Genomic DNA, 72,089 nt, shown 5'->3' on the forward strand with positions numbered 1-72,089 from the left:
CTAAACCAGACTTGGTTTGTTCCACAATCAAGCCTTTGATCCAAACCGGTTCAAGTTTGAACTGGCTCTATTTTGAGCCAATTCACACACTCCTAAATGCCCTCCTATCCTCGTAATAGCCTGGGTAAAATTCCTGGGGTACCGGGCGGGGGGTGGGGGCAGCACCTGGTGCCTCACCTAAGGAATCCTACCCCTTTAGTGCTGTCCAAGCCTGGATAGGGCTGCTTGTGTGAATAGCCTCTTTGTGTTTTTAACTGAGAAAAGCCATGTAAACATGAATTAAATGTTACTTATTATTACTATTTACATAATTAAGTAACTAATCTAGGTGCTTAGATGAACTGACACTCTATGCAACACAACTGGAATGTTTCTGTGCTTTTGAATATGACCTATTTATCTAAATGCGACTGAAGCATTAACTATTTGGATAAATTAGCATCTCATGGGCATGTTTCTATCACATTCCTATACATTGCTGGGGAATCTTTTATTTCATAGATTTCTTTTTCTTTTCTTTTTCTGGTGAAGTTTAATTGTAGCGGCCCCATGTTTTCTTTCAACAAAATGAATAAAGTGCATACAGAAGAAAACAAATGTATCTATAAATATTCTGGTTCGGAAACAGAAAGCAACATGATAGCTTTTTAACACCTTCTGCGTTTAATATTTACCTGTAGGCATGTCTGAAATACTTCTATTAAAATGGCAGCTACTTATAATTTACAGGACGCTGCTAATGCGGGCAGTCCATCCTAAACTGACAAAACCCAGATATTCTCTTAATTTTACTCCAAGGAATTTTAAACTGACTCTGTTAAAGCCAAGGTTATTTGCCTTGGGGATGCCTAATGGAAGGATTATTATAGCAGTGTCCACAAATAGGTATCTTGAGAGATCCAGGGCCATAGTACTTCATTGACAGTTAATAGATTGCGCTATTGCTGTATCTCAGTGATCTTTGAGGCCAAGGGTCATACCTCTCCCTTAATATTTAAATAAAGATACTTGACTAGAGCAGAAAACAGCTTATTGCCAGTTATGGCTGCCGCTCAATTTACAAGAACCTTTACAAAGTCATGCTAATTCCCGGCCTCCTTAGAATGCATAGTAACCTTTCATAAATCCATCTTTTCCAGATGTCCTTGGAAATGACAGTTATAAAACTACAAATGATTTGTAATGCAAAATGGGACTGGCAGACTTGAAGATTACTTCTCAGTGTACTAAAATGACGGAAGACTATAGCTAGCAAAAGGTTTAAAATGCACCAATAAGTATCTGCCAAAATAGTTCACGAGTAGCTTAAATATGTTTAATAACTACTATCATGGGTGGAGGGAGATTTTGAAGAATTTGTGTTTATGATATGACAAACTGCATTTTCTTCTAAATGTTTCAGAGCCGAATTGCTAGCAATGTTGCTGGACATTTATACACGCGTGGTGTTCCAGGTGCTCTCTTGTGTTAAAAGAAATAAAATAAAATGGATTACAGTTTTAGATCTTCAGGTTTTCTGCTTTTCATAATAGATTTGGCCTATTTTTGTAGTTTAGGGGCCACTCTGTTCTCTAGACAGAGGAGTCCCATTCAGACATTATGCTGTAAGAATATACAGATGTCTGTAAACTTGTACTTGTGCTTGTGAGAATGACTGTAACTGTTATCATTTTATTATTATTTATTTATGTATTTATTCATTTTTACATTTTATATCCCGCTCTTCCTCCAAGGAGCCCAGAGCGGTGTACTACATACTTTAAAAGTAAACTTGGATACAGGCCCTTCAAATACATGGTACAGATAGGAAGTGTGCTTCTCTACCTGCATTCAACATAATATGTGAATGTCTGTACCTGTGTACACTGTACACTCATTGAACATAATGTGTGAATGGGGCTATAATGTTGTATGCACATGCAGGTGTCTGAACATATCAATATGTTGTGTGAATGCCTGTACATGCACTCATTTCAAAAGCAAATCTGAGTAGAGGTTCCCTCAATTTCAGGAAGTTTAGTACTATTTGTGCACTGAACATAATGTGTGAATAATTGTACGTGCAATGTTCAGCAACTTCTGAAGGAACCCTGGCTGGAAACGATTGGAATAGAGCTTGGGTGGGGGGCTTATTCCACACACACCATAGAGTTCCCTCCTACCCAGCAACTTTATCCAGCTGCCGCATCAGGAAGGCGGAAAACCCTCCAACCCAGCTGCTGCTTACCACAAAGGAGGAGTCTCCAACCTTGATTTCCCCTCGCAGATTATCAAATATTGGGAGTGCACATAGCTCTGGAGGCATCTCCTGCCCTAGTAATCATCGTGGGAACCACCCTTATGAGTGATATGGCTTCATAACTCGGGAGCGATTATTGCTCAGTGGTCATGGAGATGGCAAAGTAAGGATCTCCAGGATCTGTGCTGGAGGCATGTGAAGCAGCCACCTTTCTGAAGCTAAGCAGTTCTGTCTGGCCTGTGACTGAATGGGGAGACCAGCTGGGAACATGTCTGCTGCCTTGAGTTCCAGCATGGAGGAAAGGCTGGATTCAGTTCCCTGAATCTCTGCTTGGAAAGATGTTGTGTTACAGGCTCCGAAAGACCCCTGCTTGAATATTAGGAGAGCTGGCAATCAATACTGGGCTAAATGGACTGACTCACTTGAAGCGAAGTTCAAATTTGATTTGAACCGAATTTGCTACAGCTGTAGGGACCTATAGGGACACCTCAATGGCATAGTTTGTGATAATGTCATCGACCCCAATTCAAGATGGCAGATCCATGAATGTCTGAGGTGCAAGTGGGCTAACGTTTTGACTATCTAACCAATTTGAACCAAATTTGGTACAGTTGTAGTGAGTGACACATAGGGACACCTCAGTAGCATAGTTTGTGATGATGCCATGCACCCCATTCAACATAGCAGATGCATGAACATTTGAGGCACAAGTATGCTAACTTGTGAACTGCCTAAATGATTTGGACCAAATTTAGTCCAATTGTAGGGATAATGAATGGAAAGTAGGCAGATTAGTTCTTACCAGAACGAATCCTTTCTCTAACACATGTCCTTTCTCTAACAATTGAAACATTGTGCTGTTGAGTCGGTGTCAGCTCCTGGCAACCACAGAGCCATGTGGTTTTCTTAGTAGAATACAGGAGGGGTTTACCATTGCCTTCTCCCACGCAGTATGAGAGGATGATGATGCCACTGCCACTGAAGTGAGCATCCGCCTCCAGTTCCTTCTTATATTGCTGCTGCCTAATATAGGTGACTACAAATATATATTTACTAGGCACAGTCTGGGAAGCACACCACAAACATTTCCCCCCAGTTTGATTAAAATTGGGTAGAGCCAGCATGGCACAGGCATAATTCCTTGAGGTTGGCTTTGCTACAAACTATTCTGGCCATCTCTGTTCTATAGCAAGAACACGAAAGCCATTTGACATATTGCTGGGGTTCCCAAGCTGTGGTACTCTAGATGTTGCTGAACTACAACTCCCATCATCCCCAGCTGCAAGTTATTGTGGCCTGGAATTATGGGAGTTGTCGTTTAGCAAGATCTGGATTACTATGGATTGGGAACCCCTGGCAAATTTTACTATAGCTACCACATGAAGCAGCTCTTTATGGGTTTTAGGGTCTAAGTATTTACATATTCTAGACACTATGTGGAAGCTGCTGTAAATCATTCCATGGAGCTGCTGCGACCATTTAGGCAGCTGCTTGTGTGACGCAACTCACCACTATGAATTGGATTCATTTCAGCATTCCTTTACCAGTTTTTCTTCTTTGGGATGGTGCCTTGAGCCCTCTTCAGATGTTAGCTGTTCACTGTTGATTGATTGATTGATTAAGTGCAGTCAAGTCGGTGTCGACTCTTAGCGACCACATAGATAGATTCTCTCCAGGATTGGGTAGGAAGGAAGTCCCACCCCAAGCTGTCACTCACCCTCTTGACTTTGCTGCTCACAATTTGTGTTTGTGTGAAAAGGGAAACACTGTAACCATGATCCAGGCTGACAATCACAGAAGTGCCTGCCATCATGGTTAAGGTGCTTCCCTTTTCACACAAATGCTGCTGTAACTGTGAGGGATGAGATCGGGAGGATGAATGACAGCGTCGGGGCAGGAATTCCTACCCACTTTTGGTGCTATAATCATGAACAGTGCTTTGTTTACTAACATCTGAATTAGACACTGGTTAAAATATAACCTATTTGGTGAGCCATTTGGTCACTGCCTACAAACAGACAGGACATCATGTGATAACCATGGTGATAGGGAGGAATTGGAAGGGGCTTTCACACCAGTGGTGAAATGTATCAGAACCTGAACACACAGTTACCATAGCATTTATTAATAATACTTCTAACAAATCAAAGAACCAAATTTGGCTCTTTCCTGTATCTAGTGAGAAGAAGATTGGCTCAGTAAATTGTAAGATCTATAAGGTAATGGAGAAAAATGTTGCTCTGTGGATAAAGTAGTTGAAATGGATACAATTATTTTTGCAAAATGAAAATGCACAATGAAATAGTCAAGGGTTAAATATGTTGGGCAGAATAACGCAGGTTAATGTGTGTTTACAAAATATTCCAGTGCTCCACTTTTACAGAGCTTTGCTCTGAGTTTAACAAACAAAAAAGCAATTAAAAATAACCTGGCTATGTAATAAATAGATTCCCTACTTACTGTCCAAACATATGAGAAGGTCAGTTCAAGTAAAAGGCACTAACAACGAATTGTGGATCTTCAATTTTCTGTCACTTAAAAATAATGATTATTAATAACCCCCAAAAGTCAGAAAATAGCATCATCTGAAACTCATTCTGGATTAGCTTGCCTCATAAACCTTTAAGATGACAGCATTAGCTGATAGAATTCACAGGACCTACTGTGGTGAAAGATATTTCTTTTGCAGCGAACACTGATCACACCTCTGTTTTTCCTATGCTCCATCCCATAGTCTTATGTTCATGTTTCTCTTCTCCAAAGCATACACCAAATTTTTTGAATCCTTATGTAACTATTGTCCTCCTGAGCTATAATATTGCTATTAGCAATGGGCTGAGGCAAAGGAACGCACCGGCTGACATCCTGACAAAATTACTCAATAGTATTACTCAGGAGTTACTCTAAAGGACTACTAAATTTCAATAGGACTTCCTCTAGTCAATTTAGTCAGATGTCTGACAGATGTCAGCCAATGTTTCATGAACATTTTTGACAGTTTCAAAACTCTACCTTCCACACATGCACATGTGTGTGTGTCTGCATGCACATACACACGCACACATATTTTTTGATAATCTATTCACTGGTGTTGTCATCATGGTGGTGGTGTTTGCTTACTCAACAAGCATTGCCTTCAGTCTGAATTGGCTTTATTCAACCTCAGTAATGTCAGCTCATGGCCAAATTGGGATATGTAGCATTATTCTATCATCACATTCAATATCTGATTTATAATTGGATGGGATCACTTATGACATGCCATAGAAGCATAAGCATGGAGAGAAATGGCATGAACACAATCAGAATGAAAGTGATAGGCTCACAAGCCCTGTTCAGTAGGCCTGTGCGGTTATTCCTCTCTGAAGGATGGAAGCTGAATAAATTGGACAGGTCCCATCTGAAGACAGCCGTTTTCACTTGCTTACCTCCATGAAGAATGATTTCTGCGCCATATGGAGATGGGCTGTTAAAGCAATAAAGAGCTGAGCGCCAATCATGGAAATATCCACCATCACAGTTACGTTTCCCACTTCAGACGAACACCACCATAAATGTGACAGCATGAGGGGGGCGGGGTTTGAGTGGCATGCCAGGGCACTTTGGAATGCTTGTACCCACACACAGCATCTTTTAAAAAAAACTACAAATGGGGCTAACCCTTCTGAATAAGGCTAGTTGTTGGGACACATGTACGGGCACATGTACCCCAACCTTAGACTTAAAGTTACCAACTCAGAAGTATGTGGAATTGAGGCCTGTGTCTGATTTCATTTTATATTAAGAAATGAATTAATGCCTGGGCTCAGGATGAATTGACACCCCAGATCTCAACTGGTCTGTGAGGGAAGAGGCAGTCCAGCATTGTATTGTGAAATGGGTACTCAAGGGAGTACAAAAGCCAGGCCCGAACAATCCAAATGCTAAAATGTGACTCACTATCAGATAATGTCTGTGGAAGAGGCCAGAGGCTGATCTCCCCTCTCCTGCTGCAAGAAGTCCATGTTAATCCTTGTCAATGATTGACTCAATTGCTCTCTATAGAAATTCAACATAGGTAGATGCATACAAAGAAAACACCTATAGACTTTAATTCTTACTTTACTAACACTTTAACACCCTTTTGGGGTCAGGCTAGCAAAATCTGGGACAAGAGGAGATGCCCATTTGCAGCTCAGAGATGCAGATTTGCTTTGGGCAATGTTTCCCCCCTCCCTTTCTAAGCTCACAGCTTACAGAAGATGGGATTCAGATTTCTCTGCATTGGCCAATATCCTGAATAATTAAAAGACATTATCCAGAAGGTAACAGCATTGTCACCCCTTTTGGGGGACCAGGGAAAAGATGGAGATTTGAATAGACTCTATGAGAGATCAAAGGAAAATACAACTATAAAGAATGAGGCTACTGGACAGAGAGCTAGCAATCTTGTGCCTACATGCAAGATCTGCTCACGAGCAATCCCAGAGTTTGCTGCTAAGCCGTGGGGCAACAAGCAGGAACTCTGTCCATGGACAGGAGCTGTCTGTGACTGCGCAGTGAGAAGTCAAGACTTCCCCAGCCATGGTGCTCTGACTCTCAGCTGTGCTCTGAGCAAACTGCATGCTTGATCCAAAAGCTCCTGTCTCCAGCCAAAAGCCTCGCTCCTTCAGCTGAAAGATCCACCGCTCTCAAAGCCTCTGATCCTGGTAATATGCTGCCCCTACAAGCCTTGGATCCCTTCATCCCTTCCCCTTCTTCTCCTCCCCCCCCCCCCTTTTCCTCTACTAATTCCTGATCTCCCCAAACCATGCCAGCCCTCAGCTTCCCTTACCCCCCCCCTTTTCCATCTATATCTGAATTCTTTTAGGCTCTAGGAAGATTTAATACACACACATATGTTAGTTAGGAACACTGGGTGAATATTGTTGCTGGCTAGGGTTGAAATACTGTTAGTAATACTGATAGGATGTTCCGCTTTCTGCTCAGCTTGATTGATGTTGTTATTCTTTTATAATAAAGCCCATTGAATCATTTAGGATTTAATCTCCTTTCTTCCTTGCGCCCAGATCCTACATGGTCACTATATAAAAGAACTTGGTCACTTGGTGAGATAGGCCTAATTTTGTATGCTAGCTAGCTAATGAGCATATTTAGTATATAAATCAGGCCTGCACTGTAACATAGTGTGGCCCAAATCTAGCAAATGTAATGACATTAGTGACTCTGGGCCAGTCACTTCTCTCTCAGCCTAACCTACTTCACAGGGTTGTTGTGACGAGAAACTTAAGTATGTAGTACACCGCTCTGGGCTCCTTGGAGGAAGAGCGGGATATAAAATGTAAAATAATAATAATAATAAATAATTACTAAGTCCAACTGGAAGCAATGGAACAAGTTAGTAGTAACTAATGCAAGTCCTATTGTTTTTCAAGAACATAATTACATAACTTTAGCTGGATTGGGCTGGCATTTGTAAAACTGTGTTACAAATGCGGCAGAGAAGGAGGGGACTGTCTGATAGTTGTAACTGAACAAAACAGTGGCTGACATCCAGACTAACAAAGCACTTCCACAATGGACAAAGTTGAGCTAATATAAGATTGTGTGCCTAACTATGCAAAATTACAGATATTTGAAATGATGCTCTTGCACTATTGCACAGAACATAGGAAGCATGCCATAGGTTGCACACCTTGTTGGCAAGCGCAAATATGTGTGTGCTAGTGCAATGCTAGTTTGGAGCAATCTCCAGACTTAGCGCAATAAGGCACAATGGGCTTGAACTAGCACATCACTTTAGTGCATTTCATTAGTTTGAATGTCAGCCAGGATGCTTCAATATAGCTGCAAGAGTCCTTTACCTGGATTAATTAGTTGCCCCTTAAGACTTTTCAAACATCTATTGTATGAACAATTAGGCTAAATGTTTAAAAGGTTGATTTTCCCTCCCCACTTTATCTTCCCTAGTTTTCAATGATTACTTCAAGGTTGCGAGTTTTAAAAGTGAGAGCAATGCTGTAATGAGTGAATCTGGAATGGTAACATAATCTTGTATAGATAACATTCGGGTTAAAAGATGATATTAAAGTGCTATGACAGTCTTTCCATCTTTTCTTCTGTAGAATAACAGCCATGGGCTGTTCATATGAGGATCATTGTGTGGGCAGTGGGTGGAATTAACACCATGCTTTTGAAGAAATCCCTGAAGAAGAGTTTCTGAAGAAGCTGCTTTTTGTCCAGGGAGGGAAACTGCTATTGCTTTCCCAATAGCAATAGTAATATTCTGCTCAGGGCAGTTTTAGCTTTAGGAAGTCATTTTTGTTGAAACCACAGTATGGGGGGAAGGGGTTAACCCAACCCAACCCAACCCACCACCCTCCACCTGACTTAGACCAGGGCCGCTGAGGCCGCAATGTTTAAAATAAAGGAGTATGATGAAAAGATAAAAGAGTCGGTTTCACTGGTATTGCCCCTCAACACATAATAAGGAGCATGGCCACATACATCTTTTCCTCATTTGGTGCACTGTTCCTGCTGCTGAATAGTCATGTGGTGGAGTGGAACATCTGTCTCTCCCCTCATTGCTAAAGTTCTTCAGAGTAGGATATCAGTGTGCAATTAGGGGCAGGTTAGACATTCCACCCCCACCACATGACTTGTAGCAGTAGGGACAGCAATCTGAGTGGGAGGGAGCTGTAAGCACCTTCAGTCTGGTGGGTCATATTGCCCACCAGACCATATTGTCCAACCAAGGGCCATATTGCCCAAACCTGACCAATGACATGTTTAAAATGTCACATCTAAGTTAGGCTTTAGATGCAGCGTTAAAATAACCATGCCACTTGATCTGACTTTCCATGACACTTTTTGTCATGTGTCCATTACGTGACTGTAATTGTAGATTTGGTATGTACTGGTGACAATTCAAAAGCTATAGAAGTTTTTTTTAAAAATCATAACAGGAAAGATCTATTTTTGGGATTCAGTTTCTCAGTCCCCTAATGTTGTTTGCAATAACTTGTTTCATATAGAACAGGCAAACATATTTATCGTATTTATTCTTCATTATCATATTGTTTATTCCAGCTGCAGCCATTTCTTATTTCCAAAAAACAAAGTACTGGATGCATATTCTGAATAGCCAATCAGTCAATCATTTCACAAATTTCACTAATAATAAAAGTGTAAGATGGTTCCTCTTTGGAATCCTGAGGTCCTACTTGATGAGATGAATCAGGAAGTTCCTTTTCACCAGTATCTGCAGTGATAATGACTGTGAAAATCTTGTCGACTGAATTACACAAACCCATTGAGCCAGAGCAGCATTTAATTAATTCAAAGAAAGAAAACTACCAGGATGGTAGGTAAAGATGAAAATGAATATATTGGCTCTCGCTTGACCTTTGGTATGATCACTAAAATCTTCACAAGCGCAGGGCAGGGGTACAATTTAAAATAATTCCTTGGACTTCAGAGTAGAACTACACATTACAAAAAAAACCACAACCCAGGAAATGGAAGTTTTATGTCAAGTTCTCCTGCCACATTCATGCAATTAGCATTTAGTTATTTACTATGCCATTTTATTTTTGTACTGCTTTTTAAAATAAAAATGTGCACAAACCAGTGAACAAAGACAGTAAAAGAATGAAATCCTAAAACAAGAATTGCAGCATTTAAAAAGAAAGGAGAACACCATAAAACAATTAGCAGTAGGATAAAATCAGTTAAAACCGGCATTTAAATTATCAGTCATTAAGAGCAAGACAGAATAAGAATGTTTTCAATGCTCATTGAAAAATTGCTAGCATGGAGGCCTGACATATATCCTTGGGGAGTGAAGTCCACAACCGCGGAACCACTGCTAAAAAGACCTGTTCTTGGTACCTGAAAAGTACATCTGAGTAAAAGATGGACCAGAGAGCAGCACCTTTTGAGGCATTTAAACTTTCCAAACCATCTTCAACAGAATTCTCACAGTTTTACTGTAGTCTAATCTGGAAGTAAACAATGTATGGATAACTGAGGTTAGATGCATCTTCTTCAGACAGGGCCACAGCTGACATATCAGCTGAAGTTGATAAAAGGCACTCCTGGCAACTGATGTCACCTGAGAATCCAAGGATAATGGTAGATCCATGAGCACCCCCAACTGTGCAGCTGTGTCCTCAATGGGAATGTGCAACCCTGGCAGAATTTCCAACCAACAGTGTCTCTGTTTTCTGTTGTATATGGTGTTAAGGTTTAGTCTGTTCACCTTTATCTGGACCTCTGTTCACCCTCATCTGGACCAGAACTGTCTCTAAGCACTGGTTTGGAGGAGGGTGGGGGGTCAGTTGGTGACACCACAGCCAAAAATTCCAGATGACCTCACTTAGCAGTTTGATGTAGATGTTGAAGAGCATGGGAGCAACATAGAGTTTTGAGACGACCCTTAATCAAAAGCAATGAGGTGAAACAAAAGTTCAGAATATCGCCTTCTGTGGACAACCCTCGAGGAAGAACCATGCTTCCTTAAAATAATAATCCTCTCCATGATGGAAAGGCAAGGTTAGCCCAGTTTTGGTGAAGGATAATTTTTCTCTTCTGACATCCATGCGGTCAAGATGGCAGGGCCAGAGACGAAGTGGCCAGGAGAGCAGCAGCAACAGAAAGACAGATTCGAACTGGAGCTGTGAAGCAGGTTGGGGAGGAAGAAGTGAGGGGGACTACAAGTGACGTGTTTAGAAAACCAAAGAAACTCCATGTTTGCCCAGAATACCTCATTCTAACTTAAAGCAACCTGGCCCAGCTCAGGGACATCACTGCCTCTCATGATTGGCGTCATTATCTCTCTCCAGCTAAAATGTATCTATGGACCTTGCTAAGACAGCTGTCTGCAGCCCAAGTGCACACACACTCACAGGGAATTCCCCCAATGCACCGTGCTCATATGGATAATCTCGAGGGAGGGGAGGTTCATCCCTGCCTCCCCCACCCCCACCGGCCTCCCCGCCCCAGTGATGGTTGTCTGAATAGGCTTAATATGTCGTATTTTAAAATGTGAGTGAGGGGTAATTTGAATGTAACTCGCATGTGACCATGAGGCTGTGAGATGACACTCAGAGGGGCAGAATATGCTGGCTCATGTTCCTTATGGCATAATAAGTGATATCTGTCTATTTGACATGCAGGACCTCTGGTGTCTGGTTTGACTTTCTTGCTTGGGAGATCTGGAGCAATTTGTTGTATATGCACTGTAACCGTTCCTGCTTTTTAATTGGGGCATGACTGTGATCTGAATGGCTTTTAGCCATTCAAAGTTTTGCATATAGTTTGCTTTATTGTATGTAGATTATAGTGCCTCATGGCAGGGATTTTGTAGCATTACTGCTTTTGCATGTTTGTGGGTGAATACATGATATTTCATATTGGGCCTACCTCCTTCTGTGCCCTTTCAGTCTGCCCAGGAGCCAGAATGCTTGAAACTAAAAGCTGGCAATCCAAGTACTGAGTTGAGTAAAAGATCCAGCCCTGGGGTGGCATCTGAGACTTGCTGAATTTCACGAATATCTGGTGTAGGGATGACTCTAGAACAACTAGTTTGGGGGAGCAATGAGGTGGCAAAGAATAGGGAGGGAGGATTTGTTATACATTAAATAAATACTTATAGAGGGAAGGTAATTTATGTTAGTTTATTTACCTTATTAATGAAGCTTGATTGACATTTTCAAACTTATTCAGAAAATGGGCCAGATTTCTCTTAGAAAATACTAGCTTTTTGGATTAGGCTAAACCTTCCAGTCTACTTTCCACCATACTTTTCTCTTCCTGTCCAACACCATGTGGCTGGATGGATTGTAGTAGGGAGAGAGGTCAGTACCAGGCCAGCTGGAAGGTGAAAGTGAGATGACCCTGTACACCCAGTCTCACCCAGTCCAGTTCCTGGCCAGGAAGGAAGCTAAGAGGGTGGCCTGGCCCTGGAAGGCTTGAGGTGTCGTGTCTCCTGCTTACCTGGCTGCACTGGCTTCGCCTGCTTGTTCTGGGATAGAGACGAGAGTGAATGAGGCTTCTTTAAACAAAGGATGCCTTTTAACGTAATTAATTTAAGCTATAGGACCACAATGTGTTATGGTTGTATTGTCTGACACTTTGCTGTAAAGTTCCAGTCTGATGGATTGGGGAGTAGGAAATTTGGGTGGAGGAGCAACTGCTACCCCTTGGAGTCATCCTTGATTTGGAGACTTACATTCATTTCACTGTCATTTTTATTCATATCAGTGGAGAAAGAATGGTTGTTTACATGCAAAGTGATTTTCAGATATTTTATGAAATAGAGCAATGTACATTCTACCATGTAAAAGCTACTGACGTACGGAGTATGTGTTCAGAGATAGCCAGTTGGTAGCCCAGGAGCTAAATTTGGTCTCCAAAGCAATTTTTCAGCACTTATATTGTCTTAAAATCTTAAATCTGTGTATGACAAAAGCACTGCACAGTTTCACTTGCAACAAAAAGAAAATTGTGTTTTCCAGTTGTAACAGTGTGCTGGATTGGTCAATACGTCAGCCTGTCGCAAGGAGTGAAGACTCAGGTATGTGTAGCAACTTCCCTGCCATCCAAACTGCTATCCCTGCATACGTCATTCCCATGTGCACATATAGGGATGGAATATCTGTCTAATCACTTGATTGATTTACTTTTTTAATGTAGTAAACGAACCAGAATATTAAATGTCATTCAGAAAGCTTGTTCCTATGTATATTGTTATTAAAGTGTGCCGTCAAGTCGATTTTGACTCCTGGTGCCCACAGAGCCCTGTGGTTTTCTTTTGGTAGAATACAGGAGGGGTTTACCATTGCTGTCTTCCGTGCAGTATGAGATGATGCCTTTCAGTATCTTCCTGTATCACTGCTTCCCAATATAGGTCTTTCTCATAGTCTGGGAAACATACCAGCAGGGATTCGAACCGGCAACCTTCTGCTTGTTAGTCAAGCATTTCCCCGCTGTACCACTTAAGGTGGTATATTGTTATTACTATTAATAATTAAATTTGTATGCCTCTTTTCAACAAAAATGTTCTCAAAGTGGTTTACCTAGCAAAGGTATGAGGGAAATGTTCCCTGTTCCAAAAGGGCTCACAATCTAAACAAGGTGTGTGTACGTGTGAGGAGGGTGAATGGATGAGGAGGAACTGTGTGCACAATTTCCATGTGGTTAGGGCTGCCTTATAGAAAAGAGGGACAGGTCTCTTGGACCAAACCTCCTTCTCTGGGTGGTTTACAGCAACATAAAACAAATTAAAACCTTAAAACAGTTTAAAACCACAATTCTAAGTAGCCACTTAATGGCACAGCAGGGAAATGACTTGACTAACAAGCAGAAGGTTGCCGGTTCGAATCCCTGCTGGTATGTTTCCCAGACTATGGGAAACACCTATATCGGGCAGCAGCAATATAGGAAGGTGCTGAAAGACATCAACTTATACTGCGCGGGAGGAGGCAATGGTATATTCTTCCTATATTCTGCCAAAGACAGGCACAGGGGTCTGTGGTCAACACCGGCCAATGACACACTTTACCTTTAGTTAAAAAGCTGGCGTGAATAAATGTGTCTTTAGAGGCTTTTAAAAAGTTGTCTGAGATGGGGAGGCTCTTACTGCAGCAGGGAGCACATTGCAGTCTTGGGGCAGCCACAGAAAAGGCCCAGAGCCTCGGGGCATCCAAAGAGAAGGCCCGTCCCTGTTCAATCATCAGACATAGTAACTGCAGATAAACCTCTCCAGATGATCTCAAAGGGTGATGGGACTCTTTTCAATTCCATACAGAGGCACAGAAGAAAGAATTCTAGCAGGTGGAGCTTTTCTTTCCCCTGCATATTAAGCTGGGCCTGCTGAAATTCCCACTTCTGTTTATTTCTTAAAAGTACAGGAAACCGGTCGTCTTTTTCCATACAGGAGCCTTACACGTAAGTGGACCAATGTATTGTCCAATCTGGCCTTATGTAGATATGCCACACTTTCCATTCTTTGTGAAATGCTCCATCTATGCCCAGGCATATGTGCTCTGAGACTGTGAAACCCTTACTTCAGGGGGCCACCGTCTTTATTATTGTGCCTGACCACCTGTTAAATGGTCTGTTTATGCAGCAAAATACACTTCTAGCTCCTGGACCACTGTTTGGAGAAGAGAGTGGACCAAGAGTACAGAATTTGGGCACCCTTGGTTCAGAAGATCAATTATAGTGTCCTACAAAATTGGGTGAGTTAGCCCATATATGACTTGGCCTCCAGATCAAAATCCACTCAGAGAATTTGGATTCAGGAGTGGGGCCGAGGGAATGAAGGCAAGTCTCAATGAACCCATAATGCTTTGATAGTCTGAAACAGTGAATAAGAAGTCATATAAAAATTGCTACAACTATGAGAGTTTGACAAATTTCTCTGGCTTGCAGCTAGTACATTTACTTCTTTTTGAGATGACTGAGATTTAAGTCAGTTGTGATTACCTTGTCACATTTATTTCAGTGGTTGCTTAGTCAAGACTGACTTTCTTTGGATACAACACCCAAGTCTGCTTGCAATATATCCTTCTCTTGTGTTGGATCATAGCACTGAACACAGAACCCTTAATACATCCAGTATTAGGCTAATTCATTAAAATGTTTTCCCCCCTGCTGCTGAACACTTCTATGTAACTCTATAGAAAGTTTCGAGAATATGGAATGTGAAGAACAGAATCCTTCTCCACCCACTTTAAACAGGGCTCAAAACGATGCGATCATGCTTTGGTACCAAAAGTTACAGCTGCGTAATAAACAATGAAAAAACCATTTTAGTCACACTCAGTTTTGGCCACTAGAGGTCTCTCTCGTAACAGCTTTCTTTTGACCACGCTCCTTTAATTATTTTACTCAAAGGAACAATTTTAGCTTTTAGATTGGAATTCCTCACCTCAACTGTTATGCTAGAGAAAGATATAATACCTTCTTAGCTTGTTCTCCTGCTGGTGGTAGATGTTGGGTTGACTGAATGAATCATCTTGGATATTTTAATACACATTAGGTCGGCTTTGGCACAGAAGTTTGAGCTTTCACCTTGGCTTTCCAAAGACTGGACGTTTTGACCAGATAAAAACAATACAGTAGAAGTGTTTTACTTTTGAGAGTTATCAGAGGCAGTGTGATACTCCTCAGAAAACACCTAGGATCCAATATATACTTAGATCCCATAATTGCAAGTATAAGTCTTTTCTGACTGCTTTTGGAAGAAAAGGTTTAGTGTATTATTACAGTTTTCAGTCCTGTGTCTTTACCTTTTTTTGAATAGGAAATGGAAATACTTCTGCATTGAAGGGATTTGTTTATCTCTCATCGAGCTAGTTTTATGCCACCTTCCTGAGCTTTCAGTTTGGCACAATAGCATGCAACCAGAAGTACACAATGAGGCTATTCCCACAATCCATGGAAAGCAGGCTAAGGGAGCTCAGCCTGCTTCCCGTCAATCATGGGAACCACTGGGCTCTCAGGCTCCCAAGGTGGCTAGCTCGTGGAACCACCGAGCTCCCAGGGTGGCTAGCCCGCCTAATTCACCCTCCCCTTAAATGAAGTTAATGGAGCGGGCACTCCGTTAACCTAATGTCTTTGACCGTGTGTAGCCATGGCATGTGGTGACACATGAGTAGACCCCCGACTGGGAGGCTGCAGCTAAACCCACTTTCACCACAAGCCCGAAAGAAGCTCTTCTCAGGGATTGTGAGAAGAGCTTCATTGTGTGTTAACTTGCTGTGGTGTCTTGTATGAAATGTCTTTTTGTTAAACTTTGGTCAACTGTGTACAGCGAGAAAACATTTCTTCTGAGTACCTGAACAGACTTTGTGTCACACTTACCTGCCAGATTAGAGTCTGAAAATAAACTCCTTTCATCTGGAAAAGCTCCTGAAAGGGTGAAGCTAGTCATTTTGGATTCTAGGTATTGATGTTGCCTAGGCCTAGCACTACCTGCTTATGTGCTTGCTTCTGTGCCTCAATAACACCTGCTCAACCTATACATTTTAAAATAAACAGTTGTTACAAATAAACAGTTTTCTTACAAAAACACTTTTCTGCATTAGGTACTAGATCTCATGAATGACATCCATGCTTTGTTTTCTTCCAGAGAAAACTTACCTTGTAACAGCTAACCTGATCTTCCCACTGCCAGTGAAGGGGGATTCTGAAACAAAGTGGGTTCCCCCCATAGAACAACCCTGCATTCAAGCTGTATTCACGTGTTACGGTTAATGCATATACAATCTGTGTACAACGTGTTCACATATAGATCTGTATGCATGAGAAGGGAATCTCTCTACATGTACTCCCAATACCTGGAGCATATATAGAAGGGCAATTCAAATTAACAGCCCCTTCAGGAGATTAAGGGATGTGCCAAGAGTCCATTGGGATGTTCTCCATCAATATCATAGCACACTCTAAACACAACCCCATATTTATTATGTGTGCTGTCTAGGGGTTTGCACAAAAGCACATGGCCCAGTTCGGTTTGAGTACGAACCGGACCCGAACTGGACCGGGCCAGTTTGGTTTTGCACCCCACATCAAACCCCCCCTTCCTGTTTGGTTCAGTCTGGGGGGTTCATTGAATATTTGTATTTTAAAAAGATAAAATTTCTCTTTTTTTTTACTTATCCCCTCCAGGGGTCTTCTCTGAGGTGCTGGAGGTGGGGTCCACAGAGGTTCCCCCTCCCCCCACCAACCTTCCTTTTTGTAAAAATCACCCAGTTCGGGCAACTTCGGCCCTTTCTGGGCCTATTCCCTGGCACGGTGGCCATTTTGGAGGCTGCCATGCCTGTGCAGTGTGACCCTGTGTGGCCTGGGTCATGACCTGGAGCTCAGCAAAGTTCAGAAATGGAACAGGAACAGAAATGGAAATCCCACTTCAACAAAATTATTAATGTGGTCAAGAACAGAGTGGTTGTGCTGAAAGCTGGGGTCAGCAAAGGATGTTCCACATGCTCTCAAGGCATCTCTTTATCACATGGGGGACTTTTAATCTGAATCACCCCTCTGCATGAGCTCCCAATATCTGGAGCAGATGGATTCCCCTCATGGGCTAAAGGGATGTGCCAAGAGTGCATCAGGACATCCTTCACCAATATCATGGCAGGAACATTCTCAGCGCAACCCCATCCTGACAGATTCTCTACCACTAAATGATGGCTTCCCTATTTAATACATGAAGCTTATATTGAATCAGATCATTGATCCATCTAGCATAGTATTGTGATTCTCCATGATTTCAGATAAGGGTCTTTCCCAGCCCTTCCTGGAGGTGTAAGGAATTGAATCTTGTACCTTCTGTATGCAAAGCAGGTGCTTTACCACTGAGCTATTCTACAATTTTTGTATGATGCAGAGAATTTATCCTGGTTTTGCTAATCATGCACGAAACCATTCAAGGTCCTACCCCCAGGACCCCAGGAATCTGCTTCCTCATCAGCCAATTCTCTGGCGGTGAGATTTTGACAGGTACTTTCAAGCATACCTTCACAACTCAAGAGCAAGAGCTGGGTTTCCTACCAAATGAAAGTGGAGATTCTCAGGAAGCTGGATTCTTTACCCAATACTATATGCCCCACTTTTTTTTTTGCACCCTGTTGCAATCAACACACTCTGAAATATGTTCCACCTGAGTTCAGTGGGACTCATTTCCTAGTAAGCAGACTCAGGATTGCATTGTTCCAAAATTAAGATTGTAACAAGGCTGCATGACATGCCAGCTGGTTTTTAGGAGTAACATTTGCTTCAGGAGAGTATTGCAAAATATAACAGTGTTACACAAAATGTTATGAAGGAACAAGTGTCATCGGGGGTGGCGGCGGGGGAAGAAAGACGCACACACAGCCAGGCACTTGACCACGCAACTGCTAGCAATGGGAAGAATGCAGTAGGATGAAAGGGGATGTGAACAGCCACAATGGCCTAATGAGAGTTGGACTTGGGGACAATGCTATCGCTGAATTTGGATGTACTAGATCCCTTCCGTTTCCCAAATTGCACGTCTGAATTGGTGAAACCAGAGTCAAGGGAGAGAAGGGGCCCGCGGTTCCTTCCCAAACTATACTCTGAACCTTTGGTCGGAGTGAAGTTTCACAACCCTTACCTCTGGTTCTATGGCACCAGCATTACATCAGAATGCTAGCACTGCAGTTTTGGCTCCACAGAACTAGAGTTGAGGGAGGAAGCTCCTCCCTCACTCCAGCCCGATTGGCCATGCAGGCTGTCCTGTCAAGAAGGGCAGCCCAAACATCCAGTACCCTTGCCTCTCTGCAGTCTCACTGACTGCAGAGAGGCAGCTCTCCTGAACATCTGAAAGTGGATGGGAGAGCAGGGGGAGGGGAGCACAGAACCACAGGTCCATTGGGCCTATGGTTCCACAGTACATCTGAAGGTGGCCTATGTATCAGAGGGGTAACGGCAACACGAAGGTAATTATATATCCATTATTCTGTGACAACTGCAATGATGCACATGGAAGGAGTTTTAGCAGTGGTGGTGCCAATGTTGTGCAACATCTATTATTTCATTATTATTATTTTATTTAGCACATATGTATACTGCCCAAAATGCAAGTCTCTGGGCGGTTTACAAACAAAACAATAAAAACAACAAATAAAAAGTTTAAAACATTACAACAATTTAAAATTTTAAGCATTAAAACTATTAAAAGCACAATTAATATCTAATTAAAAGCATGAACAAATGCGTCTTCACTGCCTTCTTTAAAGTTGTAAGAGATGGGGAGGCTCTTACAGGAAGTGTGTTTCAAAGCCTTTGGGGTAGCAACAGAGAAGGCCCATCCCTGAGTAGCCACCAGACGGGCTGACTGTAACTGCAGATGAACCTCTCCAGATGATCTCAATGGGCAGTGTGGTTCATAGTGAAGAAGGCGTTCTCTCAAATGCCCAGGGCCCAAGCTGTTTAGGCAGGCGCATAACAATGATAGGGCAAGGGGAGACAGTTGTCTGGGGGCCCCACTGCCTGGAGGGGCACCCCAGAGGCACCTCATGTGACTCCCCATTGCCCCCTGCCCAGCCCCATAGCTTCTCAGCCACTTGCCCTCTTCGCCGTCTCTCCTGCTTGTTCTGCTGGCCGCAATCGAAGCAGCAGGCAAGCGGCAAAGAGCTCCTTTTCTCCCGCCTCTCAGCTGATCGGCGGGTGGGCGGGGCTTCCACGGAGGCCTCCGTGTAGGCCGCAGTGAAGCCTGAACTCGAGTAGGGCCCAAGCAAGCCAGGAAGGAGGAGGCAGCCAGAGTGTTCTCTGCAGCAGAAGACCCCTTGCTGCCCTGCTTAACCCAGACCAGCATTTGCCAGGTAGAGTGTGAACTCTTTTTTGTGGTTACCTTTCCCGCCCCCCCCCCATATATAGGGATCTGCTTGCCATAGGGCTTGGATGGGGGGGGGGGAGGGACCGAGAAGTCTCTGAATATTTATTTTGAAACAGCTTGGAAAATTTGCTGACTTAAAAAAAGCTATCTAAAAAGTCCTATAAGTGGCTTGTTTCATGGCAGAAAATTGCAAAAACTTCTGGAACAGTATTTTATTAATTTTATTTATTCATTCGTTCATTTATAAATGCACTTATGTTCAAGTTGTTTTGCAACCCAGAAGGTCTGAGTGAGAACTGTGAAGCATGTGTGGTGCTTTTATTTTATTTTTCTTGTGTGTGAAGAAAAAATAACTTGCAGGGACTTCAGGGTAAATCTGGCCAACATGTGAATGCAGCACCTCCATTCCAGAGGAGATGTGTCTTAAAGGGCTTTAAAAGCCTCCTGTGAAAAACCTCCTGCAATCAAACTTGACTGAATTTGTTCAGAATTCTGAGAAAACAAACATAGGTTCACCCTGCATGGTTGAAAGTCTCCTTTGCTAATCTGCAGCGAGGGGCCCATTTTAATAATTCATCTTTCTAGTGTGTTCTAGGCATTAAAAGTAATACAAATGTATAGTACTCAATGTATATCACTATATATTGTGACGTGTGTGTGTGTGTATTAAGTGAAATGTATTTGCAGGCAGCATACTTATTTTGGAATATCAGACTTAAATCCTTGGGGGCCTGGGGTGTGCGGAGGCCCTGGACTTTGGGGGGGGGCCCATTTTAAAATCTTGTCTCTGGGCCCACTCCAACCTTGCTACGCCCCTGTGTTTAGGGCTTTATCTAGCAGAAGAAGAATGGCTAGTGTTAGAAGAGCTTCTGAAAGAGGTAATGTGACATGTTGTGCCACATCATCTGCTAGCACAAGAACAGGGATAGAGGTCATTTTCTTTGTAGAACAACCGTACACACTGTCCTTCACCATGTGCACTCATGCAGGTGCCTTAGTGCTAGTGATGGACAGTTCTGGATGTCTCGCAGGATATGTAAAGCTGCCTTGGGGATCCTTTTGGACTGAAGGCAGATAGAACTCAAGCAAACTCACATAGAACTCACATCGGTAAATGAGAATGAACTCTCTCATAAGCTACCTCTTTGCAAGGTCTGGCAATGGATAATCAAGACAATGAAACACATTGGATTACGTTCTGAGCAGTCCTTTATCGACGGTTGTGGACCACAGGGCCTGCTGCACAACTTCAAAGGTAGCCCGGACAGTGTAGTGCAATGGGATGACTTGAAAGCCCTTCCAGGCAGCAGGGCAGTGCTCTTTTCCATTGTTTCCAGTGGCAAGAAGGGCTGTGCTTCAGAATGTTCTGCAGCATCTCCATTGCTACACCTTTGAAGTGGTGCTGCAACCCCAGCAGGTCGCTACCATCGATGGGGGACCATGCAGAATGTAGCCCATTGTATTGAAACCAACACTTCTTAATATGCAAGCATTTATTAGGAGACATTTGGGAAACACTGGGAAACTGGAAGGTGTTCATTCTGATAACAAGCCTTCTAAAATGTAAGCGAAGCTAAAACCTTAATGCCAACTTTCCCCCACCCCATCCCACCACTCCATAGTTCTAGTTTCAACTTTACTGCATTTCTATAAATATAATTTGCTGGACCAGAGGCTCAAACAGCTAAAAGTAGTCCAAAAGCCAGCATGGAAACACCTCTTTTAGCTTGATTTTATCTCCTGACCAATGGTTTTATAACATTAGTCTATTTACAATGTACCCAACGTACGTCTCACTTTATAGAGCTTCTAAAATGGCTTTCCCAGTAGCGATATGATAACATAAGCTCAATTGCTTTGTTTACAGAGAAATCTTGGCATAAATACATAGGAATCTTGAACAAGAACAATTGCCTTTAGCAGCCAACACTGTAAGTCATCCGCAAGCTGTCATCAGGAACTGAAATGCGTCTGCATATTTGGTACCATGTTTGGCTGCCTAATCAAAACAATATGTAAACTGTTGGCAAGAAGGAGGGCTTGCCAAGCCAAAATTATTTACAAGTTACATCTGTGTTTCTGGAAGTTGTTGGAGAAGAAAAATGGAAAAGGGCAAACAGTTTAACTGGAAGGCAACATCTCTCCGACTCAGTTCTCCATGAGAGGTCTGCCAAAGGTAAGTACCAGTTCAGACAGTTTAGCTGAGCAGTGATCCATATGCATAGTAAACCGTACAAACCATATGCTATTGTAAACCGCCCAGAGACGAAGGTTTGGGGCGGTGTACAAATTTGATAAATAAAATAGTCAGGGTGTGGACATGTATGCACCCCTCCCTGTCAACCACACTCCTAAAGTAATATCTGGTGCAAGTTCTCCATTTGGAGCTCCACTTATAACAGCCCAGTGCAAGCTTTCCCCACCCTTCTTTGAGCACAAGGAATTGTGTAAACTAAACAGACGTACAAAGTTCCACATGGAGCACCAAAAGTGCTCAATTACAGGGGGGAAATTTACAGGGGAGAAAAATAGGTGGTCCTTACTGAAATTAAAAGTCCCACTCCCACCTCCAACCCCAAATCTAGGCAATTCATGACCCACTCCATAGCCTTCTAAAAACAGAAGCTAAGTGGATCATCACAAGAGGTAAGGGATGCAGGGCCCCTCTGCCTGCCCCCTGTGCTCACAATTTACTTCAGTTGGACGTGGAAGGGAGCATTATGTGTGTGTTTCTCCTCCATGCTACTGGGTGCCTAGATCTGAACTGGATCACATTACAGTTGTATAAGGAAAAAAAGATGGTGACAATCCCTGCAGTCCATTGTGCCATAAGCAGTTTTCACCATGGAGTGAAGTCAGAAGTGGGGTCCCTCAGGGATCTTTACTGGGACTGGTGCTTTTTAATTTATTCATGAATGATCTAGATGTTGGGGTAAGAAGCAATATAGCCAGATTTGCAGATGAAACTGAACTATTTAGGGTAGTGACATCCAAAACAGATTGTGAGGAGCTCCAAAATGATCTCTCCAAACTGGGGGAGTCAGAAAAACATGGTAAATGTGGTTTAGGGTTGCCATGTCCCCTGAAATTTAGGGTAGCCCCTGGATTTTGGCTCCTGCACCCAGCTGCTGAATTCCTCTCAGATTTACAATGATTTCAAATGCTCTGCCTGGATTGCCCGGATTTTACTCTGGATCCGATCACATGGGAGGACAGAGAAGGAGGGGAAAACATACAAATCTGTCAAATAAATAAATAAATAAATAAATAAATAAATAAATAAATAAATAAGATACAAATTATTTATTATGTATTTATTTATTCAATTTCTATACCGCCCTTCCAAAAATGGCTCAGGGGACAGGGATCCCTCTTATTTATTTATTATTTCTTACACAGAGAAATAATAAATAAATAAGGTGGATCCCTGTCCCCAAAGGGCTCACAATCTAAAAAGAAACTTAAGATAGACACCAGCAACAGTCACTGGAGGTACTGTGCTGGGGGTGGATAGGGCCAGTTACTCTCCTCCTGCTAATTAAAGAGAATCACCATGTTAAAAGGTTCCTCTTTGCCAAGTTAGCAGGCGTTGCCACATATTTTTGCTGCATAGTTGCCACATATTTTGCATAATATGCGAATTAGGCCACCCAGATTTAGGAAGCTTGAATAAGGCAACCCTAATGTGGTTCAGTGTAAGTAAGTGTAAAGTGATGCATATTTTGACAAAAAACCCCAACTTCACATTAGTGATGTGCACGGACCAGTCCAGAGGCCATTCTACAGGTCTCCGGACCGGTCCGGATATGGGCGGTTTGGGGTTTGGGCGGACTGGGGTGGGAGTTCCTTTAAGGGTGGGGGGAGGGTGTACTTACCCCTCCCGCCACTTTCCCCCCTCCTGCACATGTATTTTAGTCAACAATTGGGGTGGCAGGACACCTCCCTGCCGCCCCTCCCCCCGCTCGGCTGCGGAAGCCTTTTGCACGTGCGCATGTCTCATGTGCACGTCACGTCTCCACAACGTGCTCGCGGCCACATACGCACCTGTGCATGCACGTTGTGGAGACGTGGCGCATGCGCAATGTGCGCACATGCAAAAGGCTTCCTGAAGCCTTTTGCAGCCAAGCAGGGGAAGGGGCGGCAGGGAGGTAAGTACACCCTCCCCCTGCCCTTAAAGGAACCCCCACCCTAGTGCCGGAACGCAGCTTCGCAGTTCCGTGCACACCTCTACTTCACATATACACTGATGAGGTCTGAACTGTTGGTGCTGAGTCGCTGACCAGAAGAGGAATCTTGGGGTTGTGGTGTAAAGCTTACTGAAAATGTCAACTCAGTACACAGCAGCTGTGATAAATCCCTAGCAAAAACCATGCTAGGGATAATTAGGAAGCGGATTGAAAACAAAACTGCTAATATCATAATGCCCTTATTAAAAGATCTATGCTGTGGCCACATTTGGAATACTGTGTACCGTTTTGGTCACCATATCTTAAGGATATGGCAGAACTGGGAAAGGTGCAGAAAAGACAACCAAGATTATTAGGAGCTTGGAGCACCTTCTTTATGAGGCAATGCTACAGCATCTGGGGCTTCTTAGTTTGGAAAAGAGGGAGCTATGGGGAGACATGATAGAGGTGTTAAAATTATGCATGGAGTGGAGACAGTAGACAGAGAGAAATTTGTCTCCTTCTCTCACAACAGAAGAACCAGGGGTCATCCTATGAAACTGAAGGTCGGGAAATTTAGGACCAACAAAAGGAAGCACTTTTTCACACAGCACATAATTAATCTATGGAATTATCTGCCACAGAATGTGGTGATGGCCACCAGCTTGGATGACTTTAAAAGGGGCTTAGACAAATTCATGGTGGTCAGGCATATCAGTGGCTACTAGTCCGGTGGCTAGAGGCCACCTCCAGCCTCAGAGGCTAGAAACATAAGAAACATAAGAACAGCCCTGCTGGATCAGACCCAAGGCCCATCTAGTCCAGCATCCTGTTTCGCACAGTGGCCCACCAGATGCCTCTGGAAGCCACAGACAGGAGTTGAGGGTGTGCCCTCTCACCTGCCATTACTCCCCTGCAACTGGTACTCAGAGGCATCCTGCCTTTGAGGCTGGAGGTAGCCCACAGCCACTAAATACCAGTTCCAGAGAGGACATGCCTTCATCTCTTGCCTGTGGGCTTCCCAGCGGCAATTGGTGGGCTACTGTGGCAAGCACAATGGTGTGGGCCTGATCCAGCAAGGCATGTTCTTATAGTAGCAGCTTGTCTTTGAAGGCCTTAACAGGCTCCCACAGGTAGGTGGTGCTGGTGTCCAAACAGTGGACATCCAAACACATCACAGAAACAGCATATTCAAAGAGGATCAGGACAATTTTTCACAATATGGAACATTTCTCCAGTAAAAGCAGATTTTATGTGTTCGTGTCCATTACAATGCAAAAGTCTACTGCTGGGTTAGTAGGCAGGTAAAACAAGGTTTTAACAGTGCAGGAGCAACTGTTGTCCCAATTCTGGTGATGCTGTATATATGTGTGTGGATGGGGTAGCCACATAATGGTGCAGTGGGGAAATGACTTGACTAGCAAGCCAGACGTTGCCAGTCTGAATTCCTGCTGGTATGTTTCCCAGACTATGGGAAACACCTATATCGGGCAGCAGCAATATAGGAAGATGCTGAAAGGCATAATCTCATACTGCACGGGAGACGGCAATGGTAAACTCCTCCTGTTTTCTACCAAAGAAAAACCACAGGGCTCCATGGTCGCCAGGAGTTGACATCAACTCGATGGCACACTTCACTTTACCTTATACATGCGATGGTACTGGGGTGTTTATTATTATTATTAATTCGATTTCTATACCGCCCTTCCAAAAATGGCTCAAGGCGGTTTACACAGAGAAATAATAAATAAATAAGATGGATCCCTGTCCCCAAAGGGCTCACAATCTAAACAGAAACACAAGATAGACACCAGCAACAGTCACTGGAGGTACTGTGCTGGATGTAGATAGGGCCAGTTACTCTCCCCCTGCTAAATAAAGAGAATCACCACATTAAAAGGTGCCTCTTTGCCAAGTTAGCATGAATAATGGTTTGTATTTATTGATGCCATGAGTGATGCAAGGATGTTGAAGAGTAGCAGAGATCCCCAAATGGATGGTGCTAGTTTCAGTATCCATACCATAGACTAGTTTGAATTGGAGGGTGATGTGTACACAGTCTTAAGTAAATACACATTTTCTGTTTTCTGTTGCTCTGGAAAAAAGCAGTCCTGTCCTTTGTGAGGGTGACTGATGCAAACGGACGACACAGCTTCTTCACTTTTCATATTTGTGCAAAAAGAGAACATTTTGATAAGTGCAGCTCATCATGATGAGGAAAGCTGAACTGGGTGGAATTCCTATTTCTGTGCAACTATTAACATTACAGAAGCTCAGCCCACCTTCACATGTGGCTGCCCTGCCTGTGTGCTTTAAATAGCCTGCTGTCTTTTTGTTAACAAAGAACACCGTACTCTTGAATATCCGGTCTGGGCATCCAGAAAGAACTGCATTGCTTTCAGATGGCTAGCTGCATAGTCTTGAACTATGGAGGCCCTAAAATGACCCATACGAGGTGTCTCAATAACAGTCTTCTTTAATGTTTTAATGCATTGATATCCCACTTTTTCCTCAAGAAACTCAGACTGATTACATTGTTCTTCCCCACATGTTTCCTTTGAACCAGGATAAAAATCCTATTCTTTGGGGGAAGTTATGGTAAGAGATAGTGACTGACCCAAGGTCACCCAGTGAGCTTATTTAAGTCTTCCCAGAGATCATTCACACAACCAACAATTGTGTTCTACCCAGGTTTGGGAGCTGTGTGTGAACCTGGAAGAGAAAGAACATTACAAATACTCCAGGCTGATAACATCGCACACACTGAAGTTAAAAGAAAAATTGGAAGTGAATACATCAGGAGAATTAGAAAAATCCTCAAGTCCAAACTCAATGGCGGGAACACCATACAAACCATAAACACCTGGGCTATACCTGTTATCAGATACACTGCAGGAATAATAGACTGGACCCAGGCAGAGCTAGGGATGCTAGATCGTAAGACCAGGAAAATAATGACCATCAATCATGCTCTGCACCCCCACAGTGATGTTGATAGGCTATACCTCCCTCACAGCTCAGGTGGAAGAGGAATGCTGCAAGTCCATCAAACAGTAGAGGAGGAGAAAAGAGGCCTTGAAGAATATATCATGGACAGTGAAGAAGATGCACTTAAAATGGTCAATAACGCGAAACTATTCAACACCAATGAAAGAAAGCAGGCCTACAAGAAAGAACAAGTCAAGAACCGAGCAGAAACATGGAGAAATAAGGCACTGCATGGTCAATATTTGCACAATATAAGTGGAAAATCAGACATCACCAAGACCTGGCAATGGCTTAAGAATGGCAACTTGAAGAAAGAAACAGAGGGTTTAATACTGGCTGCACAAGAACAGGCACTAAGAACAAATCCAATAAGAGCAAAAGTAGAAAAGTCAACAACAAACAGCAAGTGCCGCCTTTGTAAAGAAGCAGATGAAACAGTGGACCACCTAATCAGCTGTTGTAAAAAGATTGCACAGATTGACTACAAACAAAGGCACGACAAGGTAGCAGGCATGATACACTGAAACATCTGCAAAAAATACAAGCTACCTGTAGCCAAGAATTGGTGGGACCATAAAATTGAAAAAGTGGTAGAAAATGAAGATGTAAAAATATGATGGGACTTCCGACTACAAACAGACAAACATCTGCCACACAATACACCGGATATAACTGTAGTTGAGAAGAAAGAAAAACAAGTCAAAATAATCGACATAGCAATACCAGGGGATAGCAGAATAGAAGAAAAAGAAATAGAAAAAATCACCAAATACAAAGATCTACAAATTGAAATTGAAAGGCTGTGGCAGAAGAAGACCAAAATAATCCCAGTGGTCATTGGTGTTCTGGGTGCAGTTCCAAAAGACCTTGAAGAGCACCTCAACACCATAGGGGCCACAGAAATCACCATCAGCCAATTACAAAAAGCAGCTTTACTGGGAACAGCCTATATTCTGCGACGATATCTATAACAGCAACAACAATGACAATAAAATTCAGCCATCCTAGGTCCTTGGGAAGGACTCGATGTCTGGATAAAACAAACCAGTCAATAACACCTGTCTGACTGTGTAAATAAATAAATAAATAAATAATAGATGATGATGATGATGATGATTTAATATTAAACAATAATATTAGGTTTTGAGACTGCAAACATTTTTCACTGACAGGCGTTCAACACTGATTTTTATAAGGCATGTAAGGAAGGATGCATAAACATCACGAATGTGCCTGAAAAGTCATGAACATGCATCACAATCATTTGGGAGCCATTTCGTGTCTTTGTCGGAACTTGATTTCTTTTTAAAAGATCGGTTGACATGATGCACAGTGCCTTGTTGACACTGCACACTTCATTGCTCCTGCGGCTGATTTGCAAGGCAGAGAATGAGTGATTGTGCTATCAGTTCTACAACAGATACTCCAATTCATGACAGTGGGAATAACTGTGCTAGCACTGATTGAGCCACTGCTCATTCCCTACAGCAGCATCATGACTGTCTTATTAGTCCGCAGCAGCCCCAATACAGTGCACAGCACTGATGAGCAGATGAGACACTGCACATCATGTAAGCCAGTTTTTTTTAAAAAAAATGTTACACAGAAAAGAATGCCTTTTCCTCTTTATTAAAACCTCTTTTTAAAAATCCCTCTTAAAAAACCAAAACGCTTTGTTGTAGATGTGGAGAAAGACTGAGACAGTGCGAGGTACAGAAAGTGAAACACCAGCTGAAAAATGGGCCGGAGCAAAGTGCCTCCCCATATTTTAGTCTCCAGCTATTTGTTTTTACAATGATTGCAAGTTTCCATTATAACACTTGCCTGCCTGAAAAACTCTGGCAAGACTTTGGTTTCCATGGTGACACTTCTCTTTTCATACATATTTATCATTAAAAAGCAGGAAACCCACCCTCCTTTTTCTATCAGTGAATGCTACTTTTAGCACTTAATAACTGAAGTCAAAGCTGATTTATTTTTTGTGTCAGTGTGTCTTAAACACATCCTTTCTATCACTAAAAACTCATGGAGTTTTCTTGTAAGTAGTTTATTTTAAACATGGCTTCTGAAAACATTCTCTCTCTCTTTTTCTGAATCTGAGAATGGCTTCCTTCTTTAAATCTTTTTCAGTTAGCATATGCGTGTTTTTGGCCAAGTTTCTCAACACACCATTCTGCTATTCTGAATATGCAAAGTGCAGTCATTGAATAACTGGGCACAGAAATGTGTAGGTTTCACTGATAATTTTGGAGTAACTGATTTAAAAACGGAACATGTATTGGAGGGCAAGAAACTCCTTGATGTTCAACCTTTGGCAGCAAGAGAAGTCTAAGAATAAGACATGTGACTACATGAAGATTTTGGAATTCACTTCACTAGCTGCATTCTTTTGAAGTTACAGTCTAAAATGTCTTTTCCACAAAGCTGGGGGGAAAGGAATATAAAGTTTTCTGTTTCTGTATTTTAAAAAAACAATCTGATATTGTTTTTCAGCTAATAAAAAGGTTAAAAGCCTAAAGGAGCATACCTAGCAAGCCAGCTGTAAGATCCAGTGGCTGACATCCTGATTACATTTACTCAAGGAAGTCCCATTACTCTTACTACTACTATGAATCTTTATATACGGTTCTTTGACAAAATTCTCAAAGCGGTTAACATTGAAAAATAAATAATACATAAATAAGATGTTCCCCTGTCACCAAAGGGCTCACAATCTAAAGAGAAACAGCTGTGCTGGGGTTGGATAGAACCAGTTGCCCCCCCACCCTGCTAAATATAAGAGAATCACCACTTTAAAAGGTGTCTCTTTGCTCAGCTAGCAGGGGTAATTTAAAGGTCAACTTAGGCATGCCATCAAAGAACACATCTGCTAAATGCCGGAACCATGATTGTAAGGAGAAGGGGACTGACTACCATCTATGGTGGACCTGTCCAAGAGTTAGGAATTTCTGGGAATTGTTTTTTATAGAGATGGCAAAAATCACTGACCAACAGATTCAGCCAGATCCCCTCTTGGCGTAGTTAGGTATTTGGGGGGGAGAATTAGAGACACTAAAATCTAAAGATTTGCTGTCCTTTATGTTAATAGTAGTTAGATTGATCATAGCCAAAAACTGGAAAGAGGGAGAGATAGATAGATAGATAGATAGATAGATAGATAGATAGATAGATAGATAGATAGATAGATAGATAGATAGATAGATTTATTTATTTATTTATTTATTTATTTATTACATTTGTATCCTGCTCTTCCTCCAAGGAGCCCAGAGCGGTGCACTACATACTTAGGTTTCTCCTCACAACAACCCTGTGAAGTAGGTTAGGCTGAGAGAGAAGTGACTGGCCCAGAGTCACCCAGCTAGTATCATGGCTGCATGGGGATTTGAACTCAGGTCTCCCCAGTCCAAGTCCAGCACTTGAGGATTGGTATAACGCTCTGGTATATTGCTACAGCCAAAAAACTGACGTATTCTTTAAAGATTTGAAAAGTATAATTCCATTCCAATTTTTTATTATGATTTAGCAGGATCTATTATTATTTCTGAACTATAAATATTATGGTAAAGAGGGGACAACCCAATTCATTCAAGTTTGGAAAGATGTATTTGTTTAAGAATGACCAAGGTTAACTCTGTAGAGTGTTGTATGTCTAATATTTTGGCGTCATAGGCCTGGGCCTTTTCTTTCTTTTCTTTTTAATGATGGTTTTTATAAATGTATTGTAATGATGTCTGGTGATTTTAAGTTTTAGAAAACCAAAACGTAGGCATGCCATAGCTAACGTGGCATGCCTAACAGGACATGGACATCTTCAAATGTGTAATAGAATATTCAGAAAATATATATTCATTCACAACATGTACATGACATCATAATGACTTCATCACATCAAAAATGAATGTGAGATTCAGGCCTAACATTCCAAACATCCAGAAGTAAGGAAACATTCGAAGTGAAGCTGTAGATTTTTTTACAGGTGTGAATGAGTTTCTCAAGGGCAAAGGTTGGGGGTCATCAGCAGCTGTCAGAAGCCATATTCCATGCTCCATGATGCCACCATAACCATGCAGATTGCTAGACCCTTTACTCATAATGTGTAAGGGGCACTGTAAGGGAAAATTACTGCTGCCTGCTCATAATTTGTATCTTTCCGTATTTGTAGAATGGGAGAACTCCTGAGAAAGGCACCACAAGCTGCTTATTATTTATTTTAATTATCAATAATAAGCATAATAATGGTCTTGTTTATTTGTTTTCATATGTAAACTGCTTTGAGCACTTTTGTTGAAAAGCAGTATATAAATATTCATATAATAGTTTTACTATAAGTAAAACTAATAGTAGTTGTACCAATAGTTGCTGTCATCTACCTGCTTTGCATTTCTCTTCCCTTCCATTGAAAAACAACTTCCATGAACTTTCCTAAATGTAGATTATTTCTTTTGAAATTGTGCTTACTATAAATAAAGGAGGATAGTTTAACAAACAGGTGTTTCACTTTATTCTAAAGCCAGTGGAGGGATTTAAAAATCTGAAATTGTAATGGAATTCATATTTTACTGACGTGTATTTGGGGGACTCATATCTTAACCTACTAGCATGATCCATCTCTTTCTTTTTTCCCTTCCCACCACAAGCATTTTATTTTCCCTTCATCACAATTTGGTTGATCCCACCATATGCAACTCGTTCAGTCCAGAGCTTGATAAGATCTCCTGGATTTATTTATCTTCTATTGTACAGCTGAGGTGGTCTTCATATGTGCACTAATAATGTTTATATTTATAAAATGGAACACAGACATTCTGCTGGGGTGAAAGATCACAAGGTCAACAAAACAAAGAGATTAGATTGTCTACCTAAGCAGACTGAAATGCAGTGAAACTTCAGAGATCTAGATTTATATCTCTTATTTTACAGTCCGATGCCAAGATGTTACTTAGATGAGCAATTTTATTAATTGTCTACCTTTGCACACTATCTCACTTTTATCAGCAATATGTAATGGTAAAGAACATTAGTGGAGCTCATCTATTAGGTACAATAACCTTAGAGTGAAGATCCTCAACTACCAGTTAACTGCCAACTTGTTAATTTTAGTTGGTAGCTTAAGGCAGGGGTTCCCAACCTGTTCTAGTCCAGATGTCGCTGAACTCCAAACCCATCATCCCCAGCCACAAATTATGGGGATGATGGGAGATGTAGTTCAGTAGCATCTGGAGTAGCACAGATTGGGAAACTTTAGGGAAGTTTTCCGCTCAGTTTGTCCACTGAGAAATCCCCTGCAGGTTGTCATGGAACCCCAGTGTATTGCAAAGAATTCTGGGCATATTTTAGGGCACTTCCTCAGTTAATGAGGTAGTTCTCATGACCAGCCCTACCTGTGTCTAGCAAACCCTGGTAGAGCTGGTCATCTACAGCCCCGATCCTGCTCCTCCCTGGATAGCCCTGATCAGCAACCCAGGCTTAAAGTGAGGTAGGCGGATGAGTGCATGTCTCCTACCACACTCAGTAGTCATGTGGAACTCCACTCTGCTGGCATTTGGCTCCGGTCTGCCAGAAGCCATCTTTATAATAGAGCTAGGGGGAAGAAGTGGACAGGTGTGGTGCATTGTGGTGGCCTCGACTTGCTTCTGTGCTCTGTTGCTGGAAGAGCCCAACAGAAGCTCCAAACTCTCCAGCTATCCCCCTCCCCGTTTGGTCAGGAGTGCCGTAGTGGCCTGGCTTGTGTTAGGCCTCGTTGTTGCCTTGCTTGAACTGAAAGTATGAGCTAGAGTTAGGGATGTGGAGTCCTGGGGAAAATGAAGAAAACAAATACCCCGTGTGTGGGAGGGGGCGGAGGTTACCCCCCCCCATTTCTAGATTGTCATGGGGGGAAGGTATGGAGGGATTGATTTTCCTGAATTTTTTCTCATCTTTTGTTTTGGCCAGGCTTTTATATCTCTACCTGGATTGTACCTATCAGTCTCCTACAAATGCATATATCATGGAAAGATTGATAGTGATGGGCAAGCAATCTTCTATGAAAACCTGTACATCATTACAGGCCTCCTGAAACTCCCGGAAAGCTTCCATTGAACTCTAGAGTTCCCTAGAACATAGTTTGAACCCATGCACTTTATCCTAAAACAACCTACTTACATGTTATTGTTTGCCATGTCAATCCTTTATAGGTGGGTTGTAAGCAATTCCCCCCACCCACCCAAATAGTACAGAAATTGCAGATCTACATTTGTTGTATAGAACAACTTTTGTTCCAGATACCAGGTACATTCACACATTATGTTCAACACTTGTACAATGAGTGTTCAGTGAACACAGGTACAGATCTCTATACAATTACAATCATTCACATGTTATACTGAACACATAATACTTCCTATCTGTACCATGCATTTGAAGGATCTGTATCTAGGTACACTTTTAGAAAGAACACAGGTACATCATTCACACAAACGTGTAAAAGTGTACAGACATCTGTACACTCATGCAGCATAATATCTGAATTGAGCTACTCAGAATCCTGGCATGGTTAGGGAGGGAGCAAATGGATTAGAACAGTGTTTTCTCTTATCCTTCTAGATATCTTTTACTGTCATTTGACTAAACCACTACTAGGACTTGCTTGCTACCTCAACTCCACTCAGTACCTGGGTGACAAGAAACAGGGTGAAATAGAGATGGGAAGACATGGTTGGGGAAGAAGAAGGAAGTGGATTAGGACTCTGTTTCCCTCTTGCTGCCCTTCCCGCTTCTGTTGTTACTTGACTCATTGAGGGCTTGGTCATCTGATGCTGCTCAAGAAAAGAAGAAGCAAGGACTGGTTGGGCTGGATGCAGACCAGCACATGGGATAAGGTTGGGGATGTGCTGAAAGTGCACCCACCCTGCCCCAACACACTCTCATTTGGGCTCAAAGGAGGAACCAGTGGGGATGCTGCTTTCATGCCGCACATAAGCATCCACATAAGCAGCCTGCTTGCACCTCCATAATGGCTGCAGATCATGTCAGCCACTGCTCAGGAAAACCTAGATCCAAATATGGCTACCTTTTAGAGTTAGTAAACTTGTGGAGTTTGTAGTTTTGAACCATTGCTTTCATTTATTCCACTTAATGGTCGGAGGTTCATATCCTAGACTATTCTGCAGAGGGATAATACAAACGAGGAGCTAATGAAGGAAATTGGAGAGTCAATCTCCTACTAAACTGTGGCATGGGAAGAAAGAACTGCTCTCTTCGTGCATCTCTAAATCACCCGCGCCACCACACACATACACACTGGACTTGGTGAAAGGCTCAGGACCAGTCCCAAAGGATCTTGAGAAGGATAGTTCCTGAGGTGCTGACAAATCTCAGTTAGAGATCTCTGGTTCCCCACCCCTTCTCACAGAACTCCTGTTCCTAGAGTTCCCTGGGAAGAGGGGATTGCTCTTAAATCAGTTTAAAGCTAGAGTGTGGATATGTGCAGAGAAGCTCATGAATGCAGAATTCATCTGTGAGTGTATTTAACTCATTCAGAATAAATATTTTGCCAAGTAAATGGTACTGGCTTCTGACGAGAGAGTATAATCTGAGCCTTGATAGAAGAGCCATGTGTTTTCTTAGGGTGAAGTTATCTCATTTCACAGGGCGCAAGCTAGATGAAATCCATATGTACTCATACTTCTAGGTTTTTGCATTGTGTATGATGAGCTGAATCCCACAAGGCGCTGACATAAGGTCTCACCAATTCATTTCCCAGTCCTGAAGCCAAATCTAGTAGTTCAACAACCAGATGTCTATGAGCCTAATTCTTCATGTCTGTTATAATTAACTTCCTTTACACATGGGCAGTTCTCAAAGTTGCTGTTCTTAATTCTTACCTTTACATGCTTCCTGCACAAAATTACCTTCTTCCCACCTCCATGTAGCGCAACCTGAGCTTCATGTCTCCACCTCTTCACCATTAACCAATTAATTAATTAATTAATTAATTAAACTATAAATAGGTAACTAAAATTCAGTTGCATTGGCCCATTTGGCTGATAAAGTGCAGAAAGTCTAGTAAATACTCCAGTACAAGGGAATTCATTAATGTCATCCTGGCCTCTGACATCTCTGATTGGGACAGGTTGTACTCTAAATCACTGTTTCTCCACTGGTGGTCTAGGGACCACTGTGGGTCTGCGGAGACCTGAGTGGTGGTCCGTGGCTGGGAGATAAATCCCCCCCCAACAATGGAGGAGGCAGTCTCCTTCAATTTGCTTATGATCATTTGCATGCCTCTGACGTCTCCTTTTCCCACCCTTTTAATACCTAAATGGAAGGGCAAGTTACAGGGAAAGAGAGGAAGTAAATGCAGGAGTGTTTGCAGATTCGGCACGGCTGGGGGACGGGCTTTTTGTCCCACCCCCAAACACAGGCTCATGGAGAGCCCCAATTGGTCGGGGCTAGAAAGGGGGTGGGGAGCGTGCGCTCTTCGTGTGGCTCCCTCACTTTGTGTGACTCCCTTCCTCTTTGAGTTCCAGCTGGCATCCCTTCTTCCCTCCCCTCAGAGCAGAATGGGCTTCGGCTGGTCATCCTTTTGGGAAAAGACAGGAGTGTTTGCAGACTTCTTTATTTCTCTTCCACGGGTGGGACGAGTTGGAGAAGTGAGTCGCATTGGACCAAAGCTTGTGCATGAGGGATGGCCGGGAAAAGGATGAGCTGGAAGTTTGAGGGGGTCAGGTTCTTAGGGTGAGGTAGCAGTCCTGCTCCTTTTTCCTTAGAGGTGATTTCTGAAATCAGTGGGCGTTTTCTTCCAAATAAATGAGTGGAGTGGGGGGGGGCATGGCAACTACTTTCTCCAAAGTGGAGGTGCGTGCATGTTTCCAGGCAGTTTACCCTTGGTTTTGGCTTACTTGGTTCATGAGTATGAGAATAGATAAAAAGTTGGAGGGCTATTTCTGAATGGGAAGGAGAGACCACTGTGCCTTGATCTCCAGACTGTAGAGTCACCCCATGGACTGGAGTGGCCGCTGGTGGGTCTTAGATGTTCATGGGCTCTGGTGGGTCTCAGAAGAGCGAGGGTGCATGTGTGTGCCCTTCTAGCTTTAGCTTTCGAAGGAAAAGAGGAAGATCTTGCCCAGGAGAAGCCCATGGTATCAGTGGGACGCTTCTCCTTTTCTGAAAGGCTGCCGGCTAGGTGGTGGGATTATATCCAGTTTCACATTAATTTAATATCTTGTGTGTGTGTGTTTTATGAGTATGTAAGCAAAATACCTTCTTTGTTAACAAATTTTACTTTATTAACTGAAGACATACTGAAGACATATTCGTTCACCGAGGCCTTTGCAGTTCTCAAGCTAAGGTCCCCAGATGTTGGTGGACTTCAGCTCCCATAATCCCCAGCCATATGGCCAAATGCTGTTGTGGTTGGGGATTATGGATGTTGAAGCCCACCAACATCTGAGGACCCAAGGTTGAGAACCCCTGATTTATACTTTTAATGTTTAATGTTTGCTTTTATATGATTCCAATTGTAATGATTTTAATGCTCATAATATTATTTTAATTGTAAACTGCCCAAAGGTACAAGTTTTGGGCAGTATAGAAGTCTGTTAAATAAACAGATAGATAGACAGATAAACTTAAACTTGGAACCCCTTTACTAACTGCTGGTTCAGGAAACTGCGCATGAAGAATGTAGCGGTCCTTGAAACTGTGTATGAAGAATTTACCAGTCCTTGACCCCGAAAAGGTTGAGAAACACTGGTCTAAATCACCCTCTCTCTAAGAACAGCCTATGCTTATAGTGGACTTTAACCTATAGGGTGCCCAGGAAAAAGGCTAAAGAATTTACTTGACTACTTGTAAAGTTACTGCTTGTGAGAAAGCATTTAAGGGTATATCTGCAACTTGCTATATCTTTGGCATATTAGAAGAAAAATGGAAGGTCAGGAAGTGAAAAGCAGGCCCATTCAGTGGCAGTCCAAGATATTTTGTTGCCTGAAATGAAGGACAATGAAGACCAATATTTATATATCACTTTTCAATATAGGTTCCCAAAGTGGTTTACATAGATATATATAAATAAAATGGCTCCCTATCCCCAAAGGACTCACAATCTAAAAAAACACACAACATAAGAAAGACACCAGCAACAGCCATTGGAAGGACGCTGTGCTGGGGATGGATAGGGCCATTTGCTCTCTCCCAGCTAAATGAAGTGAATAACCACTTTTAAAAGGTACCCCTTTGCTCAGTTGGCAGGGGACAATAAGACCCACCCACACCCGATCTTCAGACAGCTGCTCAGAATTTTCAGGCAGTGGTTCTGAGGCAGTGGCACTCTCCAGCTATGTCAACAAGCCAGGCTGTGGAGGGAGGCATGCTCCTAGTTCACAATTGTAGAGGAAGGGGGAAGGTGCACACCAGTGAGGTGAGGAGGGGAGAATGTATGTCCCAGTGGGGTAAGGAGGGGCAGTGGCAGCAGGTGAAAAAAAGGCCTGTGGGGTAGCACCTGTGGTGGCAGCAAGATGGTACTTGCCACCCACTGTGCCCCATGTCTGCACCTGAGGTAACCACCAGACCATGTCTCGTGGATGGGCCAGGAAGATTTGTTCCTGGTAGCCTGGTTCTCATGATCTTTCTGTCACCGAAAGTCAGGTGGTGATGCATGTTGTTCCCAAGACTCATGGATGGAGTGATTGTATGCCACATTAAAAAAGCGTGGATCTCAGCTTGGTGTGGCCAATCCAGCATTTACCACTGCTGATCTAAGACCCACTATTGCAGTTAAATTTGGCACCACAACAAGCCAGGTTGCACACTGTTTTTACATGGCACACGATCACTCCAGTCGTGATTCTTGGGAATGTACACACCTCCATCACCTGAACTTCAGTGGCAGAATAATTGTGAGAACCAGCTCGATGTTTTTCCTCCACAATGCCCTGGATGTTGTGTTTGGTCCAGATATTGTGGGGTGGGGTGGGGGAACATAGTGAGGCAGTTTTCATGTGAGGCAAAACCGAGCTAAAAAGCCAAGCCACATTTTGCCTGCGTGTAAGAACCACCAGGATTGTGCCTGATCCTGGTGGCACCTTGGCGGCAGACTCGCCTCCAGAACCACCCTCTTAAATCGGGTTAGGCAAGCAAGTGCTCTCTTAGCCCTATTTTCCTGCTTATTTGCCAGCCCTAGCCGGGCCGACAGACTGTGGGGCTCCCAGCCTGCTTCAGGGAGGGGAAGGGGGATCCCCATATTACACCACTCACGTGGTGAAATTATAGGAGTTCTGGGGGGGTGGGGCAACTGGGGGCAATGGCATCCCAGTCCTCCAAGCTACCAGCAGCAGCCAGCAATTGTCTGGGTGGGTGATCCACCTGCCTGACAAACAGGAACATATAGTCTGCAGGGAGGCAAGCTTTTTAAGGCCTCCTCCTGACTGATCCTGTAGCCCTTTCTCATCGATCATGAGAAAGGGCTCAGTGGCTATCAGGAAGAGCTCTGATGCACCTTTTCAACTTTGAAAGCAAAACGGCTTCTGCACTCCCAACCCTTCATAATGAAAACAACTGGGGTAATGGATGAACCAAATGACTCACAGGCATTAGTTTTAAGACAAAGGAAAATTGAACTGAATGGGCTTTATTCAGTTAAATTTTTTTGTTCTAAAACAAAAGGATATCCCAATAGTGATAAGCATAAGATTTGGCCTCCTTTCAATATCTATGGATAACTGTATAAACCAAAATTAGCAAAACTAGATATTCCTGTACCTTGATACAGTACAATCTAGGACATATTAAGAATGGCTTTGGGCCTGTTCATCATTGGAGTTTAAAGCTCTTTAAATGAATCTTTGAGGGGGTGTCAATTACAAAATCCAACCTGATTTACCAAAAATAATATTGTTATATATGAAGAACGAAAAATATTACAGGTTTCTCTTTTATGTCTTGTTGAAATTCACATACTTGGGTGGCAGGAATATCAACAGAGGATTCAGTCATATTATTCTTGAGTGTAGTGAACTATTAGAAACGTATGCTTGACTGAGAAGATCACATGAACCGACGTAGGAAGTATTAAGGCACAGTACAGCAACATATAAATTAGATTATTTTTATTAAATAATAACTACGGTTGTCAGAAATATGTTATGGTTTCAGAGTTGCTGTTTATGACATGCAGACCACAGCAGAAATGCCTGCATGTGATCAAGAAAGCGGTCGTGTTCAGGCATGGAGCTTCTTTAAGGGTGAAATGGAAGTTCGCTTAGTAAATGCCATCTCATTCTGCTGTTTCACCTCAGCTTTAACACCATTATGCAAAACATAGACAGCATGTACTGGATGATGACCAGGCAACCATGGCCTTGCAGGTCTGCCTAGATCCATTGGATCTGCTTTAAATAGCCATAATTGGTGATTTGTTAGACCAAGGGTCTTCTTCAGATCAATGAGAGCAGCCTGTGTATATCGATTACTATCCATGCCTATGGAAAATATCATTTATTATCACAGGAACAACAGTGGAAAGAGCAGGATAATACCAATCTGAAATGGAAGAGATACAGATATATACAGGATTTGGGGGTGGTTGTTTTTTTGTTTGTTTCAAAGAGGAAACATGCTGTTTCACAGTACATCAGTGTTTCATGGATTTGGGGGGAAACACACACACACAGAGACACAGACACAGATGAAACAATAGTCCTGGCTAGTTATCTAACTGTTAAAATATCTATCTATCTATCTATCTATCTATCTATCTATCTATCTATCTATCTATCTATCTAGAATAGTTCAATACCTTCCAAAACCTGCATCTCTGGGCGGTTTACAATTAAAATCATTTAAAACATCAAACCAATTAACAATTAAGATCATTTAAAATATTTAAAACCCAATATTAAAAATATTAAAACTACAAATCTAATTAAAAGCCTGGGTGAATAAATGTGTCTTCAATGCCTTTTTAAAAGTTGCCAGGGAGAGCATTCCAAAGTCCAGGGGCAGCAATTGAGAAGGCCTGTTCCCGAGTAGATGAATCTTACAATTATTTTCACCTGCAGGTGAATCTTGCAATTCTTTTAAAGATATAAATCTTATATAAGTGTGGTTTGTTCATGAAAAATTAAGTTTGGCTATAAGCCTGTTTAAAAATACAAATTAAAAAAACTTAGCAAGAAACACTTAAAAAAAAATTTTTTTATTCCATTTAGAACAGTAAAATTAATCAAAGACGTATTTGTCTGAGGATTTGAATCAAATTCCAAAACAAATCAGAAAAATGGTGTCATGCATATCTCTACCGGTTAATGCATGGTTTCATGGTAAATATTTGTCTTTGTCTCTTCTATGACCAATGGCATTCCAGTTCTGCTTTTAAAAAAATGATACTCTGGGTTTATACATGTGTAGCACCATTTATAAGCATGGTGGTTGGAAATTTATTAGACAGGTCTTTGGGGTAGCAGTCCACCACTGGTATAGCTCCCCCAGGGTCACCCCCCACCTCCCCATCTATGTTTAGCCCAAAACACATACATGTACCAGGCCTAACTAAATACTAGGCAATAGTGAAGTGAGCAGGAGACTTCCTTCCAGCAATCCAAAAGCAATAGGTTGGCCCCAGCCATCAGTCCTGCCCCCAAAGGCCACCACCAAAGGCTGGCTCCCTTTGGCAGCCACCTGCAGGTGGCCTGTGCCAGCGGCTGTGTCACTGGCTGCTGCCCACTCTACAAGGGCCAGGAGATCAGAAGCCCAATGGGTGTGGCTCTCACTCCCACCAATCAAGAAGCTTGGTGAAGGGTATCAAACACAATTAGAGTGAGCTCAGCCCCAGATAACAAACAGGCTGCAAAGAGGAGGAAAAGAGCACAGAAAAGTCTCAGCTAGACCCTTTTCCCCACCCAGAAAAGAGAGTGGAGCATAGAAGGCAAATAAAAATGCCTTAGCCCACAGCACATCTTCCAGTTACCCTTTTGTAATCTTGGCTGAGGAAAGGTAACAGTGAAGCTCACAATCAGTGAGAAGAGCTTCTGATGGGTCTGTGGGAAGAGCGGGCTTAGTCCGCTCTCCCTGCAGACGAGCAGCCTCCAAGCCCTGGATGGCCGGATCAGCCACCCACATGACTGCCGGCTCTGTCACGGAGCTGGTGGAGGCTGCGGGTTAGGGTTCCACCTGGCCCCCTGAAGTTCCAGGATGCCCCAAGTCAGGGATCTGCAGCCTCCTGCGGCAGCACACAAGCAAAAAAAAGAAGAAGAAGTTAATGGAGCGCTCGTTCCGTTAACCTCATTTAAGGGGAGGGGGAGTTAGGCGGGCTAGCCGCCTTGGAACCACCGGGCTCACCCGCAAGCCCTGTGGTTCTGACAATCAGTAGAAAGCCGGCTACCTTCCCGTAGCCCGGTTTCTACTGATTGTGGGAATAGCTTCATTGTCTAACAGAATGTGTGCTTCAGTTAGAAAATCAAGACATCAGCTCTGCTTTACAGCAGACTCCCTAGGCCAGCCTCGCTATTACAGAAGCCCTACCATCATGCTCAAAACATGTTACTCTCCAGAGAAGCCCCACTGTAAGTGTAAGCAACAGGGAGAGTTGGTGAGTGGTGGGGCAGGGGTGGGACGTCTTCATTCACACCACTGTACATGGTTATAGCAGTACAATTTTAAACATCTGAATGGGGCTATGCAGTAACCTAGATATATGTCTGTATCTATTGTTTTTAAAAATGATATATCAGGGCCAATCCATATGTACTCAGATATGATACGAACATATCTGTGTGTATCACATCTGTGTGAAGTATGTATCTTGAAGCATATTTTCCTTTAAGGTATGTTCGGGAGGCGTCTGAGCATTCCCCGGTTGCCATTAGCATGTATTGTAAAGGAAAACGTCCAAGAAAATGTCTGCTTGTACACTTGACATCTGAGCTGACAGGTGGGTATTTTGAGAAATAATGCAATACTTATGCATCAGGTGTTCCAGGAAAGTAATTCAAAGGCTCATTATTATCTTCTGATGCCATGAATATAACTGGTAGTGCCACATATGATCCCCCTTCAAAGCTCTAATGACGCCTAGTCACCCTCCTGCTGTGTTCACTTGTATCAAACTGTCTGAAATGTTGGTACAATCATCCCAGGCCAACCACCTTTTCTCCTGTCTGCTGTCTCATTGCAGAGTCATCTACCAGTAGTTTTGAAACTACAGATGCAAAAGACTATGTTGCTGATAGAGAGTTGGGAATACAAGTATGAAGTAGAAGACTGGATTGAGCCAATGCCGAATTAGTTCTTTCAGCTGGTGCTGTATGTTGGGTGAAAACTTAGTAACATGACTGAAAACCGAAGATATTTCAGTCATAAAATATTGAAGTATTATTTATTTGAAGTAAAGTGTGCCGTCAAGTCGATTTCCACTCCTGGTGACCACAGAGCCCTGAAGCTTTCTTTTAGTAGAATGAAGGATGGGTTTCCCATTGCCTCCTCCCACGCAGTATGAAATGATGCCTTTCAGCATCTTCCTGTATTGCTGCTGCCCGATATAGGTGGTTTCCATAGTCTGGGAAACATACCAGCGAGGATTCGAACCAGTAACCTCTGGCTTGCTAGTCAAGCATTCCCCCGCTGCGCCACTTAAGGTGACTCTTATTTAAGTAATACTTATTACTTAGGGCCACAATTCGTACCATCTGCACAGTTTCTAGATTGCTTTCAGATATAGGCAGAAAAACTATGGCCAAAGTCCAACACACACAGTTAAGTTTGGCTATAAGCCTATTGAAATTAATGGCCTTAAGCAAGCTTAAGTCTGTACTGAATGTTGTCAATGGCTGACATGATGCACAGTTCCAACATCTCTGGCTGAACTTGCAGAGCCACTGCTGTAGACATGGAAGCAGTGGCAGTACTGTAGAGAAAGGGCAGTAGCACTACCAACATTACTGCACTTTCCCCCATTCATGACAGTGGGAAACAATACAATAACACTGGTAGTGCTACTACCCATTCTCTACAGCAGTGCCACTGCTTCTATGTCTGCAGCAGCAACTCTGCAAGTCTTACTGGAGTTGCTGTGCATCATGTCAACAACTAAGTCTTTTTTCACCAGGAAAAGCACTGTTTTTTCCACAGAGTTTAAATCCTTCTCTACCACAGAAAAGCCCTCTTAGTTATTTTGAGCAAATGAGATAACCAACCAAATGTACTCTTACCCCTGGTTTGGGGGGGCCAAAGTCCAAGGCCTCCACAGCCCCTGGGGCCCCCCAAATCCTCTTTAGTCTGCCCTGGGTGGTGTGTTTGCCTGGTGGAGTATGATAATGCTTAATTTGCAGGCGGCGGGGGGGGGAGGGGCTCTCCAAAGGCCTTTAGGACCAGGCTCCAAAATTTCCTAGGTGCACCTATGTAACCAACCACTTTCAAACAGCTATGGGGGACAATTATGAAATGTTGGGAACCTAAACCCTGAAGAAACAAATGACTTTTTGTTTTGTTTAAAGTAATAATGTGAGTTAAAATGGTAGTCCTTCTTTGAAACAACAAAGGAGCTTACAAAAACCATCTACAGTTCTTCTCAGAAAACAGTGTGATTATAAGTGTTACTCTTCAAAACAGGATTTATTCTGTTTTTCTCTGCTGTTGTCCAAAAATTAAAAACATTCTGGGTATTTGCCAGGCTTCATAATTAAAACATGTTCACCAATTACACTGCACAGAACAAATAAAGGCTGTCTGAGGAAACGGATGTCCTCATTGTGTGATTTAGGTTTTAAATCAAAGTTGACAAATAAGGCTGGAACATCACTGTATGTGAACCATAGGGCGCTTTTTGCATATATAAACACAAATTAGCATTTCATGCCAATTTGTTAATTTAATTAGGTGTTTTCAGCATTTATTTTCAGTATTACTTAAGCAGAACGCCCCTATTTAAAGCTTTTAGGAGAAGGTCACATGAGTGAATCTTGTTTTGCCAGGTGGACTGTCTAGCATGTACAGGATCTTGATAAAAAGCAGCTGCAATTGCCTGATACAAGCTATGGCTGAACTGTGCAAACAAATATATCTTGGCCCCAGATACTTGCCACATCTGCCAACAATTAGTTATCTATCAGAACTGGAAAGGGGCACAGAATAAACACGATCTGATTTCAGAATAAGCAAACAAACAAGGGACTAGGCATCATTATTCATCAAGTGGATGTGGAGTTACCTAACTCATAGACTCAGGCTCAAAGCTGTCAATCTGTAAAGTTTAATGAGAAGTATTAGATAACAAAAGATCTGACTGTTAGAATGCTTTGCAGATGTTCGGGGAGTGAAGTAACCAACCTGCCTGTCTGTTTGAGAATGATTTCTAAATAGTCAGCTGGGTTGCTTATGTATGTCAGATGCTAGTGGCACACTTAAGGCCTTCCTTAAGTGTGCCTTCATCTCTGTTTCATCCTCTCCCCTCTGTTCAGAACTGAACTTGCATTTCATTTTCAAATGCTACAGGTTTCACAGACTAGCAGGCTTCCCATCTTCACTTTGTCGATGTAGGGTTTGTTTTGTTACTCAGTTGAGCTGTGACTTGGGCTTCTGTTGCACAGAGATGGAGAAGGAATGTCTTTCCCTGCCTAAGCTGAGTCCATCTGAGGTTTGAAGGATCAGGCTGCCTAAGCCAAACTTTGGGAAATACTGTACTTCCTTTTGTTGATGCCTGTGCCACCTCAGGAGAGCTGGTCTCATGGTAGTTAACACGAATTGTCCACTTTGCTAAGCAGGGTCTGCCCTGGTTTGCATTTGAATGGGAGACTATATGACAGTACTTTAAGATATGGGGCTGCTCTGGGAAGAGCAGAAGGCTCCAAGTTCCATCCCTGGCATCTCTTCCAGATAGGGATAGGAGAGACTCCTGGAGAACCTTGGAGAAGCTGCTGCCAGTCTGGGTAGACAATACTAAGCCTAGGGATGTGTGAAACGTTTTGGATACAAAACGTTTTGTACCCAAAACAGCCCATTCCGGGTGTTGTGTAGACAAAACAAAACACCCATTTTCCAGATCCAAAAGTTTTGTATACAAAACAAAACGTCCCTGTTTCAGCTACAAAACGTTTTGTTGTTTTGGACCTCCATTTTGTGGTGATCTCTGAGTCAGTCTCCATTTTGTGTTTGACATCTCTTTGAATTTCCCGCCCTTCTAGCCTTCCGATCGGTGACATAAAGCATGGGCTGACCTGCTGATGATTCCCTCTTTGTTCCTCATTGGCTCTTTTGCCTCATTGAAGAGAGAGAGAGAGAGAGAGAGAGAGAGAGAGAGAGAGAGAGAGAGAGAGAGAGAGAACTAGTTTGCAGCATTGTGTGCCTCAAGTTGCCATGATGCCATTGCCTATACCTGCCTTGTGCCAGCCTGAGCCCAGCCTGCTAGCCTGCTATGGCTACTGCATGCCAGCCTGGGAATGGATTCAGGGGCAGAAGAGTGGGTTGGGTGGCAGGGGCGTAACTACTATTAGGCAAGGGGAGGTGGCTGCCTGGGGGCCCCCACGCCTCGAGGGGCCCCCCAAAGGCAAGTCACATTACTATATATTGTGGTTGGGGTGTGTGTGTGTGTGTGTGTGTGTGTGTATCAGCGAGGGGCCCATTTTAAAATTTTGTCTCTGGGCCCATTCCAGCCTTGTTACGCCCCTGTTGAGTGGGAGTGCCCCAATGGGTGCCTGCCAGTCTGCCACCACCCAGATTCCAAAGGAATTGGGCAAAGGGCTGATTATTTGTGATTTGTTAAAATGTACGCGTGTTTAAGATTTTTCCTCATATGGAATAAGGGAGGTTTCAGCAGCCCCATAACTCCATTTGGGGGTCACCAGGGTGGCCCAGAGCGAGTGGTGGTGTAGTGCACATAGGGTGTCAACCACCCCCATGCGTTGCTAACCCATGGGGTTCTGGGTTCTGTTGTTTCTGAGGTGTTCTTAGTGTAGATTCTCTGATAGGATATGAGAGTGGATTCTTGTTTTTCCACTGAAAATCTCATATGCTACCAGAGAATCTATACTGAACACCTCAGAAACAACAAAACCCAGTACCCCATGGGCTTGTGGGTATGTGGGTGGTTGGCACCCTATGTGCACTACACCACCACTCACTCTGGTCCACCCCAGTGCCCCCCAGGTGGAATTATGTGGCTGCTGAAACCTCCATTATTCCCTATGGGAAAAATCTTAAAGACATGTACAACAAATAACAAAAAACCAGTCCTTTGCCCAATTGCTTTGAAATAATTCTGGTAGCTTCCTTGCCCCCATTGGGTACTACTACCCACCACACTCCACTCTGGGCCACCCCTTTACCCTAGATGTGAAGCAATACATTTGCTAGAATCCCCATTTTTCCCTATGGAAAAATTCTTAAATACACATAAACTTAAAAAATGCACAAAAAATCAGCCCTTTCCCCAGTTCCTCTGAGATTTGGGTGGTAGCTTCCACCCATTGGGAACTACCACCAGCCCCCACTCTTTTTGCCCTGGGACCCTTTTTAAAAATCCAAATTGATTTGGATTCAGATTCTGAAAATTCGGCTGCAAAACGAAACAGGGCTGATTGGGATTCAGAAAATTCGGGTACAAAACAAAACGGGGGTGTTTCGATTTGGATACAAATCAAAACAAGAAAATTCCAAAATGCACACCCCTATCTAAGCTTGATGGACCAATGGTCTGATTCAGTATAAGGCAGCTTCCTATGTTTCTTCCTATGTGCCATGGGATAATAATTTTTGTTGCTCCACCCTCCACAGTTCTTGGTCACAGTGGAGCATGGCTAGCAAGATGCTGTCATGATGGCTTTGCTCTCGAGAATTGGCTGAAGACTTGATGCCCTTACCTCCAGACGAAATCAGGTCGAAGGAAGGGAAACAGTTCCAACATTGGTGGGGGTTTTGTCATGCCCAATTCATGACATTTCCATGCTCATGTGGTGTGGTGTGTGTTTTTTTGGTTAATTTATAAAACTGAAGCATGACAATTTGGCAAACTTAGTACAAAATTGTGTGCATTTACACCACACCAATATGTGCCTATATGATACGTAATGTTGTTAGTGCAGATAATGTGAATAGCAACACTTTTAACATGTCAAAATTGGCTCTAAAATATACAAAACAGTTTAGGCCAGTCCACATACTATAGTTTAATGATCTGATAAGCTTCTTCTGTGTAGAAAGAAAGAAAGAAAGAAAGAAAGAAAGAAAGAAAGAAAGAAAGAAAGAAAGAAAGAAAGAAAGAGTGGCAGTTTTGACCCTACAGCTGTTGCAATTATTAGAATTGCTGTTGACTATTCTGTATTACATTGTACTTGCATACATGTGTCTGTACAGACAGGGGAGGACCAAGGTAATTTGGGTGCCCAGACCACCCAACCACAAGGCCCCCCACCCACATGAGCCCCCAACATCCTTTGGGGGGTCTGCCCTGCAAAAGTTCCAATTTTTTTTAAGTCTTACCTTAAGACTTAAAAAGGGATGGCTATGGGGTGGGAGCAGAGCAGCCCTTTCCCCTTCTCCCCCTCCCCCGGCAGTGGTAGGGTGGGAGCAGGAGAGACGCTGGCCCCATCCATTCAGGCTAGCATCTAAGTAACTGCAAGGCATTCCTGCGCAGTTTAGTGATCGTTGCAAGCCAGTGCTGTCACGACTGCACAGTCATGCCTCACAGTTGCTTAAAGACGCTGGCCTGAAGATATGGGACCAACATCCCTCCTGCTCCCACCCCATCACTGCTGGGGGAAGTGAGAGAAAGGGGAAAGGGCTGTTCCACCCCCACACCCTGCAGCCACCCTTGGCTGTGGTAAGGCATTGTTTAAAAAGTGGAGCTTTAGCAGGATGGGTGCAGGGTGGCTCAACCACCAGAGGCTCCCAACCATGGCCATTTGGAGGCTCTCCCGGACCTTAGAGGACCAAACCGGGACCTCAAGATCTGGGGGTTAGTGCACCTCTGTGTACAGAAGTGCATGTTTTTGTGTGAATGTCGGGAGTTCTTTTCAGACATTGAGCAGCGGTGCTCATGGTTACAGTGCTGAAAGCAGGTAGGAAGTCCTGCCCCAGCAATGTCACTCACCCCTTCCAGCCAGCTGCTCATGGTTATGTTTATGCCCATGTGGTATGGGGGAAGTCGAATCCATTCAACATGTTTTGTTGTGCTGTGCATTATATAGAGATTTAAGATGTTCCTTATTAACTCCTCTTCTGACACCCTGCCCTGGTTGCTCAGGAGATTTTTATGTTTCTTATCTTCTTGCGGATAGAACTTTAGATGTCACCTTTAAGGTGGCCAAATTCTGTTCTATTGCAGTATTGTTATGGCAGTGAGTTTTTCTTGATTAATTTTATGATTTTTATTGATTATTTATCCATGGATTTTTTTAACATATTTACATATTTTCTTCTTCCAATTGTATTTTCCTATGTTATGACATGTTTTGTTTACGTCATGTTACACTGACTTTGGGTCGTAAATAAAGAATTCATGTTTATGTGAAGAGGAAAGTGCCATAATCATGATGTCTGATACTTCCATGAGTAGCAGTCTTGGGCAATCCAGTTTGCTGTTCATGGAAGCTCTGGCCATCACAGTTAGAGTGCTTCCCTCTTCACTCAAATGGCACCATGACTGTTTGTTAAGGATGCTCTATCTCTGGATTTCCTGCCTTGAACAGGGGGTGGACTAGGTTGATTGGTTAATATATTTCTATCCTGCTCTTTCTCCAAGGAGCCCAGAGTGGTGTACATGGTTATGTATATTCTCACAATGACTCTGTGGGGTAGACTAGGCTGAAAGAGAAGTGACTGGCCCAGTCACCCCGTGAGTTCCATTGACAAATGAACTCGAGTCACCCTGCTCCTAGTCCAGCACTCTAACTACTGCGCCACACTGTAGGCTGTAGCTGGCCTACAAGTCACCCTCTGCCTCTATGATTCTATGATTCGATGAATAGTTACACTGGTTCTGGGAAAGAAGAGGAAAACAAACTCAAGAATCAAGCCACAGATGGCATGTTGTGGAACATTCATACTGGATTTCACACAATTGCTTTGGAAGAAGTAGGCTGTGGATTACCCAATGCATCTGGTCTCCAAAGTCACTGATCTCACCACAAGTCCTTTTTGTGGTGCTTATTCATAACCAGTTTTGGAGCCTGTTACAGTGAGTTACAATATGTGGTGCCTTGAAGAATTAGTGAGAATACACAGGTTCCCATTGACAACATTTCTTGAAGAGGTTCTATGAAGCCAATTCACATTCACTGTGTAAAAAGCAAAATAAAATAAAACAAATCACCCCCCCATTAAAAAGAAACAGCATAATTATGTAGATCTGCTTCTATATATTCTATATGCACAGTTCCATTTCTCCTGTAGTATTAATGGCTGACATTCTCCTAAATTATTCAGCAGAACTCTGATTGAAATTAATAGGACAAGTTAGTCATAATTTCAGTGGGAATTCAATTGAATAATTCGGTCAGGATGCCAGCCATTATCTTTTGAATATGTTTTTATAAGGTTGTCGCTAGAGATTATGGTTACAAACCAGTGCATTTATTTTTGGGGTGGAGGAGAGCATGCCTTTTGTTCATCCATTTTACTTTGTCTATGAAGGTGTTCTCCCTCCTGCCATTTTTTGTTTTGTTTTGTTTCTGTTTTGCTTTTTCTACCAGTAACAGATGTTACAGTAGTGACTCCACCCCTCTGCCAGACCCTGGGAATGGCATGGAAGCAACACTCTACACAACAACCCCTCTCATTTTTTTGTACTTTCTGTGGAGGATTTTTGCATGACATCCAATGCTTATAATCAGAAAATTATAGTGCCTGCCAAATTGATGCTCAATGGCAACTGTGCTTTTGTGGGATACTTTTCCTGTTCTTGGCAATATTTTGTTTTCCAAAGTGCCAACTTATTTGTAGCAAGTTGAGTTAAAGACATTCATTATCGTGGGGTGTTGTTTGAAACAGTCAAAATAAAAGCAAGTCATTATTGGCAGATACTTCCGCAGTCATTTCAAGGTCTTGAAGTCAACTTTGGTTATGGTTTCCCCCCTTCATTTTAATCCATCACTTAAACCTTTCATAATACTCTTGAGCTGTCAAGAGTTGTATAAACTGCCAACATAAATATACAGTATTTGATGTAATAAATAACAAAAGGGCAAAATTATCGTCCTAAACCAACCTGCTGATATCAAAGCTAAGTATGTTCTCCCTCTATGTACAATCACTCCTTCTTAGCAGTAGTAAATATATGCATGCAGAGAGACTTCACAAATACTGCATTGCTCATAGGCAGTTGTTTTGGCAGTGCTTTATCTATAAATATATGTAGTTATAGTGCAGTTGACATACACACACACACACACACACACACACACTTTATTTCCCATTCTGTGGTCCCTAGTGAAGGATGGTTTCTTTTGGAGATGCAGCTCCTGATAGCATTGACTCTTTGCTCTAGCAACCCTATTGACCACTAGGGGCATTAAGGGTAGAGATAGTGAGCAAGGAAATCCCCTCTCTGACAACACTTTCTCTACTCTACTTCCCTCTTTGTTAGATTGATAGTCTCAGGTTTCTTTCACCTGGAGAGAAGGTCTTCCTTCTTCTCCCCTCATTCATGTATGTAGCTAGAAGCAAGGCATGTAGGCCTTATCTATCTCCTTGAGAGTTTTCCTAAGTAAACTACTTTACTTAGAACTTTAATTCTATGGCTGCCTTCACACACAATGCCAAACTGGAGGCGAATGAGCCAGAGGTGCCATTTTGTGGTCATCCAAATGCATGAAACTGTGGTTGACCTGAGATTTTCAAGCAGGTAATCTGAACCTTCAGTTTGTACTGAATTTCACTGCTCCAGCCTAAGGTTAGAAGGCAGCATTGTGTCGTCTGAATTCTGCTGCCACTGTAACCTGGGTTTTTTTGCTGTGGCTGCTGACAAAACCATAGAAAGAGGGGCTCAGACCAGCCCTGAGATGTGCCAGCTCTATTCCTGCCCCACTTCTTGCTGGCTGCCTCTGCAAGCATTTACCCACTCCCTCCGCTTTCACTGCACTCCTCCAGCACTCCCAAGGACTGCTCTCTCATGAGAGTGGCAGGCCATAGAGACATGCATCCCTTGACACATATGCATGTTGATTTTTGCCCAGCACAGCCACCCAGCTTGTCAGGGATGAAAATAGGGGCTGTAAATGGGGACTCCCTTCACCACGATTTTCTGCAGCAGCCGATCTGCATATGCCACAATGCTAGTCCCAGGCCGGGAATTTTGAATGCCTACTAGCCACCCCCAATCTTGCCAGACTGAGCCCACAGGGAAACAGTTGGACACATGGAATGGCCTGAACTCCTTGGGAGTCTGTAGGGGTTGAGTAGAGTGGAAGGTGAGGAGTATGAGTTCTATTGTTAAACAGAGATAACAAGGGGTCCACATCTGTGGGCCCCCTATAGTTGGGTTGCCTAACTCATGAGGGTGTAGTCCAACAGAGATTCAAAGTTCATGGAGCCTCTGGTCCTCCACAGTGGATTGGCACTCTCATGAGAGCGCTAATCTTCGGCCGGCAAGCCAACATGGGGCAGGAGTGTGTCCAGCTTCCTGGGCTTCTTGGGCTAGGTCTACGAGTCCAATAGCATCCTTTGTCACAGTGGACTAGACCTCAGGATCCTTTGCCTGCCCTCATATACATATTCCTTCTGATTCTTTCATTATGATCCCTTCCTGGAGTAACAGAAAAATAATCTGTTACTAAACCTCTCCATCCCTCCCATTACCAATAATAGTGCTTGTGTGAGACTGGCTGTGGAGCTCTTGTGACACTGGTGATGTAGTGTTGTGAGAAAAAGGGTTTAAATATTGCAGCTGGGGTAGATAAAGAAATCTCCTCTCGAAGCTCACTAACAGGGTTATGGGCCCAGTGAACCCAAGAAAGCACGCAAAGGCGAACAAAGCCCAGAGATAGCAGACTAAAAGGCAGAGTAAGTTAGTGGAAAGTTTGCTTGATTGGAAAGGAGTTACATAGAAAAGGCAGAGAGATTTTTTCACCGTGGAGACAGCAGCAGAGGTACAACCAGCGATCCAGAGGCTGGATGGACTTAACTATAAGATCTGGTCGTTTAGGATGGAATCCTCTCTGGTGATCATAGAGATGGAAAATATTTTGCAAGACAGACCTGAAGAATCTGGAGAACAAGCAGATTGGGAAGCTAAATATAGAAAAGTCTATGGACTCATCTGCTTGCATGTGAGTGACTCAATCATTCTGCATTTGAGAAAGACCAGGATAGCTAAGGAGGCTTGGAAGACCTTTAATGCATGTATGCTAGAATGATAACTAATACTAGCATTGATCTGATTGCCAGATTGTGTAATACAAAACTCAGAGAAGGACAGAATTTAACTGAGCATGTTAATTAAATTCTAGTCATTGCAAGGAGATGTGCACAAGAAAATGCAAGACTCCCAAATGAAGCAATTGTTGGATTTATTTTGGATAGTCTACCTGAGAGATTTCAAGTGATACATTTTGGTTTTTAATCAAAAGAGGATATTGATTTGGGATCTGGAATTTCAACACTTCAGGATTTTGATATGAGATCAGATTCTCTGACCAAAAGAGTCAGGTTACAGTGTTTCAAACCAAACTTTGTATATTATTGGTAGATACTGTTAGGTATAGTTTTATGCCAGTTGATCTTATTGTATTATGTTCACACACATTTGTTTTCTTTTGTTCGACCTCTATTTGGGTTTTTTTGCTTGTTCTTGACTATATCAATAAAGATTGTTTGATTGAACAAAGAAAAGAGTAAATCTGTTAGCTGTGTAGGAAGTCAGTCCATTTGCAAATGAATTGTCCTCAGAACAAAGGCCCTGGCCACAGTAGAGCTGCTGAAAGAAATTCCAAGAGGGATCACTCAGTACCCAGAATCTCTTCAAACCAGAAAAATAGGGCTAACAGATATTCAAAGAAAAGAGCAGAAAAGGGGTATGGAATAAACTCAGAAATTTATGAAATTCCTGAACCTTTTGAAAATGATGTTGAAAGCAATTGCAGAAATGACTATGGGGATCTAGTTATTGGTAGTGGCGCAACTGCAAATCTGGTTAAAGATAAGGAACTGTTTAGTGATTTGGACTTAAATGATACAACCCCAATAAGTCTGGCAGATGGCAGAAAGATCACTGCAGAGTATTTATTTCCATAAATTATGCCACGTGCAGAGGATATGAAGTAAAATTCAAGAATGATCACTGTTACATTAGAGACAAACAGCAGTTTTTAATGAGAGGTTCTTTAAGAGAAAGTGGCTTGTTTGAGATTGATTGTATTAATGAGAAAGTCAGTGCTGCAAAAGGATCTTTGCATAAACAATGTAAAAATTAGTGGCACAGAAGATTTGGACATAGAGAAGCTAAAGTAACTCAACTTAAAAGGAGGATTTAGCAAAATCCTTGATAGTTCAGGCCTGCAAAAGTAATGACTCACAATGTGTGCTGTTTGAAAAGCAAAGGAATCAGTAATAGCTTTCACCAGAAAACAGAGAGAGCATCACAGCATCTCCAGAGTTGATGCAATATTCCAGACACACGTTTACTTATATGCTAAAAGAGAAAAGTCAAATTCTGGAGAAATATAAGGAGTGTGTTGCATTAGTGGGCAACAAGTTTGGCAGAAAACCTCAAAGACTAAGAACTGATAATGGAGTGAGTTCACATCAAAGAAAATGGCCAGTTATCTAAAGGAACAAATCCTTGAACATGAATGAATAGTGTCTTACACCCCACAACTGAATGCTGTAGGAGAAAGAATGAATCATTCCCTATTAGAAATCACAAGATGCATGTTACAAGATGCAGGATTGGCAAGTAAATTTTGGGGAGAAGCAATCATGACTGCCAATTATCTACTGAACAGACTGCTAACCAAAGCAACAGAGGTGACAGCTTTTGAATTACGGCATGGGAACAAACCCAACTTAGGACATAACTGGACAGTTTTCACAATGGAGGGAAGTAGGAAGTGGGGTCCCCCAAGGATCAGTACTGGCACCAGTGCTCTTTAACTTGTTCATAAATGGTCTAGAAGTTGGGGTAAGCAGTGAAGTGGCCAATTTTGCAGATGACACTAAACTATTTAGTGAAATCCACAACAGATTGTGAGGAGCTCCAAAAAGATCTCTCCAAACTGTGGGAGTGGGCAACAAAATGGCAAATGCAATTAGATGTAAACAAGTGTAAAGTGATTCATATTGGGGCAAAAAAACCCAACACGCAATCATGTTGGGACAAAAAAACATATTGGGGCAAAACATCCCCCCCCACCAATGCCACAACTTCACATATACACTGTTGGGATTTGAGCAGTTGGTGACTGACCAGGAGAAAGATATTGGAGTTGTGATGGACAGCTTGTTGAAAGTGTTGACTCAGAGTGCAGCAGCTGTGAAAAAGGTCAATTCCATGCTAGGGATCATTAGGAAGGAGATAGAAAATAAAAATGCTAATATGATAATTCCCTTATACAATATATAGTGTGCCACATCTGGAGTACTGAGTACAATTTTGGTCACCATATCTTAAGAGGGATATTGTAGAACTGTAAAAGGTTCAGAAGAGAGCAACCAAGATGATCAGGAGCCTGGAGCACCTTCTTTATGAGGCTAGGCTACAGCATCTGGGGGACTCTTTACTTTGGAAAAGAGGAGACTAAGGGAAGACATGATGGAGGTCTATAAAATTATTCATGGAATGGGGACAGAGGGAAATTTTCCTCCCTCTCTCACAAAACTAGAATCAGCGGTCATCGCATGAAACTGAAGGTCAGGAAATTCAGGACTGTCAAGAGGAAGTACTTTTTCACACAGAGCATAATTAATCTATAAAGAATTATTTGCCATGGACTATAGTTGATGGACACCAACTTGGATGGCTTTAAAAGGGGCATAGACAAATTCATGGAGCATAGGTCTACCAGTTGCTACTAGTCTGGTGGCTGTGGGCCACCTCTAGCCTCAGAGGCATGTTGCCTCTCAATACCAGTTGTAGGGGAGCAACAGTATGAGAGAGGGCATGCCCTCACCTCTTGCCTGTGGGCTTCCCAGAGGCATCTGGTGGACCACTGTGTGAAACAGGATGCTAGACTAAATAGGCCTTGGGTCTGATCCAGCAGGGTCGTTCTTATGTTCTTATATCAGAGTGTTTGGATCAAAAGCATATTCATATGTTCCTAAAGAGAAAAGAAATAAAGTGAGCTGCAAATATGAAGAAGGAATACTCTCTGGATATACACAAGGAAGAAAAGGATACAGAATCCTTCATGTGGCTACTGGAATAGCGAGAATATGCAATGTAGTATACTTTGATGAAAGATAAAAGCCAACCACAAGTAATGTGCCAGAAATTGGACCAGAGATCCAGATGGGCCAGAGAAGCAATTCCCATAAGACTGGAGCTAACCAGCTAACCAGAACCAGAAGATGAAGCAGGAGTTGAGCCAGAAACAAGACTTTCACCAAGATCCAACAAAGGGGTTCCACCCAGGAGACACTCTTATATGGCCAGAAAGGAAGAGACCCAGGAACCCTGCACATGGGGAGACATTGAAAGACTGCCAACAACAACTGGATTCAGCATCAACAAGCAAGATGAAGTTGCTCATTGTGGGGGATCAGAATTTGAGGAATGAGTTAGAGCTTCCTGTGCTGGATGGGGTTACACTCCACACGAAGTGCAAACTGGAAACTTATTTGTTTGGCTGGGTCTTCCAAGGTTTTTAAATTGTTCTTAAATGTTTTTAACTCGTTTTAAACTGTTTTTAAATTTGTTTTTATATTGTTTTAAATTGATTGTTTTAAATAGTTGTTTGTTTTTTATTGTACACCACTTAGAGACTTGGATAGGATGGTACAGAAATGTAATAAACAAACAAACAAACAAACAAACAAACAAACACATGAAGCTAAAAGTTGGAGAAAACCTGCAGAAAAAAAGAGATAGAAGCTCTAGACAAAAATTAAACTTGGAAACTTGTGGAACTACCCACTGGAAGAAAGTCAGTAGGATGCAAATGGGTCTTCAAAACCAAATACACTGCAGAAGGAGACATTTGAAGCTCTTCTCATGATCAGTGAGAAGAGCTTCTGGTGGGTCTATGAGCAAAAAAATGAGGTTAACGGAGCACTTGCTCTGTTAACTTCATTTAAAGGGAGGGGGGATTAGGTGGGCTAGCCACCTTGGAACCACTGGGCCCGCCCACAAGCCCAGTGGTTCCTATGATCAGTAGAAAGCAGGCTAGGCTCCCTTAGCCTGCTTTCTGCTTGTCATGGGAATAGCTTCACTGAGTGCTACAAAGCCAGATTAGTAGCCAAGGGAAGGGATATAATCCAAAATATGGTGAAGACTATGATGAGACATTTGCACCACCACCTGCCATAAAGCATACTTCAAGAAGAACATTTCACAGCATAGCAGCAGCAAGAAAGATACAAGCTGATCACCTAGACATGAAAACTACATTTCTGCATAGAAAAATAGAGGAATACATGGAGAGCAGCCACCAGGATTTGAAGAACCTGGAAACGAGAGGCTTGTATGCAAACTCCAGAAAAGCATCTATAACTTCAAGCAAGCTGCTACAGCATGGAATGAGAATCTGAACCAGTTGTTAGTCAAGGAGGGGTTTCACACAAGAAAAAGCTGACCCCTACCTATACTAAAGATCAGGGGCAGCTCATGAACTCTCTGGGGGAGGGCAGGAGGCTTCTTTAAGGTAAACGGAGCCAGTGCTCCTTGCTGCCCAGCAGCCCTGGAGATGGGGAATCGCCTCCCCAACTCACCTGGCTCCCACAGAGGCGAGCCCCCGCCAGCGGCCAGGTGAGTGGCGGAGTGTCTCACTGAAGCTCAGAAGAAAGCAGACACATTCTTCTCTTCCCCACAAACAGAAATGATGGGTTGTTGAGAGAACCCATAGCACTGTTTACTAATAACAAATTAGACAATATGTACATGGATAGACTAAGCCATCCCCTGGCTAATATGTGTGTGTGTGTGTGTGTGTGCGCGCGCGCGTGTGTGTGTATGAAATATTTTTTGACTAGACTTTATACAGCATTCTTGACTAGATTACTGATTGTGTGTGCCTCAGCCAAAACAACATATAGAACAATTTGTTTATTCACTCCAGAGGCCTTCAAACATTGTCAAAATAATGCTAAAGTGTGGGAAATGTTCACAAAGAAATCCCAGAAGTGTGGAAATAGGCTTAGTGCTACAGTCATGATGGAAATTGGAGCTTTCTGCAAGAAATATGTATAGTTCTATTTTTATGGAAGTCTGCTTCTTGTGTTCAAACAGATAAGATAAAAGCCCTATTCAGACGGTTTGTTCAACACTCATACAATCTGTGTACAGTTCACACAGGCATAGCTGTGTTTGCATAGCTGCAGTTATTCACATGTGATGTTGTGTTGAATGCAAGTACAGTACACTGCCTGCATTGTGCATTTGAGGATCCTCTACCTGGGTTCACTTTTAAAATGAATGCATATACAGTCATTCACACAATAACATATACGAGTGTACAGAAATCTGAATCCATGTACAAAATAATGTCTAAATAGGGCTATATCATGAGCACTCAGGCCAGGTAAACTGTTGATGTTAGAAATGACACAAAGGGCCAGTTCACACAGTTCACAATGTCCGCTAAACGTTAAATCCAAGATTCATGTGGTGCTCTCAGTTTCCAGTCATGTGAACCTGAAAATAGCAATGTGAAGTTGGCATTGTGTCAACCTGACATTTACCCAGGATCAACCGCTGTACTTCAGATCTAAGATTTGCAATCCTGGGTAAATGTTGGGTTGGCGTAGTGTCAACCCAACATCACCAAAATCTTCCAGGTTCACACAACTGAAAATTGGGAGTGTGTGCACCATGTGAATTTAAGAACATAAGAACACCCCTACTGGATCAGGCCCATCTAGTCCAGCATCCTGTTTCACACAGTGGCCCATCAGATGCTGCTGGGAAGCCCACAGGCAGGAGCTGAAGGCATGCTGTCTCTCCTGCTCCAGTTGAGGTGGTATTGAGGCTGAGGTGGTATTGAGGCATTGATAGACCTCTCCTCCATGTATTTATCTAAGCACTTTTTAAAGCCATGCAGGCTGGTGGCTGTCACCACATCTTGTGGCAGAGAATTCCACAAGTTGATTGTATGAAAAAGTACTTCCTTTTGTTGGCCCTAAATTTCTTGGCGATCAATTTCATGGGATGACCCCTGGTTCTAGTAATATGCAAGAGGGAGAAAAAATTATCTCTATCTAGTTTCTCCACACCATGCATGATTTTATAGACCTCTATCATGTCTCTCCACAGTCATCTTTTTTCTAAACTAAAAAGCCCCAGGTGTCGTAGCCTTGCCTCGTAAGAAAGGTGCTCTAGGCCCCTGATCATCTTGGTTCCCCTCTTCTGCGCCTTTTCCAATTCTACAATGTCTTTCAGTACTACAATATTTATTTATTTATTTATTTATTATATTTTATACCGCCCAAAACTTACGTCTCTGGGCGGTTTACAAGAAGATAAAAACAAAAGTAAAACATTAGTTAAAAACAAAAAGAAGACATTTAAAATACAACAATTTAAAAATTTTAAAACAATATACTAAAACAACATTAAAAACAATTAAAAAAAAGTATCAGTTAAAAGCCTGGGTGAACAGATCCATCTTTAAAGACTTTTAAAAAATTGTCAGTTATGGGGAGGCTCCTATTTCACTAGGGAGTGCATTCCAAAGCCTTGGGGCAGCAACGGAGAAGGCCCATCCCTGAGTAGCCACCAGACGAGCCGATGGCAAATGCAGACGGACCTCTCCTGATGATCTCAATGGGCACTGGGGTTCATAACTAAGAAGACGTTCTCTTAAACACCCAGGGCCCAAGCTGTTTAGGGCTTTATAGGTTATAGCTAACACCTCAGCAGCTAGTGTAACTCATTCAATACAGGAGTAATACGGTCTCTCTTAGATGACCCAGAGACCAGCCTGGCTGCCGTGTTCTAAACCAACTGTAGTTTCTGGACTACATACAAGGGCAGCCCCACAAAGAGCGCATTACAGTAATCCAGTCTGGAGGTTACGAGCAGACGTACCACTGTTTTTAGGTCATTCATCTCAAGAAACAGACGCAGTTGATGTATCAGCCAAAGCTGATAGAAGGCACTTCAAGCCACTGCCTCAACCTGGGATACTAGGGAGGGACTTAGATCCAGAAGCACCCCCAGACTGTGTACCTGTTCTTTCGGGGGAAGTGTGACCTCATCCAGAACAGGCAGATAAAAATCGTCTCCCAAGTTTCGACCCTGTACAATGAGTACCTCTGTCTTAAATGGATTCAGTCTCAGTTTGTTATCCCTCTTCCAGCCCATTACCGACTCCAGGCAGGCATTTAGGGAGGTTATGCCCTTTCCCGATGATGCTGACATGGAGAAATAGATGTGGGTGTCATCAGCATACTGATAATACCCTGCACCAAATCTCCTGATGATCTCTCCCAGCAGTTTCATGTAGATGTTAAACAACATCGGAGATAATCGGAGCCCTGAGGGACACCATACAAAAGTTCAGATTTTGAAGAACAACAGTCTCCAAGGGACACCATCTGGAACCTGCCTGAGAGGTAGGAGCAGAACCACTGCAGAGCAGTGCCTCCAACTTCCAACCCTTCCAACTTCCAACTTCCAACTTCTCAGACGCTCCAGAAGAATACTATGGTCGATAGTATCAGAAGCCACTGAGAGGTCCAAAAGGACCAACAGAGTCACATTTCCTCTGTCAATTCCCAGTTGGAGATCATCCATCAGGCCAACCAAGCCAGTCTCCACCCCATAGCCAGCCCGAATGCCAGTTTGAAATGGGTCTAGATTATCAGTTTCATCCAAGACTGTCTGGAGCTGGGAGGCCACCACCCTCTCAATTATCTTGCCCAGCCACAGAAGGTTGGAGACAGGCCTGTAGTTACTCAGCTCTGAGGGATCCAAGGTAGGCTTCTTTAGAAGTGGTCTAATAATCGCCTCCTTAAGACTAGGAGGCATCCTACCTTCCCTCAGAGATGCATTTATAATCTCTACCAGGCTTCTACAACAACCCCCCTGCCAGATACTATAAGCCATGTCGGGCAAGGGTGAAGAGGACAAGTGGTGGGCTGCACCGTTCCAATCAGTTTTTCCACATCCTCAGGAGTCACAAACTGGAACTGATACAACCCAACCATGTAAGAGGAGTTGCTGGACACCTCCACATCAGACACTGAAATAATTGTGGAGATGGAATCTAAGTCAGCCCAAATACAAGAGATTTTTTCCACAAAGAATTCATTAAACATATCACAGCGGGTAATCGATGGTTCCAGATTCTGATTCAAGGGAGGAGGGGCACATACTAGCCCTCTCACAACCTGAACAATTCAGCCAGACGTGAACTTGCGGATGCAATACAGGCAGAAAAGAATCGCTTCTTTGCTGCACGTATGGCCTAAGCATAGATCTTCAAATGAGCTCTATGTTGCAATCTGTCGGATTCAAGCCGAGTCTTTCTCCACCTGCGCTCCAGTTGTCTACCTTGCCGCTTCAGCCCCCTTAGTTCTTCTGTATACCAAGGGGCCAATTTTGAAGCAGGTTGGAGAGGACGCTTAGGAGTGATCATGTCTACTGCCCCGGTGAGTTTGCTGTTCCAATTCTTCACCAGGGCATCAACAGGTTCACTGGCAGAGCCGACACTAAATCCCTCCAAGGCTTCTTGAAATCCCATGGGATCCAATAAACTTATCGGGAGGACCATCCTAATAGGTCCCTCACTCCTGCGAAGGTGGGGTGTGACTGTGAGTCCAACCTTAACCAGATGGTGGTCCATTCATGACAATGGGGAAATCACAGGAGTCCCCACCCACGGAACACCACCCTGATCAGAGTGAAAGACCAAATCAAGCGTGTGACCTGCAATGTGTGTCAGTCCTGAGACCACTTGAGAAAGGCCCATAGTCATCATGGCCGCTATGAATTCCTGAGCCACCCCGGACAAATTGGTCCCAAAATGAACATTGAAGTCCCCCAGCCCCACAAGTCTGGGGGACTCCAACACCAAACCCGAGACCAAGTCCGTTAGCTCAGTTAGGGATTCTGTTGAGCAGCAGGTGATCGGTACACCAACAGAAGCCCCAGTCTATCCTGTTGCAGCAGCAGAGCACAGGGTGAGGGGTTGCAGGAGTGGAGCATGGGTGAGGGGTTGCAGGAGCGGAGCGCGGGGTGAGGGGCTGCAGGAGCGGAGCGTGGAGTGAGGGGTTGCAGGAGCGGAGCGTGGAGTGAGGGGTTGCAGGAGCGCAGGAGCGCAGCGCGAGGTCTGGGGTGGCAGGAGTGCAGCGCAGGGTCTGGGGTTGCAGCAGCACAGTGCGGGGTGAGGGGTTGCAGGAGCGGAGCGCGGGGTCCGGTGTTGCAGGAGTGCAGTGTGGGGTCTGGGTTTGCAGGAGCGCTGCGCAGGGTCCGGGGTTGCAGGAATGTAGCGCGGGGTCCGGGGTTGCAGGAGCGCAGCGCGGGGTCCGGGGTTGCAGGAGCGCAGCGCGGGGTCCGGGGTTGCAGCAGCGCAGCGCGGGGTCCGGGGTTGCAGGAGCGCAGCGCGGGGTCCGGGGTTGCAGCAGCGGAACGTGGGGTGAGGGGCTGAAGCAGCGGAGCATGGGATCTGGGGTTGCAGGTGCAGAGAGCGGGGTCTGGGGTTGCAGCAGCTCAGCGTGAGGTCTGGGGTTGCAGCAGGGGAGTGTGGGACTTTTTGGTTGCAGCAGTGGAGCATGGGCTTTGGGGTTGCAGCAGTGGAGCATGAGCTTGGGGGTTGCAGCAGGGGAGCACGGGGTCTGGGTTTGCAGGAGTGGAGCACGGGGTCTGGGGTTGCAGCAGGGGAGCATGGGCTTTGTGGTTGCAGCAGTGGAGCATGGGCTTTGGGGTTGCAGCAGTGGAGCATGGGCTTTGTGCTTGCAGAAGTGGAGCATGGGCTTTGGGGTTGAAGCAGAGGACCGCGGGGTCTGGGGTTCCAGGTGCACAGCGCGGGGTCTGGAGTTGCAGGAGCACAGCGCGGGGTCTGGGGTTGCAGCAGCGCAGCACGGGGTGAGGGGTTGCAGGAGCAGAGCACGGGGCTTTGGGGTTGCAGGAGCAGAGTGCGAGGTCAGGGGTTGCAGGAGGGGAGTGCAGGGTCAGGGGCTGCAGTAGCACAGCATGGGGTCTGGGGTTGCAGGAGCGGAGCGTGGGGTCTGCGGTTGCAGGAGCGGAGCGTGGGGTCTGGGGTTGCAGCAGGGGAGCATGGGGCTTTGTGGTTGCAGCAGTGGAGCATGGGCTCTGGGGTTGCAGTAGCGCAGCGCGGGTTCTGGGGTTGCAGCAGGAGCAGAACACGGGGTCTGGGGTTGCAGCATGAGTGGAGCGTGGGGTCTGGGGTTGCAGCAGGAGCGGAGCGCGGGGGTCTGGGGTTGCAGCTGCACAGCACGGGGTCTTGGGTTGCAGCAGCACAGCCCAGGGCTTTGAGGTTGCAGCAGGGGAGTGCAGGGCTTTGGGGTTGCAGCAGGGGAGCATGGGCCTTCAGGTTGCAGCAGTGGAGCATGGGCTTTGGGGTTGCAGCAGTGGAGCATGGGTTTTGGGGTTGCAGCAATTGAATTTAAAAAGTTATGTGTGGTGTTTGTTTTTAGTTGTTGTTTCACACTATTGTGTGTGGATAAATTGCATTTCGGGGGGGGGGGAATGTGAATGTGGGTGACCAAAACTTGTTCTTTGCAAAGCTCTGCGGGTGTTGTAGATGTGTTTTGGAGGGGAAGAGTGGCTTAGGTGGTAGTGCCCCAATGGGTGCCTGCTACCACCTAGGTTTCAGAATGATTGGGCAAAGGGCTCAATATTATTTGATTTTTGAAGTGAAGTTTACTCGTCTTTAAGATTTTTTGCCATAGGGAAGAATGGAGGTTTCAGCAGCCCCATAACTGCACATGTGGGGCACTTGGGTGGCCCAGAGAGAGTGGTGGCATAGTGAACATAGGGTGCCAACCACCCCCATGGCTTGATAACCCATGATGTACTGGGTTCTGTTGTTTTGGAAGCGTTCTGAGTGTAGATTCTCTGGTTGCATATGAGATTTTCAATAAGAAACCATGAATCCACTCTCATTTGCTATTGCTAATAGGGGAAAAAAATCTTAAAGACACATAAACTTCAAAAAAAAAAATTTAAATCAACCCTTTGCCCAATTTTTTGGAAATTGGGGTGGTAGCCTCCACCCATTAGGCACTACCACCCCACCCCACTCTTTTGGCCCCATGGCCCATTTTTCTGATCCAAATCAATTCGGATTTGGATAAATTTGGATCCAAATTGAATCTGGGCTGATTCGGATGGGTTAGATTCAGGCACAAGTCGAAACGGGGATGTTTCAATTCGGGTACAAATCAAATCACAAAAAATCGTTTTGTGCACACCCCTACAGTCTATGTGTGGGTAATTGAAGTCACCCATTATTACTTCCCTGTGTCTCCTTGATGCCTCCCTGATTTCTTTCTGCAACTCCCAGGCTGCTGAAATCCCCATTATCCCTATGGGGAAAAGCTTAAAGATGTGCTAACTTCAAGAATTCTTTAAAAATCACCCCTTTGCCCAATTTCTTTGAAATTTGTGTGGTAGCTTCCATCCATTGGGCACTACCACCCACCCCACTCTTTTGCCCCTGGAACCCCTCCCCCCAAATTGATTTGGATATTGATTCAGAAAATTAGGGAACAAGTCAAATCTGGGGTGATTGGGAGGCAGATTTGGACTCAAAACAAATTGGGGGTGATTCAATTCGGGTACAAATTGAATTTAAAAAAACTCAATTTGTGTAGATCACTACTCAACACATCACTCTACACCACTGCAGCTATGCTTCTCTGTAGAGTCAGAAGGCTAGAGTGCTCTTCTGCTGACAGCATAATATAGATGCATTAAAAATGAATAACATTTTTAGAAAGAAAAAATAAAACAATAATCATGGTCAGGCTGATTTGAGCTAGTTTCAACAGCAAATAGATGGTTTACCCTTTTAGATTTTGAATAAGCCCATTCAGTGTGATTCATACTAGAAGCTGAAATCAGGTCAGCATGAGAAAATGTCAAGATGTTTCAAATGCAGGACTCAATGGAAGTGCTATTCTAAAAGAGGTCAGTGACCTATCTGTGGTATCTGATTCTGAGATGCTTTAGAGGCAGCCCTGAAAGTATATGATAAACTTGTACATTCCACTGACATCAGTGGGTGATAAAGACTCGGCATAGTTTGACGTGTTGTTATGACTTATCTTTATTTTCCTGCTCTGCATGTTTTAAGACAAATAGAGTGGCTTTTAAAAGTACTTATTTAATGTATTAATTAGACATGTCTAACCTTTTTTATTTTTGCAAACAGTATAGTAATTTTACGTTCTCCATTTCCCCACAACTTAAGAAAGTAAACATAGAAATTGATGTGTGCATATATACATACATGTATACACAAACATGCCAGTTTCAAACATTTTATTCCATTCTCTCAGCATTCCATCACACTCCAATGTGACCTCAAAACAGTCCATGGACTGTAATCATTCATCCTCCACCCCTCCTTCCCCAAACTAAATGGGCCTTAAGTTTGTCTGAGATACTATCTAGATCACTTAGTGCATGTCATGCTCCAAGAGGGAGGAGGTGTGTTCCTGGCCCCTTTTGAATCCAAAATCCTGGGATGAGAGCAGCCAAGGTCAGCCTCAGAGTAAGCCAGGGGAGGAAGTTACTTCATCACCGTAGTCCTCCTCTTGGCTTGCTACGTTTAACTAGTTCATTTCCCAAGGAAACTCTGGCTCCCTCACTAAAGAGAAGCCCTCATCATCGGCAGCCTTGGCTTTAAAAGCCCTAGTACAGTGCTTACAGGGCTTAAAGGCTACTCCAAGCCCCACCTAATCCCTGTTCTCACTTCCTGCCTCTCCCAACATGGTGACCCCACCGGAGTTGTTCCCTGCAGCTCTCCCTACCTCCATGTGCTCAATCACACTGGTACCCGACAGACCTGGAACCATCTTACCCTGCACTCCCATCAGGGGGATGACAGAAACCTCAGAGGAGGGAATCCATGCTCCCCATGCACACTGCTGGACTCCACAGGGCAACCATGTAACGCGGCACCCCGTCAGTGCAAAATTTGTAGGTAAGACTGCTTAACCAATTCTCATTGTAAGCCAAGTTAAACCCATTTCAATACATGCATATTACCAGATATATACATGGTGTACTAAACTAATGGTCACATTCACACGTAATGTGAAACTGCCATTAAATTGGGCAGAGGTTGAAATTTGTGGACATCTGAATGCATGCAACTGTGGTTTTGTGGGGGAAGTGACCTGCAGTGTCACTTGCCAAACTCCAGTTTGTACCTTCAGTTTGTAGTGAGTTTCAATGTCCCAACCTCAGATTTTGCGGTGGCAGCATTACGTCTGGACATGGATGCTGCCATAACCACATTTTCATGCAGTTTCTGGAAACATAATCATAGAGAGGGCAGCCCAGACCTGCCTCGGATTGTGCCCGCTTCATGCCTGTGGTGCTTCTCTCTGGCCACCTCTCCAAGCACTTGCCCTGCCCTTGTCTCTGATCTACTAAAGCAGATGCCCAGCAACAGGGACGCACTGTGTCCCATCCCAAGCTTCCAAGCCTGTCAAACAGGAAAGTCACATTGGGGCATGCCCTCTTCGCACTCTGTCCCTTTCCCACCTTCTTGCCAATCAAGAGAGAAAGAGGACAAGATAGCAAGATGGGCACTATGTGCGCTCAGTCCTAAAAAATGAAGCAATCAAGAAGTATGTTCACAAGCACATGTAATGGCAATATAAACAGGGCAACCCCATTAGAGCACTGGGATAGCTACATATTGCAAGGCGGCGATACCCTGGAGCAGCCCCATCTGGGAATGTGTGAATGCCTGAGGTCTATTTTTTTGCACAATGTTGTTGGGGAAGTGGGGTCCAGCCCCTTCCCCAACAACATTGCAGTCCCTAGGCTTATTCATCAGGCAGCAGACCCAACATTGTCTCAAGTGACAGGGGAGATTCCTTCTTTGTGATGACAATGGATGCTGTTCCTGAGCAGACCACTCTCTCATGAGAGTGGAAGGCCATGGGGATAACCCTTCACAATTCTTGAGAAGAAACATCTGTGGGGACAGGGGTGTCGGGCAGAAACACTAATAATGTGTGACGAATGCCCTTCTCCCATGGACCACTCTCTCATGAGAGTGTCAGGCCATGGAGACACACATGAGAGCCAGATGGCAGATGCTGCCCAGCCTGGTTGCTCAACACAAGCAAGCCATGGGGACAGGTATCCTAGCAACACCTCTCCCTGTCTTAGCGACTGCCACAAATAAATAGTCAAAGCCGGCCCTCTGCCAGCCTGTCTGCCCACTGAACATGCCAATCTTTATTTTTGCCTGGAATGGCAAGCCCACTCTACTGGGGTCACAGACAACTGGGACTCCCTCTCCAATGATTCCCTGTGGTGAGAGAGCGGCATAAACTGCAACGCCAGTCTGAACCCAGGAAATTTGAATGAGAGTTAAGTTCTGTCCCCAGTCCCAGTGTTTCTCCAGTTTGCCCAGCCAGCTACGCACGGACACACGGAGCATCAAAATCTCCTGTGGGTTCATTAAAGGCTTCCCTGGAGGGGGGCTGGTGCTACACAAAAGATTTATCATTAACTAGAGAGAACTGGGGGCCATTTTTTGGATAGTTCAACTCATGAGCATGCAGTCTGACAGAGGACCAAAGGCTGATGAACCTAAGGGCCTCCTCAGCAGTTCTCTCATGAGAGTGCTAATCCCCTGGCGGCAAGCTGCCAAGGGGGCAGGAGTGTGGTTTGGTCTCCAGGGACTGCTTTGCCGGAGTGAGCAAGAGCCGCTTTGGTCACAGTGGGCCAACCCCTGGATCCTTTGCCCTCCCTCATATACATATCCTCTCCTAATACACCATCATCTTCCCTTCCCTGAGTAACAGAAAAATAGTAACCTTAGCATTCCCCACCCACCCACCAGAAATTGTGCTTGTGCCAGACAGTTTTGTTTCATGGCTCTTACAAGAGTGATAATGAAATCACTGTCAGATGAAGGGCTTGCATGGCATTTAAATGTATTTAAATGCCTTTTCCCTTCCAAGGGTGGGTGGACCATTCTGAAAAGGCATGATCACACTCAGCATGCCCCCTTGAATTTTGTGGCTGCCATCCTGGAGAAGTTCTGACACCTTGCCCACAGTCTGGTGATGGAGCACTACATAGTTTGCTGGGATATGGCATCAGAGGACCAGGAAGAGAGAAGGGCTCCCCTGCCCTGAAAATGGAGGTTGCTGTGGTTGAACAAATGTCTGCGATGCAATTCACAGTCAGAAAAATTAACTGTGGTTTCGGCAATCTCCATTTTCTCATTATGTGTGAATGCGGCCACTGTCTTCATTCTTTTTGTTTTGAAGATATAGGATAACCAAATTATAAAATTCAGTTATATAAGATAGCCACATTATCAAATGGCCTATGCCAGATTCCAAGGAGTGAGTATGTATGAATGAATGTATGTATGTATGTATTAAATTTATAGACCATTTTTCTACATTCATACCCAGTGTTGAATAAATTTGTATAAAATGAGATGTGGTTTGGGCGAGTCTTGCCATAATTGCTGTAGCTCAGGCCCTTAAGAGCCACAGTGATTATTTGGCATTCCGTTAGCTTTTCATTTTTGCTCAGTGAGATTTAGCCACAGTCAATAAATGGTCTTTAAGATCTTCATGACTTTTATACATCCTGGCTGATGAGATCTTTGACAGTGACAAAAGCACTGCAGTTTCCAGGACATGCCAGGCAGCTTCTGTAAACAACACTTCGCCCCAGTTTGACAATGCATTCTGTCACATTGCTTTCTTCTTCCCATGAAATATCAAAGAACTGGTTAGAGAGGATGAGGTTGGAAAAATGTAAATGAAGCAGAGACCGTTCATTTACACTGCTTTTATTTGTACTCATCACTACATGTAAAACTCCTGTCACAACTGCTTTGAGAGTCATGGATTCCATGAATTTACATGGTGCATGACCTCTGACACTTAGGCATTTATCTGGTTATATGAGCAGGCAGCATGATAGCTTTAGAGTCTGCATTTAGTTCTGATGTGTGATTTTGGTGATGTATCTGAAACTGCAGGCAAGATTAAAGCATTTGAACTCACATAATATAACCAGTTAGAGCTCCCACAGCGGAACTCTACTTTGCAGAACTCTTGACAGAAATGTTCAGCCCCAAAGACAGGTCTCTCTACTGCTGCAAGAGCAAACAACTGCAATATTGTATACCAGAGGGCTTAAGCTGTCAATAAGGTCACATCTGGGGGGTTAAACTCTCACTGAGAGCCACTCAGGTTACTTTAATCACATCATTAGAGCTGATGTCCTTGGCTGTGGGTTCCCCCGCTTTACAGAAGCCACTTCAGGTTGGATCCTGAGGTTTTCGCCAGTGGCCAGCTTCATCATTTCCTCCCTTGGAAAGATGCTACATCGTGGAGAAGCATCATTCCCAGAGCATTCTGAGGAAAACAAAATGGTGGCTGGACAAAGCCAGCTGCTTAGAAGGGCCTCTACCCTTCAAAGCTGCTCCTGTTGCCGCTGCCACCAGTGACCACAGAAGCACAGCACACACACAAAAGTACTTAAAAAGAGTAAAAACACCCAATACCACTGACAGCATCAACCTCACTCCACAAAATGCAAGTGTTTTACTCTACCACGCCAAAATTTCTCAGCACACATTACTTCCATCCAAACTGCTAACTTTGTCTCAAACTTAGGACCAAATGGAATCTGAACCAAGATTATTTAAAAAGAATGCTTGGCTCAGCTCTAGAGAGATGGAAACTGATTGCAAAGAAGTGGCTAGGGCACTGGTAAGCAATAGCCCTATTCACACATTAGCCTTATTCTCATGTGATGTTCAACACTCGCAGAATGTGTGTACACAGGTACTGATTACAGTACAGAAATTGTGTACATAGGCACAATTATTCACACATTATGTTGAACGCATGTACAGCAGCACAATTCCTACCTGTACTATGCAATTTCAGGGAAATGTGACCAGGTTAATTTTTTATGAATGGAGGTACAGTCATTCACACAAAAACATGCATGAGTATACAGGCATATGTAGTATGTACACTTGTACAAAATGTCTGAATGGGGCTTCTATTAGTTGTGAATCAGCAAAGCTGAGAAATGTCCCCCCCCCCCCCCGCTTTGTGCTGGGGGATAGCCCTTTGTTTCACCCCAATCCCTGAGCCAGCCGCCAGGGCAGCCCATTGGACACTTCATGTTCCAGGGGTGGAGCTAGAGGGCGCAGTAGCTTTGGCATGCTGGCCCCAAATCAGTTCGCTACTGTCTAGTTTTGAGGAGGGAGCATGCATCAGGGCGTTCTTCCTCAGTGGGTAAGACAGCCTGCGCAGAGATCCGGATGGCAGGGAGGGTGCCGAAGGGGCGAGTGGCACAGTTTTGTGGGCGAGTGTTTTTCATCGGAGGGAGAGTGTTTTTCAGCCATGTGGGGAGTCAAGTGTCTGGGGACGGGGAGTCAAATAGCACTTTCTTGTTGTCCACACTGGGTGGGTGGGGGCTTTCCATCATGTGGTGTGCACAGCTTGGCTAGGCTTGACCGGTGCTTGATTGTTATTGGAGGCTTGGGGTACCCTTCTGCCTCCCTGACCAATTATATTGTGAGACGTCTGGGTCTCGTGTTTTTTGCCTTGGGCCCTCTTGAAGCTTCAGTCACAGTTTAGTGGGGGTGGTGTGTGTTTGGGTGGCCCTATTTCTCATTCCAAGCAGTTCCTAAGGGGTGGCTGGCTGCCTGGGTTCTGTTGAGAGGGCACTGGTGTGGTGTGTTTGGGTAGCTTCCTTTGGGAGCACCATGCGTGCAACGGGGGTTGTTGCTGGGTTCTGGGTAGTTTTGCCCAGCAGATTGGGAGTATTCTTGTGTTGGTCTTATACAGTATATCTACAGTGATTTTGAGGATGCCTTCCAAGAAAGCCACTGGTAAAAGGGGGCGGGTGCCCTATTAAGGCCCAGGCCCCAGCTTTTGTCCTCTGAAGATGAGAATGACATGGGTATGCTGCCTGCATTAATTGCTCAAACGGAGGCATTAGAGTGCCCGCAGCAGCGCCCATTCCTGAGATACCTACTGCTCTGTCTGCTCCACTGCCACCGGCTCCCAATGTGACACCACAGGAAACACCGACACCAGCGCCTGCAGGTGAGACAGAAGGAGACCCACTTAAGGTTGTAGCTGGGCCTTGGACCCTGTATCCATGGTCTATGTCTCCATTTGCAGGTTGGGGTTGCAGACCAATTTGGGACCCCACTGCAATACAAAACTGGCCCAGAGGTACTTTCCCTGGTCAGCTGGGGGTGGGGGTTCCATCTCCCTATGGGTCCCTGGAACAGGTTTGGCAGGGTACTGCTGGTGTGGGTCAAGGGCCAACTGCAATGGTAAATTTACTTACCTCCTTTGGGGGAGTTGGTGGAGATGGCGGGTGGTCTGCAGAGGTTCCCCCTCCCCCCACCGGCCTCCCTTATCGCCACTGGCCATTCGGCCAGCTCTTTGGCCCATTCCGGTCTCCCCCCCCTCCGTTGTGGTAGCCATTTTGGAGGCTGCCACACCTGCACAATTGGCCTCTGTGTAGCCTGGGTCATGCAGAGGCCAATTGCACAGGTGTGTCGGCCTCCAAAATGGCCACCGCACCAGAGGGAGAAGGCCCGAATGGGCCGAAGAGCCGGCCCAATGGCCAGTGGTGGCAATAAGGGACGCCAGTGGGGGGAGGGGCAACCTCTGTGGACCCTCCTTGCCACCTCCAAAAACTCCCCCGAAGGGGGTAAGTACAATATATTTTTTTTAAAAAAAATCCGCAACCCCCCCCAAACAGTCGGGGGTTGTTCAGTTTGGGCTCAGACCGAACAGGGGTTGGTTCAGTTCGACCCTGAACGGTCGAACCAAACACATTCAACATCAAACCTGTGTGCACATCCCTATAAGGCAGCCATGCATATACTGCTACTACCACACACTGAATTCAGCCTGGATTTGTTTTTCACATGGCACAGTTTCCACAAGTCAGTTTTTCATGGCATAATGCTAAACCTGATTGAGAGAGGGATGCTACAAGTGAGAGGGAAATATTCATTAGTCTAGCATGACTAAGTTGTTAATAATTTCAATTAACAGGTTGCTGCTATATTAGATGTGTACTAACTTTGGATAGAGGTATGTTGTTCTATTATATTTCCATTGTATGTTTATAACTATGTTTGGTCTGGTTGTTGGGAAGAAGGAGAAGGACACGGAGAAGGAGAAGGAAGAGAAGAAGTTGTCTAGCATGATATTTGTGTGTCATTGTCAGCATATTGGACTGTGCTACCAGTATTGATTTGGTAGTTTCCTGCCTGCCATTTGGACTAGCAGTGACCAAGGATATCATAGAAATATAATCACAGCCCCCTATGTCTGATTTCTCTTTTATAAAACCCAAACAGAAAAACTTTCAATCTTGAAAGAGCCTTGAAGAAGATCCAAATGTGACTACCATACTTTTCTTCCTGGGTTGAACTGATTTGCATTACCATGCACATGAGCAGAAAGATGGACAAATGGAATGGAATGTTTGATTAACATTGCAGAGCACAAAGTCTATATACAGGTAACGTTATTGCTCATTTACTTGCAGGTCATTTTTGAAGGATAGAAAGGCACTCTAATGAGAAAGACATGAAATAGGATGGTTATCTTATTGAATAGATAATATTTATTACATGGCTCTGTTCCTTCTTTATTTAACAGCAAACGTTTCAAGCAGTTTCTAAGGTGAAAGCTAATCATGTCCAGAGGTCCTAGTGGTGACCGACTATTGGCAAAGAAAGAAACCAGCCCCATTTTAAATTGGTAATTGCAGTTTTTATCTGTATGAAGAAGTAGGCTTTTGTTCTTGTCATGAACGATTACTGAGAAGATAGGTTATATATAAAAAATATCTAGTATTTGAGGTTTTTTTAAAAAAGAAGTGGGAAATTTCACCGATTCCCTCAAATTCCTTATTAAGTTTGTCATTTTAATTTAAATTGAAATTGAACTAAATAAATATGAAAATCCAATTTAGATTTTAAAAATGTAATATTTGGTATGTTTTTGTTTTGACACAAGTCAATCCACTAGTATGAAAATTGGAATAGGCTATGGAAGATACAAATTATGCTTC

The 72,089-nt window shown here is 43.7% G+C and overlaps 2 long non-coding RNA genes across 3 annotated transcripts in view; one reads left to right on the forward strand and one right to left on the reverse strand.

Annotated features, from left to right (window-relative positions):
- The first annotated feature begins 19,465 nt into the window (after nt 1-19,465).
- Nucleotides 19,466-41,645, forward strand: LOC128325849 (uncharacterized). Its single transcript, XR_008307681.1, has 3 exons — nt 19,466-19,569; nt 21,451-21,759; nt 41,539-41,645. It is a non-coding gene; the product is annotated as an uncharacterized LOC128325849 (long non-coding RNA).
- A 28,345-nt stretch (nt 41,646-69,990) lies between these two features.
- LOC128325848 (uncharacterized) overlaps nt 69,991-72,089 on the reverse strand; it is a 7,168-nt gene continuing 5,069 nt past the window's right edge. For both annotated transcript variants that reach the window (XR_008307679.1, XR_008307680.1), the window contains exon 3: nt 69,991-70,087. This is a non-coding gene — a long non-coding RNA (uncharacterized LOC128325848). The remainder of the gene's footprint in view (nt 70,088-72,089) is intronic.

This window comes from Hemicordylus capensis, chromosome 5 (genome assembly GCF_027244095.1).
Source record: "Hemicordylus capensis ecotype Gifberg chromosome 5, rHemCap1.1.pri, whole genome shotgun sequence".
Taxonomy (NCBI): Eukaryota; Metazoa; Chordata; class Lepidosauria; order Squamata; family Cordylidae; genus Hemicordylus; species Hemicordylus capensis.